The sequence below is a fragment of the Pseudopipra pipra genome, chromosome 1, assembly GCF_036250125.1.
Source record: "Pseudopipra pipra isolate bDixPip1 chromosome 1, bDixPip1.hap1, whole genome shotgun sequence".
NCBI lineage: Eukaryota > Metazoa > Chordata > Aves > Passeriformes > Pipridae > Pseudopipra > Pseudopipra pipra.
In genome coordinates, this window is record NC_087549.1 from 86,319,989 (window position 1) to 86,392,077 (window position 72,089).

At 36.8% G+C, this 72,089-nt stretch overlaps 2 protein-coding genes and 1 long non-coding RNA gene across 14 annotated transcripts in view; 1 reads left to right on the top strand and 2 right to left on the bottom strand.

The window, feature by feature from the left end:
• Positions 1-4,027: 4,027 nt before the first annotated feature.
• Positions 4,028-27,340, bottom strand: LOC135418306 (uncharacterized). The gene is made up of 7 exons (XR_010432388.1): positions 27,210-27,340; positions 26,573-26,704; positions 25,396-26,491; positions 19,105-19,233; positions 17,256-17,525; positions 15,481-15,761; positions 4,028-4,818 (listed from the first exon to the last, which is right to left on the bottom strand). It is a non-coding gene; the product is annotated as an uncharacterized LOC135418306 (long non-coding RNA).
• PRP4K (pre-mRNA processing factor kinase PRP4K) lies at positions 27,293-52,734 on the top strand. 5 transcript variants are annotated; one of them, XR_010432364.1, is made up of 18 exons: positions 27,293-27,411; positions 31,615-32,808; positions 35,741-35,914; positions 36,178-36,333; positions 37,062-37,143; positions 38,609-38,819; positions 41,115-41,188; positions 42,515-42,605; positions 42,984-43,131; positions 44,368-44,505; positions 45,644-45,797; positions 46,713-46,827; positions 47,301-47,452; positions 47,926-48,012; positions 48,696-50,029; positions 50,553-50,639; positions 51,461-51,506; positions 52,547-52,734. XR_010432364.1 is itself a non-coding variant. In XM_064663388.1 (15 exons), exons 1-15 carry the CDS (start codon positions 27,374-27,376, stop codon positions 48,897-48,899), a joined length of 3,018 nt encoding a protein of 1,005 aa, XP_064519458.1. In that variant the 5' UTR covers positions 27,293-27,373; the 3' UTR covers positions 48,900-50,235. The 5 variants fall into 5 exon arrangements, 1 of the variants encoding a protein (XP_064519458.1); XR_010432366.1 differs by having other exon boundaries at positions 48,696-49,470; positions 49,984-50,029; positions 51,461-52,734; XR_010432367.1 differs by having other exon boundaries at positions 27,299-27,411; positions 48,696-48,973; positions 49,336-50,029; positions 51,461-52,734.
• A 6,483-nt stretch (positions 52,735-59,217) lies between these two features.
• Positions 59,218-72,089, bottom strand: part of ECI2 (enoyl-CoA delta isomerase 2) — a 23,130-nt gene continuing 10,258 nt past the window's right edge. For 4 of the 8 annotated variants that reach the window (XM_064663497.1, XM_064663477.1, XM_064663523.1 and 1 more), the window contains 9 exons: positions 71,933-72,089; positions 70,543-70,641; positions 68,694-68,885; positions 67,797-67,866; positions 65,833-65,935; positions 64,167-64,287; positions 61,553-61,642; positions 60,588-60,731; positions 59,218-59,763 (listed from right to left, as the gene is read on the bottom strand). The exon at positions 71,933-72,089 is cut by the window's right edge. In XM_064663497.1, coding sequence (XP_064519567.1) covers positions 59,608-59,763; positions 60,588-60,731; positions 61,553-61,642; positions 64,167-64,287; positions 65,833-65,935; positions 67,797-67,866; positions 68,694-68,885; positions 70,543-70,641; positions 71,933-72,089 — 1,132 coding nt within the window. In that variant the 3' untranslated portion in view covers positions 59,218-59,607. The remainder of the gene's footprint in view (positions 59,764-60,587; positions 60,732-61,552; positions 61,643-64,166; positions 64,288-65,832; positions 65,936-67,796; positions 67,867-68,693; positions 68,886-70,542; positions 70,642-71,932) is intronic. The other 4 variants (XM_064663488.1, XM_064663505.1, XM_064663533.1 and 1 more) reach the window with 1 other exon arrangement.

The window sequence follows — 72,089 nt, forward strand, 5'->3', positions numbered from 1 at the left end:
CTAAAAAGGACAGGTATATTTGAAAAGACTCATGCATGAGACAGAACTGTATTTCCTTGCCTGACTTCTGTCCCTGACTTGCTTTGAAATCTCAGTGAGGGAAAAATGAAAAAAATCTCTTTTGTCTTATGTTATCCCCACCATCCCTAAAGAAAGTGCTCTGACCATAAAGCCAGAAGAACATCTGAAGCCACTGCTAAGCAAACAAACTAATTCAGTCACTCTTAGCCATTAGAAAAAGAAGAGAATGTCTATACAACAACATAGCACTCAGGACATGCTATGTGGAATGATGTGACCTAAACCCTGTTCCATTCAATACAGAATATTTGCATATTCTCTGAAATAAAAATTAGAAGCCTGGTCTCCTCATGCATAAACAGCATCTTCATAGGAGCACTTCATAAACCTCATTTCCAAAAGGTTTTAACCCCTCTGCACTCTCTTGGGAAACACAGAAAATGAAAGATTGACCTATTGTGCAAAGAAGTCTTCTGAACCACTATGCAATAGCTTCACACAAGCAGATAAGTTAAGGTAGAGGTGCCAGAACTTTCCCTGGTTGTGTTTTGTCAAAGCAAACTTCAGCCATTTAACAAGGAGTTAAGAGTTCATGAGTTAATCATGACCAGCTGAAGGTACTTCAGTCTGAAGATCAGGGGTAAAACTCAATCCTACATTCAGCCTTGTCTCTTACCTTGAAGGCTCCCTACTCAATGTCAGCATCTTTTGGATTGAACTCTGAGGCACCCAGCTCACCTGTAACTCAATACATACCCATGCTGGGATACTGGTTTGCTCTAGGCACTTAAAGCTTTAAGTCTGGTGTTCCTACAGGATTTTCTGAAATCAGCTTTCAGGCACTTCTGGAAGGATTCCACATCGCTTAAAGAGTTCTACACATTTAAATCCTATTGTATTCCTAAATTCTACACCTTAGATGTGTTCTAGGTATGAGTTGCTCAGGCTTGCCCATAAACAACAGGGCATTAGGGTGCTCAGGGTGGACAGCAATAAAATGATATTGGCCACCCTAATCTGTTTCCCTATTTTCTACAATTCCACAAGCTGGGGGGAAGGGGTTCATTTACTATTTTCATATCTACAAACTTCTAAAATTTGCAAAATTCATCTTGATGCTGTTAAACAAGATTAAAGCAAGACTGATAAATGCACGCAAACAGAAAGGATCCAAATTAATGCAAAAGTCAACCTAGCCCAAAGCAAACTACTAGCCTTCACACAGATTTGTATTCACACTCTTAGACACCACTTTGTTAACTGTCGGACACACTTAGTGAAGTCAGTAGGATATTATGTTTAGAAGAGGCCTTAAGGTGTGGTTTTAAATCAATTTAATTAAAATGGTACAAAAAGTTGTGCTCATCCTCTGAGATGAGATCAGTGTTCCTGATTCATGAATTAGCCAAGCATCAGCTTAGCCACTGCAATTGTACATGCAGGCCTTAACCTGTGATTAAACCCAGGAAAATCTGGCAAGAAATGAATATGTTTATTATCTGCTTTTAAACTCATACCCTACTAATAGTGAAATTTAACAGGTATGGTGCACGATCCAATCAATACTGACCAAGGGAAATGGAAACTTGAGTTCTTTAACATCAGTGGGTACCCAGTCTTGTAACGGTGTTTTATGCAACTTTTACAATATATGGTCATAGGAATTTCCAGACTATTATCTAGATATGACATTTGTTTTAATTTATAGGAAGAAGCTCACTAGCACAGGTAGTACTAATGAAACAAAGCAACCACAAATTTGGAGAGTGTGTTGCATGTTCAGCACATAAGCAGAATCTGCCCCCAGAGATTACACTGAAATCAACAAGCCTTTAGAGACTGACATTTCCATTTGCAGTTTCCAATTAAAGCATGCATTATTTATAGCAGTAGAACCTTGGCCTTAATATAACACAACAAAGAGTCTTCTGTCAACTATGCTACAGTCCCTAACCTATGCTGAGCCTGCACTTTGTGGAACTGCTGCTTTATGACAGGTCTTTCCTGACAGCAAAGGAAATTAGGAAGGGAAGGGAATACAGGGGACAGTTCGTTCAAGAGTAAGCACAGTTAACACCTTTGTTACAGTCACACAGAAAACCTACCTCAGATTCCCCTCAGACTCACATAAACTGACATACAAAAAACCACATGTATTCCCATTTGCTGGATGACACAGAAAGAAAATAAAGCACAGTAACTCAGATATTCCTTGAAAAATTGTGCTTGGGAGTTTGAAGCAGGCTTGGAAGATTTCCACTATACCTAGCAGTTGGACTAGAAACTAATTGTGTGCTGATCTAACTGCATTTAAATATTTTATATCATTAAATGATAGTTTTACATGATAGCCACATTAGTCTTCCAGTGTGTGGATTTTTGATAAAAAGCTATTATTCCAAGATGTCTTACAAACGAAACAGAAACATGTCAAGATTATTAGTTTTGGTATCTAAATTTTCTTCCTTTTTCAGAGAGCAAAGAAATAATTCTGATAGAACATGTCATATTCATATTGAAAGATCACTTACAAGGACATACCAAAATCCCTCAATTTACTGCAGAATAACTGTACTGCCTGAGGCTGGTATAAAGAACAGATTAGAATTTGGCTCTATAAATCATACCTTATACATACAAAACCTGCTATCATCAGTCAAGCCTTTTCAGTAAACTAGTTAATGCTGAATATTTCTGCCCATTTACAACAGGGTAATAAATATGCAAAAAAAAAAAATAAAGTGGTTATTTTGTATTCAAGATCCCATTTCTAATTAACTTATCAAGCCTATTATACAGCCTCCTCAAGCAACAGTGGGGAAAAAAAAGGAAAAAAAACAACCCAGCACATTAAAAATTCTAGTGGGCATGCAACTGCACCATGCTATGTCTGCAGCTCTGCTACTCCAAGATGTACTCTTGCCTGTTCTCAAATGCTAAGATTGAGCTTGGTGCTTATGTGAAAGATATAAAACCAGGGCAGAATGCTGCCAGAAATAATCTCTAGCAATTACTAGTAATTTAGTAAGTGATATAGATCATCCTTCACAACTTTACTGAATAAATTCCCTAGAAAAGCAGATTGTCAAGGTGACACCAAAATGAAAGCTCAGTTCATTTACCAACTATTACAAGTCTCCTTGTGCTTTTTGCAAAATTGGGACTGTTGATCTGAGTTTTGGCTGAATTCCAGTTTGGTTAATTAAATTCCACATACCTGCATCTCCTTTGCATCCCTTTGCCACTGCTAAATGCTATTAAACAACCAACGTGTTACATCAGTGTCCCCTGGGCCTAACATCAACATGGATCAAAATGTTTCCATAGTGCAAAGTCAGTGAAAAGCAGCTGGAATCCTTCAGAATAAAGTACTGCTCTTGTCATAAATGAGTACTTGCCACTGAAGCAATTTCAAGTTAAAGAACCATCAGATTGCTGTGCAAACAAGTTAATGCAATTTACATTGCAGTATTTTAAGGAAAGAAATATTTCTCATTAGTAATAACGTATGTGCTCAGTTGCAAATGTCCAACTATTACGCTTCCAGATGGAGAGGGACAAAGTGTTTATATTTTGTATGCATCTCCAACCTTTGCTGTACCAAATGTAGAGGAAGATGAGGTTTGTTCTGCTCATCAGTTTCTAAAAATATAAGAATTTTCTTCTCTGAAAAAAGTTTCTCTTTAATTCTTTAATAAAGGTTCTACCTATAAATTTCCAGTAGCTTCTCTCCACATAACTCTCTTACTAACATTTTCCTGTAAATCAAGAAATCTACAACTTACCTGAAGGGAAAGTTTTATCCTGTTGCAGTAGTATGTTCTTTACAATTGTGTGTAAGAGAACAGTGATTCTGTCTGGTAGAAAGTTGAGATACTAGGTTCTTTATCCCCATGGGTTTTTTAAACTATCATAGGCAAATAATAAATGTGGAGTCTTGGAGTAAAACCATTTTAGAGTGAGCAATTCCTATTTGGGTAAATAAGGTTCAGATGTACTTAACCACTGAATTTTCAAGTCAAGTTTATTTGATGTCATATTTCAATAGTTTCTATTTTTACTTCAACACTGAAGAATAATAATATAATAAGAGACACATTTTGTTATAAAAAGTAACCAGGAAGAAATTTAGTGAATATTTTTTACCACATTAAATGCCACAGCATCAGTAGATTTTCTTGAATCATTTACTGTTTTATACAGACTGTATTAAAAATGAAAGATGTGATACACAAACCACTTGTAGGGTTCACTGTCAGCTTTGACGCTTTTCAACAGATTCTGTCTTGAAATGTCAAACTCTTCATTAGTAAGTAAGCAGAATGTATGAGCAAGAGGTAACCAGACCAAAAATCAACATGTCCAACCTTTGTGCAAGATAAATCTCCATGATACTCTCAGCACACTGAAGTTACCACCTGTACCATACCGCACACAAAGTACTTTGGAAAGACCATACGGAGTTCTTTTAATTGCCACATAAGGGCCATTTCTTCTCTTCTTCCAGATAATCCTTGGCTTTCAGCACAAAAGCCTGACCATGCCAGCAGCTTCTTTATTTGCTGGGATGCTCAGGTGGAAGTTTAAGCATGAAGAACCTAATGTTCCACAAGGAGTAATTTGAAGGTAAAGATGGGCTGGGAAGTGGTTAATGAGGTTCCTGAACCCAGGTAATATTTCCTAATATGTTTTCAGAGAAGTTGTTTGCCAGGGAAAGAAGAGCAGCAAAAACTACAGCCAAATACCTCACCAGTGTGAGGTCAGTGTATGTGAAGGTCCACGCTCTTCTTCTGAATGCTGTAATAAAACAGAAATGTATCTATCATTACTACCATCAGTAGCAGTGAATGAGCACCACACAAGCACAAGCAGTCAGTCTCTAGCTGTAGTGTTTGCAAATCCAAAACAGCCAAACAGTAAGTCATCTTTCTCAAGATCTCATGGCCCTGTCCAGTAGCAGAGCTAGACCAGAACACAGCTCTCCTGTTCGATTTTGGTTATAGCTAGCTGTATTCACAAGTGAGGGGTTCTAGACCTAAAATACCTCTCCTTTTACACAAACAAGTGATACCTTCCACCATTGTTCCCCTACCACTGGAGTAAGTTATTGGAGTTTCCACCATGTTTTCAGCAGTATTTCTATTTCAGTGTCAGTTGTGCAGCTGTGGATATTCTTCTGGATATATCTATTCTTTGAAAATAAAACCTCTATACAGGCAACAAAAGATCTAAACTCCTACAAAAAAAAGTGTCCCAATTTACTTTTTAGTCTTAACAGGACTTATATGCACTTTGAATACAATTGCACCAGCATGCAACCACATACACCAGAGATGCACATATTTGCATGTGCATATAATTCTAGCTCAACGTACTGAAAGCTGCGAACTGGTAGGAATATACTGAAAAGTTCTGAACTTGCATTTGGCATTTATTCTACCTATTCTGCACTATGACTGAGGAACATACCTCAAACTAAAGAACTTAACCATAACAAGTTAATCCTTGACAAATACTGTCCAGGATTCATTCTATATTAAAATGTGAGGTCTGCCATATACTTACTATTGGTCCAAATTGTGCCCTGAGACAGTGGAATTATCATCTGATACTAATCAAAACCTCAGTTCTATCAGATTCAGGAAATACCAAATCTAAAATCTAAACCTTTGGGTTCTGACACTTCCCTCATGCAAGATCAATCAAGAATACAGCTGTACACAGGCTACAAGAGAACCCAGACTCAGACTTTTGGGTTAATCTCAGCATTTACCTAACATGAGACTCCAAAACTTATCAACTTATGACATAAGCTTCTCTGAATTTTGGGTTTCTCTCAAACAAATATTGAGTATCTATTTATTTTGACAGCAACTATCTGCAGATCTATCAGGTAAGATATTAAAACAATTTATCTACAGGAGGATTCAACCCACATAGTCAACAGATGTATTATCTTCTACATTTCCTCTGTAAAGTTAACTGTAGGCAGGCAGTAAGAAATCCTAATAGGTGAATTAGCCCACACATTTAAACAATATCTCATATGAAATTAAGACGTCTTGTAGGAATACCAATCATTCTTCATTGAATACAGAATGGAATCTACAGAGAGGTTAGATTAAACAATTAAGTTGGCTAAAACTAAATTTTAGACTTAGCAATGTATACACCATACCAGTTTAAAAACTTCATGGTTGGTGATGCCAATATTTATGGGTTTTCTATATTTGGGGTAGTAGTGTTTGGTGGTGGTGTTATTACAGGAATGCACCAAGCAACAGACCTGAGGCACCCTGAAGTATGCTTAACTTAAGAGAAAAGCATACCTTAACACTCCTTTTCCCTCACACCTAACAAGAAATTTAACTGGTTGACCTAGCATAGAAAAACATGCATTTTCAAGCTAAGATTTATACAAAGGATGAAACATTTTCCCATAAATTATTCTTAAAGCAGCACAGAACCCTTCCTATCTCTACTATCATCAGGATTGCACAATTTCCACGAAATTCTTCTTGAAGTCTTTGACAGCAAGACTACAAAAAATGTGAACCCGTCGGATTCTGTGCCATCAGAAGCAGTCATCTGCCTCTTCCAAGTCACTGTGGCAGATATCTCAAGCAAATTTACGTCTCCTCTTCTATATAGCTCTAACCTCTTGATAAGACAAAAGTGTTAAAGACTAATTGTTGTGAACAACTCAGCTGCAAACATGTACATATATACACACACGTGTCAATACATGTAGAGATACATTCTTCTGTAACTGAGTATCAGTAAGCAATTTATATTTATTCATGAACTATATCAAAATACAGTAAAGATTTAGAGACCACACTGCTCTGTATATTTCACCACTGCAGTTATGCCATCCTTAGTCTTGCTTACATTCAGACCCTTTATACCTTGCTGTTGAATACAGCACACTGAATCAGCCAATGAGTTCTGTGTTGGTGTAAAGAATATGCCTGGGGGCTAGGTTGGGTTTGTTTAGTTTTTTTCTTTCTTTCTTTTTTATTTACTATTCCTACACTTCATTGTATTTTTGATACAATTTCTGAAATAGAGAGTGCTACATTCTATTGTGCTTAAAAATCTTAGGACTATTACAGACCCAAAATAAATTACTTAAGAAAAAACAAAACCAGAACAACCCTAACTGCATTTACCCAATTTGGGCAAATTGTTTCATAAGTGGCCATTTCAAACATCCAAAGTATTTAGGTCTGGAACACTACGCAGAAATTAACTAAATATTTTTTAAGTGTAGATTTCACATACAATGAAAGAGTACTTTCAAATGGTGTTATCATTTACTCTTACAGACACTGGTTAAAACATTCACTTCCTCATCCCATAGACTCTCATTATATAATGTTTAAAATTTATATAATGTTTTAAATTTATTAAAGAAGAATTCTATTAATTTCAAATGGAACCAGTTTTACAGCAAAAGTTAAGCATGCAAGTGTTTATAATATGAAGGCTAACATGCATATAACAGGGAAAAGTAGGTTGGTGGAAGGAGGCATATTGACAATTTGAAAGAAACAAAATCATTGGTTCCTGTAAGTAGGGCTTATTACAAGTAAGTGAAAAAGTATATGCTTTTAAAGTAACACTGCAAAAAGAAACGAAATATCATGGCAGGTATTACAGAATGATTTGTCTCAAAAAAGGATGCTTAGTAGTACAGGACTTAATGACAGCTCCCTGCCATGCTTAGTTGTATCCAATAAATAAACAAATCATTGCAACAAGGCCAGTAAGTGATCATTTCATTATAGGAATTTCCTTCGGTTTTTGTTACAACATTTGGATAATGTTTACAATTCTGCATTTTCACACAGCTGCCGCAAAAACTAGGAAAAAGCCTTTTTTTCCTGTTATTCTATTACCAGATACTGAACACCTCTTGGTGAAGAGAGAACTTACTTTAAGCTCAAGGTATTTTATCACTTTTGATAGATGCATTTCCAGTTTTTAATTCTGGCATCAAAAGGCTCTCCAAAAGGAGCACTGGCTTTGTAATCAGAATTACCTTTATTATAAGAGCTAAAGAACCAGAGTAAACTAACCTTTTTTTTTTTTTTTTTTTTTTTTTTGTTACACAGGTAACAAACCAAAACTAATCAAGTTGTCTTTCCACCAACCACTGCACACCTCAAGAAGTGACTCGTGGACATAAGCTTATCTTAGTTTAAACCTTTTAGCTTTAAAACAAAAAAATAAACAAAGCAAAGAGTACATTATTTAGTGTAAAGAGTTTACACACACACACAAATTTAACATTTAAAGGCTGCTAAGCACATACTTTCAACATGTACTTTGGTTTTACTAAGACCAGCTCATGCTCCCACTTATCACATGACACACTCTGCTACCACTGCAAAATGAGATGTGCTAGCACTATCAAAAATGTGATCATTTCCTCAATCTGTGGGAGGGTGGAATCAAAACACTACAAACAAAGCTGCAGACAAAATCAGAGTGAAAAAGCAATGTGGTGCACCTAAAACACCAAATAAGACAAAGTTAGTGAATGAACACATTTTTGGGTTTTTTACATAAGTCATTACCACTTGTCCGAGTACCCTTTCACACACAGGCACAGGTACTGTCACCTTCTACTGGATATTTTTGTATTTACCCTGTTAGTGTTCCATACATCTTGCAGCACAGTCTATGTGGTAGCTAAATACAGAAAGAGCTGTAAATAGGGGACAGAAAGCAATTCCCTTAAACAAAAAGCCTTCATAGAGCCAAGGTCCCAACACGAATATATGTAAATGTAAATGCTTGACTTTGGTAGGAGTGACTACCTTAAAGTGTGGGGGTTTGTTGTTGTTTTTTCAAAGCCAACAAATGTACAGAATTTGTCTGACAGAGGGATTGTTTACAGTTACCAACTATATGAATGAAGTCAACATTCACATGGTGTCTCACTAGCATGTGTTTGCAAGTGCCACTATAGAGGCATAAGAGCAGACCTCACATTTGAAAGGCTTCTCGCCTACCTGGAAATGGAAAGCAAAATATGAAGGATGCTGTATCTTCCAGGGGAACACAAAGTGTGTGTGGGAAATTCAGAAAGGTATCACCAGATTAGCACTTACAGCACATCCTCCAAGCCACAGCTCATCTTTTATATGATCCTGTTGCTAATGAAGCATGATCTTAGACAATGGTCTGGGCAGTAAAAGGTTGTAGTCTGTTTTACCAGTAGCAGACCTACCTCATCTAAACTTGGCTTCAACCAAAAGTCTGATCAAGAAAGACTGGCCAGAACCATTTCAAAATTTAGTTTTGATCTTTTTTTCTGAATTAAAGTTCAGAGGGACAACTTTTGGTGTACTCTATGTCACCAATTGAAAACAAACAAATCCCCCACAAAGGGGAAATGTAGCAGAACAGGAAATTTTCAAGAAGTATAGGAAATTACATTAAGGTAAAGGCATTTTAACTTAATGAAGAAAACACATGAAGAATTTTCTCTAATGATAGCAAGGACAATATTTAGGTCACAATGAAAAAGGAAAACAATGACTTTCAATAATAAAAACATTGAGATGTATATTCTTAAAGAACTAGCTTCCCCTTTCATTTACATTCCCATTGATAAATTTTAATTTACAATATTTAACTTCGTATTTGTACGAAAATTCTGAAAAATCAGTCTTACAGTGGAAAACCTGAAATGAACCTAACCACAGACTAAAAAAATGAAATGGAATCACAGAAAGGTCAGGGTTGAATGGAGGTAATTCAGTACAACCTCCAAATAGGCAAGCTTATTTTCATTTTTATAGCCAAAAGTAAAATAAATACCAATGAAAACATTTGAGTGAAAAAAAAAATAGTGAGAAATGAACAAATTTTAAGAATCCTTGGTGTTAAGTCCTAACTCCAACCCTGGTATAGTAACAATTCTCCTCAAGACATTTCACACCAACATTATTACAAGTAAGTCTACTGTGCCAGTTTTATTACTGTTATCTTTCAAGAATTACTGCAGGGGATATCACATTGCAAGACTACTGCATAGCCAGCATTCTTTATGCTTACCCCCAGTTGTCAACAGGGAAGTAAACAGGAAAGGGCTGATGACATTTTCAGGAGCAATTGTCAATGGCTTGGTTATCTAGACAATAAATTATATTTTCATAGGTAATAAGCAGCTTCCTAAAACTAATTACATGTGTTTGCTGTGGGTCACATAAGTGGTCATCAGCATAACAAGGAATAGGAGACAGTTCTAGATTTGCAATTGTTCTTCTAGTCAGTAACTTAGTGTCTTCATTTTTTCCATAAGTTTAATTTATTTTGTATGGGTTTGGTCACTTGTCTACTTATGTACCTAAACATCATTAACAACATTAACCTAGCCACACTGCCTAGCCAGGCTCCCAGCATAAGTCAGCTGGCGCTTTTTTGTCCATCACTCTCCTTCTTCTGCACCTTTAGAAGCCCTGTCAGTTGCCTTCCACATAAGCTAAGAATATTTAATAGAGCAAATGTCTGTCTTTGAAGACACAGCACACTTGCCACCACAGAGATTGAGAGCCATCTGTCCCAGTAGCATGAGACGTCTATCAGCCCCCTTCACACCCATGTTTCCTGCCAGACATCTGCCTACTCTCCTCTGTCACCATGTGTGATGCCATGTCTCCAACGCTATGGGATGCAGCACCACCCACAATGCTCAAGTGTTGGGAGCGCCGCACTCCTGCCAAACGACTGCAAGAGTATTCCATTTCTTCAACTTGACAGGAAGTTAATTCTGCCAATGTGGACAAAGGTGGATATTCCCTATTCACTATGCTGCCAGGTCCTATAGGACAAGTTCTCCACAAGCTATTTTATTTAAATATTACCAGAAGCATCGAATTGGCCCCACTGTCCTGTCCACCCACCCACTGCACATAACAAGTAGCAGTTTTCACGCCATTAACACAACATAGCACGTTTCCATCCTATTCATTCAGCTAAACTTATTTTCTAATCCTATAAAATGCTCAGTTCAGAAGAAAGGAGGAAGGCTTTACTTTTTAAATACCAACAAGATGGCGTAGATCCAACAGTTCCAGGCAGACAGTGCTACAAAGTACTTTCTTCACTGTAATTCGGAATTTCTAATGCGAGTGCCTTTTCTGGCAGAATGGTAGACTTAATATAACCATGGCAATACAAAGTCTATGTAAACAAATCACTTGACTGAGGCAGAAAGAACCCCAGAGCATAAGACACAGAGAGGCAGGGCCTTTGACAGAGATTCAACATTAAATTTCAAAACAAAAAAACTGAAGCAGGAAGCTTTCCAGAAAATGAAAGGGAATGTAGTCAAGGTGGTAAAACAACTCTGTTATACTGAAAATCTTGAAATATGCCATTATGTGCAAGATGATTTTAAAAGTTTTGAGAAGACATTCCTATTTCTTCCCTAGCCATGGAGTACCAAAACAGAAAAAGACTTATGAACTGGTTAAACTCCACATCCCTCTGAACTAGCAGAGACATCCTTTTCAGTTAACAAGCCAGCAACATAAGCTATCCTTCTCTTTGCAGTATCTATATCTTTAGATAGGTGTCTTCTGAACACAAACCCTAAACCAGGATCAAATATATCCTTAAAGATCAATATGCCTAACTACCATTAAAAAAATCCAAAAAAACATTTCTGTTAAAAATTTGCCTATTTTGTTAAATCAGGATCACAGTGTTTGGTTTTTGCATATTCAACATAAGAGGGAAAATTACCAGTAGGGGAAAAATACCCCTTTTCTCTATAAATTTTTTTCATGTCACAAAAGAATCACTCCTACACAGCATTCAATATTCAACTGTTCAGTACTTTTTTTTTATCTCCCTAAGCAGTTTACCTAAGTGGTAACATAAAGAAGACATATATGTAATCCACCTGTATGCATTTGCATCTGCTGTATCAGAGAGACCTTGTTTCCTACACACAGTGCTGGCAATGAAAGGCTTTGATGCCAGCATGCATTCCCATGTGTTTCTGCAGAACTAACTGTAACAATGCTTCCTGTCAAAAAGGAAATGAACCTTGTCACAGCTGGAAAATCATCATCTATTCCCCCTGTATAAGTGGTCTGAAGGGATTACATTTCTCAGTTACTGTGTTAATTTAGGCTTTTAATGCCTTTTATCATGAGTATTTAAGGCTATTAGTTAGGAAAGATTGATATCACTATGGAGAAGAGCACAAAGATTCCTATCAAACCTATATACAACTAAATACTTCAGTCACTAGTTTATTAATTTTCAATTATTTACTTATATTCCCAAATGATAGTTTGCTGTGTCAAATTAATTTACTAGCAGCCAATACTGCATAACGCAACATGATCATATCAGATTGTGGTATTTTTATGTTTGAATGGTCCACCTAAGTTTTCTAGAAATTATTTGTCTCTGCTGTGTAATCTGCTACTCTTTCAGGCCTGCAAGTGGAATTTATTTAAAAGGGGGGGGGGAAGCATACGAAAATTATGTATGTGCTTATACACAAAGAGGATTCCTAGGAATTAAAATTGTAAAACATTTGAAAAGACCGATGCAGATCACAGATGCGGTGTTCCAAATTCCTTGATTTTCCAGATTCTTCCCCATACCATGCTTAGAATACCTCAAAACCATATAGATCTAAGCACTTAGAGTTCCCCAGATTTCAGCAACAGAGGAAGCAGTGGCTATTCACAAATTGAAACACAAGTCTTTAATGCTGTAAAGTCACATCTTTAACACACAGTAATTTCAAAGGGAGAAAGACAAGCACAGAAGTTTAAAATCTTTGCCTTGTGGAAGTCAAGTATAGTAGGTTTGAAAAGGTGCACCTCTATCCAGATTATTGACAAGCGCTCAGCAAAAGGACACATACCTGTAAATAATTAATTACTGAGTAAATACTACTTCCAAATACATGCATTACATTCACATGTTGGATGTAATAAACAGGATTACTCATTCTTTAAACACTTTATAATGAAAACACAGCTATTTTCACAACATTTATGAAGGCAATTAAAGTCCAGCTATTTTGAAAACAAAGCATTTTAAAAAACAAGGAAATTAGTTTATATTATACTCAAGAATTCTACTGGTAAAAGTATTTCTGCTAATTCTAAAGTAACAGTGAATCATACAGTTGATATTTTATGCAACAGTGTTCAAACAAAAAAGATGCAAAAGGGGATTTAATCTTCAGTTGTTTGTGTGGATTAACACTTTCTTGCACAACAAAAATGAAGCTCACATTGCTCAAAGAATAAAAGCCCTTAACTTGCATGAGAGAACTTAACTACTCAGGGGAGTTGTTGAAGTGTTTGATGAAGAGAAGGTGCTAAAACAGTGACCTCAGTAGAACCAAGGGCCAATATGGAAAAATCTGGGATTTAAACAGCAGGCTTCAAGATGAAAGCCAACTCTGAAAGTCAAGCTGTGCCATTCTGTGTAACTATTTGTAATAATTTCCCCCGCTTCCCTGAACATTTGTCATCTTTAAAGTAGAAAAACCATCACAAAAAACCTCCCAAAAAGTCAAAGATCTAGAGTTTTAACTCCTACAGGATAGGCAGAACCTTTTTAGAGCTACGAAGCAGAGCCCAAAAATGCAGGGGCTATTTTCTGTAATACTCTTGTGAATCCAAGTGTAGTTCAAAGGGGTAACATACCAATTCATGGACTTGGAAAATATTTTTTGTTTTCATTTCTACTCATTTAAATGAGAATTATAACTGTATATTCAATGCATTTAAAGTCATTTCATAATGACTTCATAGAACAACCTTTCTGAAATGCTTTGTAGAAAAGTAATGCTTTTTGGAATTTCTAGCTATTTCAATTACTCTTTAAAAAGAAAGTGTAAGCATAACTGCTTATTTCCAGCCCATTTAATAGCTTTAAATGAAAATTTCAGAATTCTGATGAAGTTACCATCGTAGGCAGCACTTGCAGTGCAAAATCCCCAGAAATAGACATGTTCTCTTTTTTTGAAGGAGAAAAGGAGGGTTGATTAAGTCTTCTAAAGTTAAGGGACAAAAGTCCAAAGGAACCTGGAATATGGATGATTCAGCCTTTCATTCCTGACATATAGATAAGGTGTATCTATCTACACAGTGGGACATTCTAACCCATATAGACCAAAGGGTCTTGAATTCCCTTTATCAAGTTTTAGACTCCATAAAGGTCCCACAAGCATTATAACACTTGTAAGACTATCAATAAATCGGTCCTGTTAGGAATCAGCTTCATTCTTCCCAGTTAGCTTTTGAAGGCTGATAATAGGAGCTGACATTCATAGATGCCACTATGATCTGCCCTTCTTTTATAGGAACTATTGGATAGAACTCAGCAACTGAAAAGAATAGACTGCCCTCTCTCTGTGGCTTCTTGCTAACTACTTGATCTCTAACTTAAACAGAACTACAGCCAAACATTTTCAAGAAATTCACAGTGATAGGTAATAGTCAGCATTCTCCCATACAGTCACAAAAAACCCCCCACTATGCTCCCAATCAGTAATGTGGTATGCCTCCATAAAGTTTTAGATGACAAAACTGTACTTTGTGGCTGAAATAAGGCAATAAAATTTGGTTATATCGTTTAGCATCACTAGAATTCCCTGTGAATTCAGAACTTTAACTCCCATGCTCTGTCAGCAGTACACACAAGCCACCCCTTACATGAATGCATTAATTATACATGAATTAAAAGCATCATTAGCTTTAGTGTATCCTCAGATTTATTTTCTGATGAGAGAAAAACGTCTGTGAGAACATTATTCTGAATTGTAATATTACATTAACTTGCAACATAGAAAATAAATATTTGAAACACATTAAGTAAGACTTAGGTGACATTAATTAATATTGTCATGGGGTTCGGTTTTTTGGTTATTTTATCCTTTAAAATATACCCAGAACTAATTGCCACAGTCATAAAAATCTTAAACCTTCATACAGAACTGCGCTTTTTATAAACTTGACATAGATTTTGCTAAATAAATTTTACTGCTTAATACCAAAAAGAATGAAGACTTCCAATTCGTACATTCCAGCTATCCTTGTAGCAAAATAGGTAGAAATCATCACTTTAAACTCTCACATCGGTATGTAGCTCACACTGAGGATCTCAGGCAAAAAAGAACACTAGAAAAGCGTTTGAAAAGTAAAAATTCCCCTCGGACGTTGTTCATTTGCTGCCCCCTCCTGGCGAAAAACAAACAAAGCGCAACAAGACAGCAAGGAAAAACAGCTGGTTTTCCAAGTCCCGTTAGGAACACTTCACTGGTAACCTCGTGACGGCAGACCTTTCTCAGTTTAAAAGAATTTCTTCAAGTTTTACAGCATCAATAGACTCTCAAATATGCTTCCCAAGTGACTGTGTTAGGCATAACGAGAGACAACGCTGGGACAAAGAGAAAATGAGGCTACTTACTTTGGCATACTGGAGCTCTGTGTGGTAGCACAGCCCGGCTGCTTGGAGTCGCAGTCAGGTCAGCATGGCAGTGTTGTCTCAAGGCCATTCTGCCATCAGCTGTTCGTTCTGTGCTGCAGGACACACAGCCGGCTGGAGCTGCGTGCAATTGAGCTCCCCACAACTGGAGACAGATCCTGTTCTGCCGCGGGGTCAGAGCCTTCAGCAGAAAGAATTAAGAGACAGCCACGGGCAGGTACTACGGCTAATTGCTGGTTTCAGGAGTTTGCACTTCAGGGGGGCTGTAAGAAAGAAACAGTGTTGACATGAAGTTTGTTTTGCTGTACAAAACTAAGTCAGGCAAAGCTCAAGTCAGGACTAGGTATGGAAAGTTCAAGTTCTTAATCTTTGCGGTAATTACAAGCAGCATTGCAGGGAGAGGTCCAGAGACCCAGCCCAAAATGTGCCCTTTGCTTTCGAAACAGAAAGGAAGTGCGTTCATCAGATGACATGTTTAACAAGTAACCTCAGAAAAAATTTGGATTGTCATACTCCACTGGTTCAAAAATAACTGTGGCAATGATACAATAATGTAACGTGCTTAACCTTATACTTCTCCAACTTAAAACAGAGGCAAGTTTTGTTAACTGACTGCTTCATTTAAAAAACAAACAAAAAAAAATAAACAAAAGATGGATGCCTGAGCGAAAGGTACAGCAGCAGCACTCTGGTCTACTCACTACCTACTAACAAAGCTGCTAGCTTACTTCAAGTAATTAGGCCTTTGACTAACCAAATCCAAATTCCACTTTCGCCTCCTTTTTTAATTGTACCAATTTCAGCAAGCTCCTAAAACATGTGTTTATTTCTTTCCATGCAAACAATACCAACATCAAACCAGGAAGTCCAGACTCAGTATAGATAAATACTTCAGCCCTAGAAAACAGTGGGATAAAGAACCTATTTGGGGAAAAAAGTTTGATAACTTGAATTAATTTATAATACACAACTGTAGAAGTGACTTCTCTAGTTAAACTATTTTCTAATAATGTATGGCCATTAACAACAACAAAGAAAAGAACACGCCCAAAACCAAATTCACATACTTAGAAGAAACCTAGAGAAACAGATGCACACAAACTTCTCTATCTAAAGATTAGGAAAGTTATCAGAATATTTTGTAATGTCAACTCATGGACAGGTGGCTACCAGAGATTACTATTTCTTCATCAAAAAGAGAGATCTTTTCAGAATAATAGGGAAGCATCAAATGCCTTCTCAACTTCTCCTTGGAAGAAAGGATGCACTTGAGGTCAGGCAAAGTGTTGGTGTTAACTCTTAAAACTGCAGATAAGTAGAATTTTACACTAACTAATAAAATTGGTGTTCAATAAACACGCCTCTTAAAAATGCAGCCTTGACTACAAAGGAAGCTGTTTTTTCACCTAGTTAACTTGTAGAATTCCAAGAAGTCTCACAGCACCTCTCTTGGCTCTTCCAAGAGCTTATCTCAGTGACTCCACTTTGTTGTTTCTTGTAACAAAATGTAATAGAAAACCTTTAGCAGCACCTTTTGATCAGCGTCCAGTTAATTTTTTCAAAAGCCTGGTACTATACCATAAACCAAGCAGAAGGCAGCTATTTGAACAGAGTACCTTATTTTGTTCAGGCTATCCAGGAGCAACTTTCTCATAAAAATAAGTAAGTAAATAAGCAAACAAATAAATGAGCCAGACTATCAAAAGTTCTGCAATGAAGGAACAAAATAGCAAGTTTTGCTGTAATAGAGGTGGTACCTATTGTAGGTATTGCACTTAAATTAACTTGAATCCGTCTTTCTAGTTGCTTTTGTGTTGGAGCACACAGGATTATCTTCAGGCTTCTTTCTTCTGTCCCTCTCTTTCATTTGTGGGTTTGGTTTTTTATGATGGATTTGTTTGTGATGTCCATTCATTTGATGTCTGGTTTTGAATACTTGGTCCCAAAATGAAGACAAAACTGATGCAGAAGTTCTGTGATTTTCCATACTCCTTCAAACTCCTTTTCCAAGCTCCTTCAATGCTTCTCTGGATTGTCAATTAACAAATAAATTACATAAACTAATTAAAAAAGAAACACAAAATACACTATCAACCAATATTTTATAATACCATCAGTGATGGAAAGACTTAAAAATCTCAGATATTATACTTTCAAGTGAAAGACAAAGTTGTAGAGAAAATAAACCTTGCTCCTCATTTTGTGTTATGTTTGTGAAACACACATAAAATAGAGCTTCTCAGAAAAAGCCATTTTTTGAGGTTGTCTTTTGTTCATTTTCTTGTGTTGTTTGTCTGCTTTTTACCCTTTAGGACAAAGTTAGATCCAAGTTAAATAGAAGTGATTTTGAGGAAAGAACTGCTCTATTTTACTTTTGCATATACTGCAAATACAGTGAATAGGCAAGTGACTTAGAGAAATGTTTAACTGCCATTCACACACACCCAGGAAGTACAGATTGTCATTACTGGATGTACAATTGCATTATAAAATTGCTAAAGTTCTGCTTGGCTCAACAAAAGATAAAACTTAGGTAAACACAAATTATAATCATAAAAATGACAGCATTTGGAAAGTCACTACTGTGTTTGACACACTTGCCACGACAATAAATATCCCTTTCCTTTCAAAAGTGACAATGCAGGAAGGAAAAGCGTGATTTTCAAGTATCTCATTTGACCTGAATCCATTTGGTTTACCAGATTACTATGTATTTATCATCCAAAAGCTTTATCCAACAACACACATTTTAAGTAGTTGTCTTTTCTAAGTTTCCTCAGCAAAACTTCCAATGATCACTATATGTGTAGATAAAGAACAAACAACCGTTTTACATAATACAGCTACTATATTGCAAGGAATTGACTTATGTCATGAATATCCAAATATTGTTAAAATAGCATATAATTCTAATTACACTGTTAAGACTAATACAAACATCGATGAAATGTCAGCCATTTCCAACCTAAAATATAAGCTTAAGAAACACAGTTCTGCATATATACTTCATAAAACTAGGGGGAAAAAAATCTATTACATGATTGAGAAGATAGCCAGTGTTTGCTTCAGAGTAAGTGAAATACTTTAATCCACAGCATTATTTGGCACAGAATCGCTTAATTTGACATAGTTTGTATATTACTGCTTTTGTATTAGCAATAAAGTAGCAAAGTACCCAAAATTCTCTTTTCCCCCTCCCCCCTAGTTTATAAACAAGATATAAAATCTGATGTTAATTGCTATATAAATAAATCAATCTCAAAACAGTTGTACCAACTCTGAAGATGGTTTGTAAAAACCGGAACCTGGTAATGTGAGACATTTCAGCACACTGCTATTTACAGAAAGAAAAAAATAAAGACTTCTTTTCCTCACCCAGTTTCATCAAGCCTTATGTATTAAATTGCCAATTCTTTTTAATGTGATGACACAGCAAGCATCAGATTACAAGAACTGCTGGATTATGGAGTCTCTAGTGACTGAGAGAAAAGGCAGAATAAATTGCCAATTTTGTGACCATTTACAGATTAAAAAATTATTCAAAATCTTATGGGTTCTTTTCATATGCTGTATACAAGACAGCATTATGAACAAACAAACACTTACCTGACCCTCTAATTCAGTGAACACCAGTTTCTCCAGCATGGTTCAGTGGTCAAGGCACCACCAACATATGTAAGGATACTGTGATGGAGCTGAAGCCAGTGACCCAAAAGGGTCTACATGTAACAGGATCTAAGGAAGAAATAGGTGAACTTTTATATAGCCATGTTCTGTATGGTACATACATGGTGTATAGCAATGTACAGCCTAGTAACTCAGAATACACAGCAGCTGCTAAAGAAGATGCCATTTTTTGTAATTTATTTTAGTATGTTAAGATAGACTCATATCTCCCACAACACAAAATACAATCTATATTAAAAAAAACTCAAATAAAATTTCAATCCACTGAGATTGCTAAACCAAGAAATAAAAATTAGGAATTGCCAAAATTAAAGTTGCCTTGGTAACCTTAATTTCATTGTTTTTTGTGTATCTTCTCTGTTCTCTAGAGAATAAAAATGAAGCAGTACCCATTCTACACACTGAATTTCAAAAGGATCACTGGAAGCAGAAATTTATATACAGTCAAGTCAGGCAATTGAAGATTTTTCAAGTGTACCCACCCACACAGATGAGTACTTGGCTTTTTAACCTGTGTCAAGAGTTTTCTTAACTTTTTTTTGTGGTTTTGTTTTCTTTTAAATGTTTAACGGGTTTTAAGCTTTATTTTTTAAATCAAAATACCTAAGAAGTTAAAACATAAATTCCAGATTTCACAAAAGGGGAGCATATGTATAGGCCAGAAACCCCTGTTGCTTGAACTGATTGTAATTTGAATAATGGCAGCAACAGTACCCAGAATTGATTGTGTAGCCTATTATTTTAGTGCTGGTTCACATGTCTGAGACTAAATCCTTTCTGTCCACTTCAGACCAAACTGCTGCCCAAGTTATTCTCATTTTCTGAGACTTCCCATTATTTTACTCATTGCCCACTTTGCCCTGTCCCAGCAGCAATTTTCCTAACATGCCAAATTCTGCTTAAGTTCATCTCCTTATTTCAGCCTTTTCCTCTAGTAACTTCTCACAGGTTTTCTAGCTCCACCAGTCTTCAGTATTCATTTTTTTTATATGCTGTCTACAAAAGAATTAAAAATCTTTGCAAGCCAGGTATCAAAGAAAACCAGCAAGTTTTCTCAGATCCTGTCCCCACCTTCCTCAAACAGTCTGTCACACCCAGCTTCCTGCAGTAAGGTATCATTTTTGTTCACTGCATTTTTCAGAGATCGTGAAGACGCCAAATCTCAACAGATTTTTGCATCAGGAATGTGGCCTTTTGTCTATTCTAATAGATGACACCATCTGAAAAATGCTTATATATTTCCTGCAAGCCATGGACTATTAGGGCTTTTTAAATAAAAGGTAACCACGGTCCTATGGTTTCCACTTGAAAACATTATGAACAGAAGGTTTTCTCCATATGTATTCTAGAAAATCGGCTGAAACATTTTGGTTGATTTGTTCTTAAAGGAAAAGTTTTAGTTGTAGGCAAAGAACATGGTGAGAAATTTCAGTCAAACAGTTTAAACAAACAAACAGAAAAGCAAGACAGAAGAAACAGTGAAAAGAGTATCTTTTAAACAAATAACAACACTGGTAACACAGCAGATCATCTAGAGTTAAAAAAATGCAGTATGGTTTCATAACTCTAAATACAAAGTGTGCAGTTATAATACAGAAGTGAGAGATGTAGGTACATCATAAATTCATTACTGATTTCAGTGAAATAAGCTACTTAACATAATATTGGGGAGAGTATGTATATATCAGCATGAAGAAGAACTGCTGCTAGAGATGTGCAGCCTTTACCACTATTAAAGAAACTTAGAAAATCAAACATTGATGGTGTAAGAATGCACAGTTCCCCCCGCTCCATTTTTGTTCACTCTCCAAGAGACAAAGCTAGATAGAGTTCTTTGAAAGTTGCTTTAGGACTTAAGAAGTATTGAAGCTAGACATAAGAATTGTTCATTTGATGAAGCTGAAGTTAATATATATTGATTGATAGGCTGTTATACATTTCCCAGTAAGATTCACCTTGCTTCACTTAATGAGATTAACCGAAGACAGCAGTCCAAAATCAGAGACATGGGGACAAGTCTCTTCACATAGCTCTGTTCTACCACAAGTCTAGGTCTTTGTAGGTCAAGATGTGAAGAATTGAAACTGATAACAGCATGAACTGCAACATGCACTTTTGACACTGTAAATGTCCAAAAAGGAATCAGAAAGAGACTGAACTCTTGGGTCAAAACAGATCTAAATTGAACATTAAACCTGGTCATCATTAAGAGTATTACAGTTCTGGTGTTATTCCAGTTACATTGACACAAAGCTAAATCCAGAAAAGCTTCAGACATGAAGCATTCTTCAGCTTTGACATGTTAAGCAGTACAGTATCCCCACCCCCAGTCTGATAATACAACAAACAATAAAAGTGTGATGTAATACAGACTTCCTTGTATGAAGAAAGGACACCTGCCTCTTCCAGATGGAAATAAAGCTGTCACTGAGTAAGATGAAGTAAGACTAGTAATGAAGATAAACTTATCACTACTAACTTAACAAGGAAGAATTTCCTTTTAAACTAACAGACAACTAGCTATGCAACCAAGCAATTATCAATTGCCAAAATAAGCCCATCAGAAACTCAAATCAACATAAAAACTATCAAAAATCCAAGCATCTCATCATGCTTGGACATGATGGAATCATCCAGATTCCCTGTATTGAGTGTTGTTACCTTCTTTTTCCCTCTACCTACTTAGCTGCTCAGTTGCTAGCTCAGTGCAGCTGCCACAGCCCACAGCCCACTTCGTTTAGTGCCTTCAAGCAAACTGTAAGAACTGTAAGAAGTTCCTAGTCCTTCCCCCCACCACTCAAAACACAGTTCCTAATCTACCTTAATGAGTTTTAAAGCCTTCTTCCACCAATTAAAACAAATTTACTTGTATGTACACTTTTATTAAGCAAATATTTAGCAGTGGGGGGAAAAGGGAAAATAACTGGAAAAATTATCTCTGGCATCTTGCATTCAGTACATCGATACAGTTTGAAAATGTAACCGTGGTTCCACAGATGTTTGCAGACCTTAATCCACTCCTTGGCTGTATTAAAGGCCACAATTTGTTACAACAGGTTAAAATCAGATTAAATACATTAATTTAAAATAGAAAAAATACATTTATCCATGTTAAGCAATTATTAACATAAATATTCAAACTGAACTCCTATGTAGTTAAAAGTATTTTGTGCTTATTAAGTAACATGACTCCAACTTTGGCTGAGATGCACAGTATTTCAGAATAAAGAGCAATTATTGATTATGAAGACATAATTTGACCATGGGGCCTTTAACAGCAAATCCAAGGTTAGCTCAGCTCTACGAATGCTTAATGCACTCCCAATGTCAAAACAGAACAAAAAACCCAAACCAAAACACAATAACAAGGAGCTCTCAAAGATTTCAAACCACAATTTAAAATGAGTTAGCAAAATATATCCTTACAGTGGAGTTATTTGGATGTAAAATATAAAGCATATGAAAAATATTGAAGGAACAGATACTTAGGAAACATCAAAATACCCAGGCTTCAAAGGATTACTTTTAGTGGCATACACAATGTACTTTACATGTCCGTTTTCTTCTCAGTACATTTGCTAACAGTCTAAATTTGGTCTGGAGAAACTACTGGTTGGAGGTTGCCAGTTTTGCAGAAAGGATTTCAGTTTAGTGGGAAATGGAAGTGAGATCACTAATTGTTTCCTGTAAAGGTTTTAATATAAAAATCACTCAACTTTTGTAGCAACTTCTGAACTTTTTTTTTTTAAGACTTGAGATTCAAAGGCCCAAAATTATGACAGGCAGCGTGAATAATCTTTCCGGTCTTTTGCCTCTATCCCTGATGCAGATAGAAGACTGTCACCATACAGCCTACACAACTATCAACAACTGTTTTAATTTAGAAAAGTGAAAAACAAATAACATCACATAACTCATACAAGAATCTCCCAGAATGACAAATTGATAACTTTGTCCCATGTAAGAAATTAGGGAGAAACTTCAGTATTTTAGCAATTTGTACATTTTTTCCCAGTAACCACTTAGGCTTTCACATAGGTCAAAAGCTACAACAAGTATATTGTACCAAATAACTAGCAATTAACAGCTGAAACGTGACACTAAGTTAAACACAAGCTTATGCAAGTGCAAAGCTACTTTTAAAACTTGTTTCCAAAACTATCCCCATAGCAAGCAGGAAGGCTCTTACACCCATTGTATTAGCTCTGCAAGCACAACAAATCAGCAAAGGACAGTTCCTTATCATGTTACACATTCTTCCTTTAATGGAAGCTTCCTTTAATGGAATGAAATACCTGAAAAAAGTTATAAAGTTTCTTAGTTTCTTCAATGTTTCTTCTCCACTTCAAAAATTTATAGAAATTAGCATGCATTAAAGATATATTTAGAAAGGCTTCCTTTGCTCACATTTATTATAAAAATGTAAACAATAATCAGAACAAATATAAAATATTTACAATTCTATACTACTGCCGACTTTTTAAAAATATTATTTAACCTATTAAATTTTTCACCAAAAAGCTAAAATTAAGTAAACTTCCTGCATGTTAACATAACAGTGAATGGTAAGTTATAATTTTCAAAATTCATTGCCCCCAGACATAATGGAAATTGTCAAAAGAGTATCTCGAAAAATCTAGTCCCAGGTTTTCTCACTTCAGTTGTAAGGGAGACGGATTTTTGATCCCCATGTCTCCCATCCAAAAAGGAATGAAATTACTCATTCAAGGGGCAATTTATAATTTGTTAATAAAAACCAGATATCCTTTCACTTACAAAAGCATAGTTTGTATAAACACTCATGAATCTTTTCGCTGTTGTAGTCAACTTTATTTTGAAATACTGTGAATTGCAGCTGTCTTTCCATGTGGTTTCCTTCCCAATCCCTTAGAGAAGAAGTTATGCTGGCCTGCAGCCTTGTTGTTGGCTTGCAGTCACACACAGTCAAGTGGAGATGCTGTAAGTCCTTGTGAAGCAAATAAAATACTTGTTTTGCTTTTAGTTCTAAAAATTACTGTTTTTTCAATCAATTTTTCACCAGAAAGTGTGCTATAACCTTCCATAAGAATTCTATCTCTGGCCCTTTCAAACAATAAAAAGCCTCATAACAACCCAATGTATGCCAAAGACAATGAAGACATCAAAATTAGACTGCGTAACATATAACCAATCTAAACCCTTCAAAACCTTTACTGTGACACAGATGCAATGCTTGGCCTGGCTACAATTACTGGAAGCCCTGTCATTGCACATTCCCCAATGTTCCTAACACTGTCAGTTTTCTTACTTGACCACTGCCACAAACTCCAGAGCACACCCATGAGCCATCACCTTATTTCACAATTCCCTGTTTTTTCACTAGGCCCTACTGAGCAATCAGAACCAAATCAGTAGTTCAAAGCATAAAGCAGGAATTTTGTTCATATTAACAGAAGCAGGCATGGAAACCTTGCTAAAATCAATTAATCACTGCAATCACCCACAACACTAAAAGGTTAACCAGAACAATGCCCAGACTACCTTTGTACACAATCTTTCAAGATTTTACCTACTGACTAAATGCGTAGCTTTATTGAGGGCAAAACACTTGGAATTAGTAACAGAAACATTATTTAACTAACGAGAGAAAAAATATAAAAAAGTATAATAAGTAAATAAGCAACATCAGTAGTTAGTGCAAAGGTGAACAGTACGAGAATACTGGAATAATGTCATTTTGTGATTTAGGAGACACAGATTATGTTACTCAGTCAAGGTCTTCCATTTATAAATGGAGACAATATTTAGCTATTAGCAGTGTCACAAAGCTTGAAAAAGCTAAAAAAAGCATTAACCTTGATAGAAGTACCTTTACAGTACTGTTAGAGCCATTAAAAAGCTAATAATATTGAAATAATTGGAATATGATGGTCAACTACTCCTAGAAACATTCAGAATCCAAAATATAAAATGAGATAGGATTTTTCAGAATGAAGGAATGTCATCTAAATGTGAACATTTACAACACATTTTTAGAATTTTTGCAATTCGTACATTTTCTTTGCTTAAACTAGCATGAAGATATTTTACAGTAGCTTCTGATGGTAACATTTACAGCTCACACTGAAACTCTGTAATAAATTTTGTATTGACCAAATAAAGTTATTTGCACAGACAAGTTTATAGTTGAGGAGGCAACTCTATGAGAATGAAAAACAAAATTTGACTTACTGGTAAAATCACTGTGTGGACATCTAACCATATCCCGATAATGGTAAGCAAGCTACATGAAGATTTCTTATCTGCTCAGTTTCAGAAGGCAACAGATATACCACGCACTGGGACCAGGTTTCCTCTAATGGTTGTTTTTATTCACTCTCCAGGCATCTTGTGACATAAAAGCACTTTCGCAGATGAGGCACTGGTAGGTTTCTTTTATCCGCTTGTGTGATTTTTCAATGATTTTCCATTAAGATCCACTTGGTCACGGGACAATAAATACGTTTAAAACCACGATCCACATCATGACCCTTTCAATGGATTTGCTCAGCATCTTTTGGCTCTAGTGCTCTATTGCACATGTTGCAAAAGTGCTGCCTTCTCTCAGAACCCAGCTTTAAGGCACAAGCATCTTCCACAGAACGAGCTGACCCTTCACATCAAGCTTGCAGCTATTTTTGTTGTAATGTTTACACCTCCATTCAGCTTTAGCAGGTTTTACCTCCCCAGCAAAGGTCTGAGTTCTAACACTGTAAAATGATAGAGATGCTAAGAGTCACAGACTGGGCTTCTCCATCCTTTCTCTTGGAATATAGAAGAGAAGTCAGCACTGCAGGGTTCCTCAAGCTGCAAATGAGCTGCTGCTTCTCCAAACAAGGTGTTCACAGGAGTGAGAGGCATGAGGATTATGCTCAGGCTCATGTTACAATAGTGAGGACTCATATTTTGAGGCATCTGATACGCAGGCAACAGGACAGTTATTTTTTGCAAGAGTTTATTTGCTTTCATTATTTTCATCTCCCATGCCATATGACTCATTTTCACTTTCGTCCATTTTAGGATACCCTGAAATTTGACCTGCCATATCTGTCTCACACATTTGAGCCAGGTGCATCCTGATCTTAGTTTTGATCCTCCTTATTAAATGGCAGAGCTTGCATCTGTATATCTCCACCTGAAATATTTCTACCAGACCAGGCAATCTGGGCTTCAGAAAAGCACAGCGGCATGTTGTGATGTCCTTGAGGTGATGTGCAGGTGCATTGACAGAAACCATTGGTATTTGTAGTTAAATTCATTAATTTTCTGTAGTTGCTAGTAGATGAATCTACAAAAGACAATAAGCAAAAGAGTTAAAATTCACTTATCCAAACTGTAAGGAGTCTCTAAGGCACTCTAAGTGTCCTACCAAAAAGCTAATGTGCAGTGAAATCCAAATTCAGATTCCAGTCCTCAGGATGTCCACAGATTTTAAGACTATCTGAAAGAAGTGAGAATTCTTCATGAGAACAACGATGCCATAAATGACTACTCAAGTCACCTGTTGAAATTAAAAATTAATACAGATTAATAATTTTATGGCATTTCTGTGTTAAGTTTAACAGCAGCTCCTGTTAAGAGAGCACGGCAATTAGTAATTTTAAATCTAATACTGATCTTAAAAGCCAAGCACGCTGGTGAGAAATCTGCACCCCTCCAACCCAACAGCCATCATCACATGCACATCCCAAACACAGCCCAACATCCCGCCGCCAAAGCCCACCGGCCTTTTCCCAGCAGCCTGGAAAGGCAAATTAGGCGGAACAACGCCTTACAACAAGACCATGAAATCACAGAATGGTTTGAGTTGGAGAGGACCTCGAAGATCACCCAGTTCCAACCTCTGTGCCATGGGCAGGGACACTAGAACAGGTTGCTCCAAGCTCCAGCCAAGCCAGACTTCAACACTCACGGCGATGGGGCATCCACAGCTTCTCTGAACAACCTATTCCAGCGCCCCCCGTCCCCGCTCCCCACCCCTGGATATCCCAGCCAACGCCACTCACTCCCAGCCGCCTCCATTCCCGCCGCCTCCCCCGTGACGCCCCTGGGGGAGGAGGCGGAGCCTCCGCCGCGCTCGCGGCCCCGCGCGCGGGATTCACTTCCGGCCCCGCGCCACCCCCCCCTTCCCGGCGGCGGCGGCGGCAGCGAAGGAGTTCGGAAGTTCAAAATGGCCGCCGCGGCCGAGCCCGAGCAGCGACCGCCCGAGTAAGGGACCAGCTGGGGCTGGGGGGGAGTCTCTTCGCCGCGGCTCCTCGGGGAGGAGGAGGGAGGCGGAGGGAGAAGCGCGGGCGAGGGGATTGAAGCGGGGGGAATACACACACGGGACGGGGAGGACGAGAAGCGGCCCGGGTGGAAGTGGCGAGGGAGGAGGAGGGGATGAGGAGAGGAGGATGGGGGAAGGCGGCCGCCCCGGGGCAGAGTGGTTGCTGTAGGAGCGGCTGGGCTCGCGGCGAGGCGACCCGTCGGGGCCGGGGACACTGCGTTCGCCCGTGGATCCGGGAGGGCCGCGCGGGAGGGGGAAGGGAAGGGAAGCGGCGCCGGGAGCGGCGGGCGCGTGTCCCCGGGAGTCCCGCGTGCGCCTTCCCGCCCCAGGGGCGCTGCGGCCACGGGGAGCGGCGATCGCCGCTGGGGAACCGGGTTTGCCGGACAGTGGGACGAGGCTGTGTTGGGGGGGCGCCTCCTCCGCGTGGCTGCGAGGCCGCCGCCGCCCGGCGCGCAGGACTTGGGCATCCTGAGGTGGCTCCGGGCCGGCGCTGTCCGGGATTTCCCCCCCCCGCCACTCACACCCCCCCACCCCCCCACACACGCCCTGTCCGAGCGGGGCCGGGGGCGCTCCGGGCCAGCGGGTGCCTCGGTGGCGCCCCGGGGCCGCGGAGCCGCTGCCCGCCCTGCGGCGAGCCCACCTCCCGCCCGCCTTCCTTCCCCCGGGCCCCGCCGCTCTCGCGGTAGGGAAAGTGCCTGTGCTGCGGGAAGCAGAAAGCGATTTGTTGCCGCCAGCCCCTCCTTCCAGCCCTCGAAATGACTGGCAACTCCCGGCTCCCGTTGGGAAGCGGAGATCGAGCTGCCGCCTCCCCGCCAGACCGGGGCTCCCGGGCGTGCGTTTTCCTGGCACCCTGGTTAGTGCCGTGTGGTTTGGGTTTGTCCGCACTCAGAAGGTCGTGAACACAGTCTTCTGGAAATTTTGCCCGGAGTTAACATTGTGATATATAAATAATTGTGATTCGTGGAACAAATGGGTGATTACATCAAAATAAAACAAACGGATTGTAAAACTTAATTACACCCCCATAAAGAAATAAAACAGACCCTCACAAGGTCAGGAGGCCTAAAACCTCCTTACTATCCTAAGGATAAAATATAGTAGAACTTTAAATCTTTAGGCGCCTGTTCGTCCAAGAATGCATGAATTATGACTGGTTGTAGAGATAACCCTTTTAGCTTTAGCTGTAAGAAAACCCATATATTAAATATTTAGCAAAAACCTGTAGAATGTATATGTATATGATATAATTAATATGCATGAAGTAGCTAAGATAAATACTAAATGTACCCTGTAGTAGGGGTGTGCAGATTTGGGAAACTGGTCTCATTTCTGTCACCCAGCCGGCTGCTTGCTTTTACCATATAATAAACTATTATTCGAAACTTATAAAAACTCGAGACTTTGTTTATCACAACATCCTAATGATTACTCCATCGCTCTTCTTCGCTATATAAATATTTTAGCTGTATAAACTGCTTTCTGTATTTTTTCTGCCTTAAAAAGTTTTGATTTGATGCTTGATTTTATTGTTGATCGTGGGAGTGGAAAACGAGTGAGGAAATGGGGTGAGTGTACGTGTGAACTATGTAAAACACATGAGTGTTTACTATTGCATAGAGAAAGTTAACTAAGTGATAAGATAGCAGCTGACGATAGGAACCTTGTATGTAGGAAAAGATGGGTGAAATCTCTTTGCAAATCCTTATGAACTTCCTATCATTCTTCTTTTTGAATTCTGAAGTAGGAAAAAGTAGGGCTATAACAAGATCATGTCACAATTTGTCTCTATTTAAAGCCATTAGTGCCTAAACATGCACATACTAAACTACCTCATCACCTTCTAAAATCTTCTTAAAAGGTTTCTCATCCATGTCAATACACCTCTGAAGCGTTTAAATGAAGTAAAAGTTTATCCACATTTTGGTGGAATTACTTGAAATGAACATGAAGAAAATCTGAACTATTTTGTGCATATTAATGAACTTAATAGTAATTTTATTGTTGAGTTACAGAGACAGCTGGCAGTTGTATTGGCAGTCTGTAATGGCCTGAGATATTGCTAGGGTGTTATATCTCATCTGGTGCCTTCTCTGCCAGCTTACTTTTCCAGAATTTAAGATGAGGTTATTACATAACTTTAAAATACATGCGATATAATAAAATAACTTCCTTAAAGATTTCATTGTCACTTTCTGCTATTAAGAGAAGGAAGACTTTGCTACAGTATCCTGTATCCAACTAAAAGAAATCTTGAAAGACGCATAGTACCCTTAAAATTCTCCTTGTGACATTTCTTTGCCCTTTAACCAACTTATATCACAGACATACTTGCTCGGGACTGCAAATACAAGTGGAAGTTCTGCATTTAATACTTTTACTTTCCTTTTTTTTTTTTTCTTTTCTGCCCAATGCAACTTAGAGTAAGTTCTTTTTAAGGCAGATTTTCCTCTTTTGTTCTGATATTCTCTTGTCGTAATGGTGTGCAGTATCAGGAGGATGCAATTAAGAAAAAACCCTTTCTATGTACCTTGAATAAGCAGAAGTAGTGGTGAAGATCTAAAAGAAAAGGCGTGTAGCATTCTGACTGAAGTCTCTGAATATTGCATGTTTTTAACTCAAGCAGTCCCTTAGCAAGTTTCTCATTTCTGAGCACTAAAGTGTTAATGGTTTTAGCAAATAATTTTAGTGTATGTTGCAGAAAAGTCTGTATTATTACTAGCTCTAGAATTTGCATTAACTCAAGCTGGAGAGAGTCAGTAACTGTGCGCTGTTTGAAGACCCTGTCCTGAATTAGGATGACACTAACCAAATTTATAGTGAGGTGCTGTCCTTTAGACCTGGCTTACAGTATCTCTGATACATTTGTTCTACCAGATCATTGATCATAACCTTAAGAAACAATTGTCATATGAAACTAGTACAGTTCAGAAGATAATTTTAACATTTCTGTGTACATTCACCCCCTGCTTCTGACTGTCATGTGTAGGGGATTTGTTTTCAACTAATGAGGCCTGGGATATAGAAAGAGCAACATTTAAGTTCTTAAAGTATTAGCTAGTTTGCTTAGTAAGCTAATATTAGCTTAGTTTGTAGAAAGGTGAGCTCTGGCACCTGTAATATTTGGAAACAGATTTCAAAAGGCAAATGTCTGTCTTAACACAGTAACTTGATTGATGTTCTGAAGGAGATCAGGAGGTATTTTTTAAACAGTGTAAAAAACCTATAGTTAAGCCAGTTTCACTGTCTATGGAAGATAATACAAGGGAATGTGTAACATCAAGTCTAAATTTTGTCATTTTCAAAGTTTCTACCTGAAGAAATTATACTTAATTTAAACTATTCTTTTTAGAAGAAACACTGCATATTATTATTATTTGAATAACCTGCTGCAGACTTATTTTCAGCTGTTTCACTCAATGCCATTTTACAGGTAGAAAGATTACCACACTTTTTTCAAAGCTGCTATCTGCTGTATAGTGTCAGAAAGCTGCTCTGAAATTAGACTTCCTTAATTTATACTGTTCCTCAATAGTGTTCCCTGCCTTGCATAAATAATACAAATGTGTAAGAAGAGTTCTTGATTTTCTAACAGGTGTGTACACTTACAGAAAGAAGATTCAGTTAAGGGAGTCAGTCAGCTCTGAGTGAGATTTTACAAGAAGGTTTTGTTAGCTGGTCAGCATCATCCCTTGAAATAAATTTTGATCTTTGGAGCACAACTGTTTTCTACCGTTGGAAAATACTTTTAAAATCCATAGCTTGGGTTAGGCATTGGAGTGGAACAGCAAGTGAAAAAGATAATGATGGACTGACAAGATATGTAAATATGCAGCACTGTTGTATGTTATTACAGATATTGTCGGCATTGAATCTAAAGGTGTGAGCATTGATTCCACCCACATATCTTGTTTTGTCAGTGCATTTGCTGTATCTTCCTTCCGTAGTATTTTGCTGTGCAGCAGTAGCTGTCTGTGAGGAACTGTATCTGCTGTTACAACTTAGTTAAATTAGTCGTACATTTTTAATTCTCCCAAAGGTAAGTGATTAAATGCCAGTTAGTTTTTGTGATAAAAAAGGTTGTTGACTTAACATGAGATAAAAGACTGCAGCAAGTTGATAGTACTGATCTCTTTATTTTTTTGCAGGGTTGAGGATGCTGAGGCATCCGAGAAAAGTGTAAATGAAGAAAATGGGGAAGTATCAGAGGCAGACCAACCTCAGAACAAGCACACCCGACACAAAAAAAAGAAACACAAACACCGAAGTAAACACAAGAAACATAAACATTCTTCAGAAGAAGATAAGGACAAAAAACATAAACACAGACACAAACATAAGAAACATAAATGGAAAGAGGTGGCTGATGCCTCTGACAAAGAAGATGGACCAGCTAAAAGAACTAAAATTGATTTTTTAGCTCCTCTGGAAGACTTGGAGAAACAAAGAGCATTATTGAAAGCTGAACTTGAAAATGAATTAATGGAAGGAAAAGTCCAATCTGGGATGGGATTAATATTACAAGGTTATGAGTCAGGATCTGAAGAAGAGGGGGAGATTAATGAAAAAGCACGAAATGGAACGAGGCCTACAGCAAAGTCAAACACTAAGGGGAAATTAGAACCTGTGGACAATAAAACTAGTTCCAAGAAGGCAAGTAAGAGTGAATCAAAAGAAAGGACTAGGCACAGGTCTGACAAAAAGAAAGGCAAGACAGGAGTTGATGGAGTCAAAGAGAAGACAACTAGAAGCAAGTCGAAAGAAAGGAGGAAATCCAAAAGCCCTTATAAGAGAAGTAAGTCTCAAGATCAGACAAGGAAATCTAGGTCCCCAATGCTTAAGAGGAGATCTCAGGAGAAAAACAGAAAGTCTAAATCTCCTCCAGAGGATAGAAATAAGGCCGATGATAAAAGTAAATCAAGAGATCGCAGAAAGTCTCCAGTTGTTAATGAAAACAAAAGCAGAGATCGTGGCAGAAAATCTAAATCTCCAACAGAACTAAGAAGCAAATCCAAAGATAGAAGATCACGGTCCAAAGATAGAAAACCTAGGAGATCAGAGACTGACAAAGAAAAAAAGCCAATTAAATCTCCTTCTAAAGATGCTTCTTCAGGGAAAGAAAACAGGTCCCCCAGACGACCTGGCCGTAGCCCAAAAGGAAGAAGCTTATCTCCCAAACAACGTGAAAAGTCAAGAAGAAGCAGATCCCCTCTCTTTAATGATCGCAGATCTAAACAGAGTAGATCCCCCTCTCGAACCCGGTCTCCAGTTAGAAGACTGAGGAGTAGATCTGCAGAAAGGAAAAGAAGAGAATCAGAAAGGAGGCGTCTTTCTTCTCCCAGGTAGCTTAAAGATGTCATGAGCCATTGCAAAAATGCATCATGGGATGAAATATCTTCTAGTTCAGTGCTTACCTCCTTGTTTTATTCTGAAAATAGCTATTAAAAAAAGTAATCAGGTTGTGCGTTATATTGTGAGCTTACTTTGTATGTACTTAGTTTTTTTAAAGATACTCCCAGCTGTCAGACAGGCACATGCAGCTTGTGGTTGTTAAAGTGCTAAGTTATTTTCTGCTCACACCATTACTGGGAACAAGTTTTATAACTCGATGTTCTCCTTTCTATCACTTAGTTGGATTCAGAATTTGGCTTCTATTCTGTTTCTTTGTTAGTAGTTCTGTTGCTTTCAGAAATTTCTTTGGAGTGAGAGTCCTCTGTACTTTTACATATTACTGTTGGCTAAAAGTGGGTAATTAACCCCATTTTCGACTCAAAACCCTAAGATAGAGTCAGTATGCATGAATGTAAGCAAAACTTCTATATCAAGATGTTCCTCTCAGTCTTTTTTTTTTTTTCTTTTAAAAATACTGTGTATTTTTCATCTGCTAGAGGGATGGTAGTGTTGCTTTGTTATCAGACTGTTGTATATAATTAACATGTTTTGCATACACTTAAAGGAGAAGAATGGAAATCTATTTAGTGTATGGGTTTAGCCTTGGCATTGTTTAAAGAAGACAATTAAGCCTAAGAAAGCAGTTACCTTCAAATTGCTATGAAAGCTAATAATGCCTGGATGGTAAGTTTCCAGGAAGAGAACAATATAAGTGTATGCATTTTTGGAAGTTAACTCATTAGCTGTAAAAAGTTCAAGAGGCAGAAGAGTTCAGCAGTGCATAATGAATGTTTTGAAACTTTCTATCATGGGATTTAGCTTCACCGAGTCTGAGAATTAAGAACGAAGAAGTATAAATTTTAAACTGGAATTAAAACCACAAAGACTGAGCTCAGTAAATAAGCACCAAAAAAATGTGAGGGTCTTTCAGCCTTAATCACTGAAGGTTACTCTGGTTTCAAGTATGGGGTATCTTCAGGTACAGGGTATCTTCAGGTTCTTTGGAGAATGGCCCCAGTGGTGTGAATCAGATTAGGTAAATGTTGTAAATGCTAGCAGTTTATCTGGCTGCTTTCTGGTGCATCAGGAATGTATTGGCACAACCACCTATTTTTTTGGCATAGTATTTGGCTTTTCTTCTGTAACATTTTGCATCTTTCAGTTTTCCTTCTTCATGACAGCTTGCATCGCAGCCAGTTTGAATTGGTTGTCTAGACACTTCAAGTGATGCATGTGTCTAGAATTTTACTGTCAAATCCTGTAACTCTGTGGTGAGCAGCATGTGAGTGGGGGACTAAGAAATATTTTCTGCTGGAAGTGTTTGCAGATCTGCAGAAATAATGTTTCTTTGTAGGACATCTGAACTTATTCCAGCTATGTTAGAGTTTTAACTACCTGTAATTACTCAAACTGCCAGAGAATTTCAGGAGCTTTCATGAAGAGTTTTGACAAAAAAATCCCAGTAATTTTAAGTTTGTTTCCAGTGTTCTAATCATGTACGACACTTCTCAGGTCTTTGACTGAAGTTATTTATTATATGATGTTACTATGAATTCTTAATCAACTTCTACTTTTTATCTCATCCCTGTGATGCCTGAACTGGTTTATTTTTTGTAACAGATATTTTGATTGGGTTTTGGCAGTACAACCACTTCATTAGCCAGGAAGCCTGGAACTCAGTTCATCCTGTGACTTTTCGTGTAATATTGTTCACAAGAACATAATACAAATTAATTGGGCTAAAGGTATCAACCTATTCAAGCATTTGAGTACAGTAATTTTTCGAAGAAACTGCCAATACTCTGCATATGTGTAAATTTTCCTTCTGCCCCAGTGTTTACTATTTTGCATCAGTTCTGTATGCCTGATCATTATATATAGCTAAGGTAACTGAAGCTGATCCAGCTGTCTCAAAACAAACAAACAAAATTACAGAATGAGTGCAATTAATCTTTCAGACCCAAGATATTTTGTTCATTGATGAGATATAGCATCTGTAATAAGTTGTTCCAATTTGATTAAAAAAATCGAAAAAATAAGGAGTGGGGAAAAAAAATTAAATAGAGTAGCAACATTTTCTTTGAAATAGTGTGGACCTATTTTCCAAGAATTTCTGATGCTGCCTCATTAGAATAGTTCTTAAACACTTTTAACTTATATTCATTCCAGTTTTTGATTGAAGTCTTGCTGTCTTGCAGTTAAGCTTTTTAATGTTGTCCCATCAAGGATTTTTTTCTGGAATAATTGTGAATGCACAAGAATGAACAAATTTTGAGTAATATATAGAATCAAGCTTGAATTATTTTTTTAATTTGAGAAGGGTTAGTTTACATGATAATTAAGAATTCTAGTTTTCATCTGCTGTATTAGAATGTGTGAAATGTTGAAGCCATGCAGCTCTAGTGCCCCAGTTGAAATAGACATCAATGTCACTACTGTGAAGTAGCATGATCCTAAGCATAAATTTCAATACTATGTTGTAAAGATGCTGAAATAATCCTCAGTAATAAGGTTTTGGGTTTTATGTATTGTTTAAATACTGTTTCTGATAAACATGAAAACAGGCCACTATTTATGTAAGTCCTAAAAAACAAGCTTTGTTTTAAAACCTCTCTTAGTTGCATGGTAGTAATTAGCAAGCTGTTTCCATACTTGTCCTGAACTAGTCCGATGTGTGGGCACATACTTCCCAGGGTGGGGAGAGACACACAGGAAGGGCAACCACCTTTATGGCGTACTTATCCATCTCTCTCTCAGAAGCCCATCTGGTGGTCCCTCACCTGCAGTAAGACTTTTTCAAGTGAGTATTTAGAGGGAACTGTGATTTTTGTTGTTTTCAGCTTGCTCCTGATTTTTACTGCCACTCTCTTCCTCTGTTTTAAGAACACGGACCAGAGATGATATTTTGTCAAGACGTGAAAGATCAAAAGATGTTAGCCCTCCCAGCAGATGGTCCCCATCCAGAAGAAGGTCTCGGTCCCCCATTAGACGGAGATCTCGCACACCCCTTCGGCGTAGCCGATCTCCAAGGAGGCGGAGTAGATCTCCTCGGAGAAGGTAAACACAACCCTGTATTTTCAAGTGTATTTTGTAAAGTATTATTAGAAGAGTAAGGACTGCTATCTTGTCTGTAAAGACTATGGGGGTTTTTTGTCCATGTTTATATGTGTTAACATAGTTGAATTCATTTTATTCTCCATGAATTGTTTTATTACTTGGAGTCATTACGTACCTTTATGTTTTACGAATAGATTTTCCTTCTTTTCTTCAAAAAAACAAACCAAAAACCCCAAGATCTAAATCCTTCTTACTATCAACAGGGATAGAGGCCGAAGAAGTAGATCTCGCCTTCGAAGGAGGTCCAGGTCACGTGGTGGCCATAGACGTAGGAGCAGAAGCAAAGTTAAGGAAGACAAATTTAAAGGTAGTCTTTCTGAGGGTATGAAAGCTGAACAGGAGTCTTCATCAGATGAAAAGTAAGAATTAATTTCTAACTTGCATTGATTATTTAAAAGCTATAATTCCACTGATACTGAGAATGAACTAATACTTATCTTCATGGTGTAGTTTTTGAGTTGTTACCTAAAACCTTAATCATGTTTTAGTACTTGTGATCTTGTCAAATTACTGTTGAGATGTTCTGAAAAACTTTGGAATATGCAAAAAATATCAAGACCTTGGCTAGTGGGTAGACCTGAGAGAATGATATATCACTAGGTTTGTTAATTCAGCTTGATCAGTATCTTGTGGAAACTTTTGGTGTGATTATTAAAGCTTACTGCTCAAGGAAAATTGTAATAGCTGAAAGCATTCGTTGCTGTCTGCAAATTGTGTTTATATTTGCTAAATATCTACTTATTCAATTGTGCAAGACTATGCATTCTTAATCAAATTATTAAGGATGCTGCAGTGAAAATGAACAAGGTTTTTTGTTTTTTTGTTTTCTTTTAAAAGGCTGCTGTTAATTGTTTGCAATTAAAAATGATCTACAGAATGTCCCAATGAGATACTAAGAGATAAATCTTCTCTGTAAGGAGATGTAAATATACACACTGGGATTCAATACACAGTAGCTTTCTGAGTCAGTTGAACAATATTGTTCAATATCTTCTGTGCTTTCTACACCAAAGAACTGTGTTTGGTTACATTCAGTAGATAATCTTCTGTTTATGAGGTTATATAAAAAATAATCATGTTTTCATAGTCTTGAAGACTTTGATTTGGAAGAAGAGGATGAAGAAGCAGAGATAAGACAAAGGAGATTACAGCGACAAGCAATTGTTCAGGTATATGGTTACAGACACTAATTTTATGTTTGTAGTGTAAAATGTTGGGATAAAGTAAGGTTCTTTGCCTATTGCTACCTTACAATAGTAATTACTGTTGCTATATTTTTCCAATTAATTAATTGTAAATGTTAGTCTCTGTTAAACTTTACACTTCTATTGAAACAGCACTGCTTTTAAGACTGAAGTGATTCTTCTGTGAGTCATTTTTTGCTTCACTTAAACATCTCTGACAGTCTTAGGACATGTTAAAAATATTCTTACTTTATTTTCATTTGTAGAGTTTCTTCGTAGCTATATCATTGATATAATAATGTCAGTGTAGCTCTAAGTTACATATCGGTTTTTTTCAAGTAGAAGTTGTCCTTGTGAGTTTCCAAAGTTTCATAAAGCCGCTGGCGTGGGTTCCTCCCTTAAGGTGGAATATGTATCAGTAATCACAGATGTAATACGGGATTGAGACCCCTGACAGGGAGCTGTGACCAAAGGGAATGAAATTGTAGAGCACAACTCAGGTATCTCTTTTCAAGGGTGGAATTTGGCACACAATTAGAACATAGCAAGCAAAATGCTGTAGCATATTTATTTAATGATGTACAAAGCCACTGGTTTTAGTGTACTGCTTATTTAAGTAGCACTAAAAATACCGCTCATTATTTGAGCTTTATGCAAAGCCCACTGTAAAATCCTTCAAAACTATGACTGAGAAAAACCATATAAATTCTTATTAAAGGCCAGTTACACCTGATGTTGGTGCCTGCAGGAAGAAAATTCCAGAGCTGCATTCCCTAAATGAAAACCTCTGCTTGTATTATTGAATAGTTTGACTTTGATAACTGAGTGGTATCAGCGTTTATTCAACTTGATTTTTAGCTTTTGGGATAGGAAGTGAGGTTTGTATAATTTTGTAGAACTTAAAGCTAAAAAAATTGTAAAGATGTTTGAATTTTTTTAATGCTTCTGAAATTTTTCAACATGAATGAATGAATAAATAGGATTTCCAATTCAAATATAAAACATGAATCTAAAAAACTGCTTTTCTCTATCGTAACACTAATAAAAATGGGAAAGGTTCTAGAATGCAAGACATAATTAATTTTTCCTCTGAGGCTGTTTCAACGTTTGTGTGCCTGAATGGCTTAGTAATAAATCTGTTGCTGCTGACGGTTTGTTGTGCATAACCAAGTAGTTAATTTTCGATAATAATCACTTTTTATAGAAATGTGAAGTCCTAAAGACACCCATGAATTTTTCAGTCTTATGGTCTGGGCTGTGGTGCATTGTGAAAAAAAAGTCAATTTTCAAAAGTTGTATCCCATTCTGCAAATAGTCTTGTCTTTAGAGATGTAGGTGATTCTGAAGGCAAAGATTAAGGTTTAGCACAAACCATTGAAAGGGTAGGTATGAAAATGCTTAAATTGTGATAAGCTGTGATGGAGACATTAAAAATTGAATTTATTTTTAGAAATACAAGGGCCAGACAGAAGACAGTAATATATCTGTACCATCTGAACCAAGCAGTCCTCAAAGTAGTACACGTAGTCGCTCGAATTCGCCTGACGACATACTAGAAAGAGTAGCTGCTGATGTTAAGGAGTACGAACGGGAAAACGTGGACACATTTGAAGCATCAGTAAAAGCCAAGCACAACCTCATGACAGTTGAACAGAACAACGGTAAGATTCTGAAATCTGTCTAATGCAATTTATGAAAGCTCAGGCATTTGCTTAGTTTCTTTACATACTTCCAGACTTGGAAGTAGGTTGACATTTTGGATGGAATTTATGAACGTTTTCACAAATATTATGGTACTAAAGATAAAAGATTAAAATAAAGCTTCCTCATTAGGAAGGATAATATGAGTAGAACTTGTTCTCTATATTTCTAATAACTCTTAACACAATTTGGGCTATACCTTTGGAAGAGCAAATAGCAATGTCTGTCTTTATAGTTAAGAATCACCTTTCCAAATTTTTTTTTTTCACTCATGCACGTTGTTTTCTTAGAAGCTTAATGTAGCCTAGTCTTTATTTTGGGTGAGCTGGAGATTATGCTTCCCTTCATATAATCAATTGTACAGCAATATTAAAATAAAATAAATCTTGATGTAAAACTTGCCTTTTGTCAGCAGCAGCAAAGGGAAAATGGAGCATCTCTGAGTGCACAGTGTAATATTGAAAATCTGCTGCTTTTTTTGTCTTTTGAAAGTGGATTACTGTACATCTTCCAAGTAGTCAAAGGTGTGTCTAGCTGCTGTGTGGTCATACATGAGATAGTTTAAACTACTTAAGTTTCTCTTTACAGTTTAGTTGCAAGAGCACTGTTTAAACAAGGGCTGTGGAACCTGCCCAGCCCCTCAGAGGGAAATAGTTGGATAGTGGGTTGTATTTCATGTCATGCACCACACATATCTTTGGGGGCTAAATACACTGTCTTCTAGTGGATGCTTCTCTTCCAATTAATGAAGCTGTGTCTCTTTGGGATTGCTGTACTGCTCTGTAGTTTGTCCTGGTGTTCCCTTGAGGAGTGTGTTTTCAGATTGTTCTCCTACAACAGTTGTGAAAAGAACTGTCCTATGCACTTTATTTGCATACCACGACTTTAGACTTAGTCTTCTTATGTGTAACGGACAATAAATTGTTTGAGTTTTGTCTAAGCATGTACTGCTCTCTAATTTTGTGTACTAAAGCATATGAAAATATAACCCTTAACTACATAGACATTTTCCACATAGACACATGAAAAAAGTTTCTAAAAACACATCAGTTACACTCAAGTCTTGGAATTTTTCATTTAGTGGTGGGATCCTGGGTCGGAGGTGGCTGTAACAACAGCTGAAAGCAGTGAAGTATGTTTCTTTGCAAAAACCATTCTTTCTCCATCCTGACTTTTTACAGGGCCAGAGTAATAAGTTGCTAAGAAACTAGGTAATAACTCATTGTAGCCCAATGCAAGTGTGAGTAATCGGAACTAAAATGAAAATTTGAGGAAGTTTCTGGAAGGGTCTGTAGCTCAGAACAGTGGTGTAACCTGTCTCCCCACAAGTGTCAGGTGATGGGTCTATATCTTGAAACAGCAGTATCAGCATGATGGCTGGTTTTTTGATGCTGTCAGATTTCAGTCTAGTTGTTTTGTGTGGAAGTGGTTGATTACATGCGTCATGAGACCCTGAAGCCTCTGAGCTTAACCATTTATTTTTCTCCATTGCTTAGTATCCTGCAGGGAGTGTCTGTGATTTGCCATGTTCAGGAAGGGCTGCTGCCATAATGTGTGTTATGAAACAGTTTGAAGTTTGCTTACTTTTGCTACTATGTACTTAATTTATATTTCTTTGCTTTTATCTTATCAACCAAGTAAAATGACTGTGGGATTTAAAGATGATTAAAAGGTGAGAAAGGGATAATCTTGCCCACATTAAAAATGTTTCCCTTTAACACAGTAGTAAACATTGTATTTGACAAAAAGCTACACACCAGGTTCTTTTTGGCAGGGTTGGAGAAAACATTTTCCAAAGAAGCAACGTCTGGGCTTTACAACTTTGGTTTTTACCAAAATACCATGTGATTAGCAGAAAAGCCTGAAGCTGTATATTGAAAACATGACTTTTTTTTTTTACATATATGCACAATCATTTTATACTTGTTTTTATATATATATAGTTATTATTTGTAGGGATCATGTACATATTTTAGCTTTTTTCCTTTCTGCTGTGTGAATTACTTGAAAGCTATTACACATAGTTTTTCACAGAAGTAAAATTTTTGAATGTTTTAAAGAACTAGTCTGAGTTTTATATTCTAGAATGTGAAATATGTGAAATGGTATTTGCTAGAAACATTAGTAGAGCTTCCTGTTTGCCAACATACCGATCTTAGTCTATGTTGTAAAAATACCAAGTGTCAAATTATACTGGCAACAAAGTTATCATTCGACATCTTTTTCATGTTGAGTAATCTAAATTTCATTTTAAGGTTCATCTCAGAAGAAACTGCTAGCTCCTGATATGTTCACAGAATCAGATGATATGTTCGCTGCATACTTTGATGTAGGTAATTCTTGGAGATTAAATGTACAATCTCTTTCTGCTTGATTTTTGTTAGTCACTGTCACTTGAGTGCTGTGGGAACTTTGATTTGTAAAAGCATGTGCAGCTAAGTGGATTGTAGGTTCTGAATCTTTTGATCAGCCAAGTCGGACAAAGTGGTTCTTAATTAGTATTTCATTGAAATAAAACCTGCTGAAATTAGTGTGAGTTTTACCAGAGGAAGCAATTGGGGAATTCACCTGCTGTTTGAATAGGACCTATAATGGCATAGGGCGAAAACATGAACCTATTTATAAGTTAAGCTTTTTGTTAATGTTACCATGTTGCACTGTTCTGTTTTCAGAGGTTCATGTATGATTAATTAAAAAAATGCATAAGATATTTTAATTGTCTAATAATGCTATGTTGGAGTAATCTGGTGGTTTGTTTGGTGAGGTTTTTTTGGTTGGAAAGATATATTTCCTGGTTTTACTTTTGCACTATTCCATCAGCTTTTCTCTACATGTGCTGAAGTGACCTGGAAATGTTGGCAGCCCAGTGACTAGTTTTGAGACTTTATGTGCCATTTTCTATAAATCCTCTTGCATTGTTGCTGGTTGACAACACTAAGAAATAAGTCAAGACAGGAACTTTCTTCTTAACTTAAAAATTTTCCAGTTAATTTTGGTTTATGGCCAATATAACGAATTATAACAAATGTGTGCGTGAGGGTGTATTTTTAAAAATTCAGAAGTTACAAGTGGGGATTTATATGGCTTGTAAGTAAGCAATTCCCCCTTCCAGAAACCGTTGTTCAATTGAAGATATTCTTTGCAACTCATAGTTTGGAATTTGTGATAAAATATTGCCGAGTCTGTTAAGAGATGTCAGCAGCAGTTGTAGTAATGTTATAGTTTTATGTATAATAGTATGAAACAAGTGCCATTGAATGAACCGAAATTCAAGGCTTAAAGAGTTATATTTTCCTTGCAAATTGCTAAATTTTTTATTATAAACATACTGTAAATAACAAGTCTTACTTAGATGGTCCAAAATGTGCATTCTAATGTGACTTGTAAAAAATATCTTGTGGGTATTAATTGAAACTTTACCCGTTTATGTTTAATAATACTTCTGTTGGTTGATCTCATCCTCTTTCCTTGCATCAGACTTTAGATACTGGTATGTAAATAGCTTTTTATGTTAAGTTGTTTCTCCCTCCTACAAGATAAGTGTGTTTGTATTGTGGAGAGGAACAGTGTTTCAGTAGGGGGAAAAGGGCTTTGGTAAGTAAACATCAAGGAAAAATACAGAGCACACAAGCAAGGCTGTTACTTTTTATTTCAGAGTGCTCGTCTAAGGGCTGCTGGGTTTGGAAAAGACTTCAAAGAAAACCCCAATCTCAGGGATAACTGGACTGATGCAGAAGGCTATTACCGTAAGTGGTATTTGTTGATCAGTAGGGACAGATAGAATGAGAGTGCTGAATGGAGAAAATCCTCATGGAAAAGTACTGAAATGTTATTCTAATGTGGGTATATCACAGAGCACTCTCCAATCGTGTAATGTAATGGATGAAATAAGCATGCAGATTTTAACCTGAGTTATCAAAGGACTCCAGATTTACAGAATAGCCGTTTGTTCCCCATAATTTCCACAAAGCTAGGTGATTGTACACCATAAAATTAAAGGATTTTGCCATTTACCCTGGTTTTTTGTAATGATAGAGAATGATTTATTTTTCGTGAAAGTTTTCATGAAATGTTCCATTACATATATCACTCATAATTTGAAATTGCCTGATTTTATCCTTCAGGTGTTAATATAGGTGAAGTTCTAGATAAACGTTACAATGTCTATGGTTACACTGGTCAGGGAGTCTTCAGTAACGTAGTGCGAGCCAGGGACATGGCGAGAGCAAACCAAGAAGTAGCGGTTAAAATCATCAGGAACAACGAACTTATGTAAGTAATGTCTTTGTTTGATAATAATAAAGCATGTGTGACAGTTGGAAGTTTTTTTTCATGATGTGATTTGAATCTCCCTTTGTTTCAAGTGAAGTAACAGATTACAGCTGTGATTCCTGCCTTTTCTGCTAATTTGAGCCAGATAATGGGAAGCGCTTGAGGACTATGTATCCACTCTTCTTTACAGCTATCGCAGGAAGAAGGGTACTTGCATTTTCATCAGGCACTTTCTCATTTGCAAAACTGCAGGGAATAGCCATGGCAAGGAGCAAGGTTACAGTTAATTATGAGGCCTGCCCAGACTTAAATTTTTTGAGATGGGAGGCCTGGACTGTAAAAAAAACCTTTTTTTTTGATGGACCAAATTGTATGTGGCAGGCTGTGGGTTGGATCCCAGTCAATCATCTGCAATTTACAAAATGACCTCCATACATTAATTATTTTTGTATCTTTTCTATATGTTTGCATGTGTATAAGATACATAAAAAGGGATGAGACTCACTGTTGAAATAAAAAAAAATGAGGACTTTCAGAATGAACATTAACAAATATGATCTATTAAACTATGTTATTTGAGGACTTGTCTTCAATATTCATTTTCAGTATCTGCTGCAGTATTTCATTTATTATGTCCTCTTCTGCTACAGACAACTTTAAAGAAAATATTTTCTATGCATTTTGCCTTGGAAGTTTTGAGAATTGTCTTACTTTTTGTATAACTGGATTATTTTTAGTTATGTGAATAAGTATCTAGAAAAGTTTTAAAAACTAAAGGGGAGTGTTAAGCTATTTTAGTTTGGTATGTTGTATAGGTAATAAGCTTGGGTGTGTAATTGAATCTATAATCAGTTCAGCTTAAATCTTCTTTTAATAATGTGGTTAAGTATTTTTTAAAAAAAATAAACTTCTCAGGTGAGTGCTATTTGAAATTTCAGTGTCATATTATAAGAGGAAATCCAGTTTTAGCTTTGCATGCAACTGGGAGTGAGGAGGAAGGGATAAGTAGGTTACAAGGCACAGTGAAGATCAGAATTAAATAAACTTAGCCAGTAAGTAGACACTGACACCAAAGCCCTGTTGTGATTTTGTTTTTTTTTAATATGTGGTACATTAAGTAATGACAAGACACTTTTCATTCCTGGATAATTATAACCACACAAGTGAATATCTAGATTTTAAAAACTATTGGAATTTATCTGATTTTGTTTTGTAATCACGTTCCTCTGTTTTCAGGCAAAAAACTGGCCTAAAAGAACTGGAATTTTTAAAGAAACTCAATGATGCTGATCCTGATGACAAGTTTCATTGTCTACGGTTGTTCAGGCATTTCTACCACAAACAACATCTCTGTCTGGTATTTGAGCCACTCAGGTAAGATGACAAATGTTTGGGGTTCTCTGTAAAAGGTAAAGTAGTACTGAGTGTTCTTTACCTTTCCAGTTTTGGCTATTGTTTTGATACTTTGTTCTATTGCCAAGATTCAAGAATGCATGGAACTTTCAAACAACAAAAAAAAATTATCTGGAGGCACAAATCCACTTCTGATTTCCTTTAAGCATTGATGTAAGCTTTCTGCCTGGAAAATATTTGAAACAAAATAATGTATTAAAGGTGGTTCCTCTCACCAGTACTGCTCTTTAAGTTTATTAAGTTTCATAATTCTTTGTTTTAAGGGTTTGTATTAAACCCAGAGCAGGTTTAGCAAAAGCTGTATATTCTGTGAAGAATGTGTATATATGTATATATATGTAAACAGTCTGAGGAAGAAAATTGTTACAGTGGTTTCTTTTCATGTTCACTTTCTGTTTGAGTAATTAAGCTCTTTTGACACATTAATTGTAGACAGTTTCATGATAGATACAGATATGCTAATTGTCTTAGTCCCCATTCCTGCTTGTTGTTCATATCCTATGTTTTCTGTGTATGTCATATTTTAATCTTTGCCGTATTTGGGATGAAGATAAGTTATATGGTAAAACAATGCAAATTTTATAAAATTACTATGATATTTCCATTAATAAGCCATATAACAAATTAATTTTTTTGTGCTGCACTATCTCTTTATAACACACTTGTACATTATTTATATACAATTATGCTTTTGTCCTGGAATTATGGTCCTTTTATCTGCTGTTTAAGTCGCCAAAAAATATCTTCAACTTTTGCATGCTTTCTTTTTCATTTATTTCTGAAGAAAATGAGTACAAAGGCTTTACAGTTGTTAAGAAAATGCTGTTTGTGTGCAAATAAATCCTCTCAAACTAAAATTGAATAAAAATGTGCTCTGACCTAAGTAAGTCCAGTGTATATACAGTATGGGATAGATCTTGACCAGCCTTTTTGTTTCATTCCTGTAGCTAACAGTAGTATGTTAAGTTGAACGCTGCTTTTCTCAAAAGGTATTTAAAGCTAACTGGTTTGTTCAAGTTTGTCTTACAGTTTAGGAGGCTGCTGTGTTTTTCTTTGTTAAGATCCTTTCTATTTTTTCGTTCTCCCTTTCTCTTAACAGTATGAATTTACGAGAGGTGTTGAAGAAGTACGGGAAAGATGTTGGACTCCATATTAAAGCAGTGCGTTCCTACAGCCAGCAGTTGTTCCTGGCTTTAAAACTTCTTAAAAGATGCAATATCCTACATGCAGATATTAAACCAGATAATATTTTGGTAAGTAAGAAATAATTGAAATTTATTTTGTACGGTATATAGTGTACAATGACATATTTTAAATTTATATCATTCAGTTAATTTAGGTGAAGTCAAAAATTACTGAAAATATTTCAGGTTTATACTTCGATATAAAATGATATTGTGATATAAATGGTAAGTAGGAAATATAATAAAACATCTAAATAAAATCTTTTTCAAACGAACGTGAATCCACTTGTATCTTTATAGAAAGCAGATTTTCCAAAGTAAGACAGTGTCTTTTCTTAGGAGAAATACTTGGAATTTTTCCATTGATAGTTGAAAAATGTTCTTCCTTTGTGTAAAATGGAAGTAGGTTATTTGAGTCTGGATGGAGATTTTGTTTATGTGAGATAACAGGGAAAGGTCCTTAATTCCTCTTTTGTCTTAGAGCATGAGAGCTACATCAGAGAAGTCCAAGAGATTTCCTTTGGTTTTCTTGAAGGTCATCCCTGTGACAAACTCAGATTTTTAATTTATCTAGAATGTCTTCGTATTACCATCACAGCATTAAAATTTACTATGCAAGCATGAAATATTTGAATAATATGCTGTTTTATGAGTGGTACTCTGGATACTGGAGTTTCAAGTCTAAACTGATCAAATTTCAGTATCTGGAATGAAATTTGGGTCCACCAAAGATATTTTGATCAGGAAAAAGTACCTGAAACTGACCTCTTTTTTTTTGTATTTTGTAGGACCTGAAGGCATTAACTATCACTTTCAGTTTGAGAAAGTTTTACAGTTTTATTACAATACAGAAAGGAAGGAAACTTTCAATTTAAAGGCTGAATATTTGTCTTACCTCTGACTTAAATATATTATCACTTTCACAGTGCTGTTGTCAATTCTGTCCACAAATGGTGCTAATAGATATTTATGTTTAATTTTCAGGTGAATGAGTCTAAAACAATACTAAAGCTTTGTGATTTTGGATCAGCTTCACATGTTGCAGATAATGACATCACACCCTATCTAGTTAGTAGATTTTATCGAGCTCCAGAAATCAGTAAGTACACTTTGGATTCTCTACATGCATCACATAGCAAGACATACCAGTACTAGCAGATGAGAATTCGACTTGAGTTTACCCTCAGGTCTTAGCAAAACAAGACTCTGGAAATATGATGGCAGTCAGAAATTCAGACTTTGAAAGCACTTGTAAGACTTTTCATGTGTGGTGGTGGTCAGCTCAGTGAGGATGGGGAGATGTCATTCTGATGGGTTATAGTTTTAATTTGTTTTAATTTGTAGTTATTGTTCTGACTTCTTGGTTTTTTGCTGATTAGTTTGGTGGTAGGTAAAGTATCCCTTTCTAAAATAGGGATACTTTAAAATTTTGCATGCTTCTTTTATTGTAACTTTCTATTCCTAAGAGGAGCAGCACCAATATAGTTTAGAAATCATAATTTTTTCATCTGTCTGCTTTTGTGATATTGTATGGCTGCCATTGTGGAATTAACTGGTATTGCTCTGTTTCAGTTATAGGAAAAATGTATGACTATGGTATAGATATGTGGTCTGTAGGCTGCACATTATATGAGCTTTATACAGGAAAAATACTGTTTCCTGGCAAAACCAATAATCATATGTTGAAACTTGCCATGGATCTCAAAGGAAAGATGCCAAACAAGGTAAGAAAAATAAGTGCATTATTTTAATTAATATCTGAAACTGCTGCAATGAACAGTAGAACATACATTCTTTTTTCTCCTGGAATTCTGTTTTTTATCATGTACATCTTCTCTTAACAGTAAGTAAATATCAGATGTTGCTCTGACTGTGTAATTGATATTGATTTAAAATCTTATAAAGTGTAAGTATACAGCTTCTTTTTCATAGACTAAGTATAAAGTGAAAGCAGAAACCTTCTAAGCACTGACCTGAAAAAAATACGTAAGTCGATGGAAGATACTGTCCTTTTTCAACTGGTTTTAACTGTGGTTTTTTTACTCAATCTAGAGATTTTTTCCTGTCCTTTTGATATATTTTTCATTAGTATTAAATTATTCATGTTGTGATAAGTTAGTAGACATGGATGCTAATTGCGAAATACATAAGACACAGAGAACTTGCCTGAAACTCTTGCCTCTTCCTCATTTTCCAGATGATTCGAAAAGGTGTGTTCAAAGATCAACACTTTGATCAAAATCTCAACTTTATGTATATAGAAGTAGATAAAGTGACAGAAAGGGTAAGTCCTCAATGCGTTGATTAACTCATTACTTTTTTTCAAGCTTTCTTACTATTACAGTCTTTCAAACACACCCTGACATCTTAATTAAAAAAAAACTTCGTAAACTAATAATATGTCCTTTTGCAGCAGTATGAACAGATTATATAGTTACAAAATGCCAAAAGATATTTTTTCCTACCATGTAAGAACACAATTAAGAGAAATCTAGGTTTAATCTGGTAGATGTACAGGGTATCTCCACATAATCTGTTCTTAAATTACTAATAAAGAAAATTGTGCCTTCATTTTATAGAAGAATGTCCAGCATCAGTATGATGTGCTTATTTTGTATGAAGTCACTATTAATTTTGGTATCACTGTAACATATTATATTTAACAAGAATCACAGAATTAGTGGTCAGATATGGAAACTTCCCATATCTGGAAAGTTTCTCCTCTGTTCTCAGCTGAGATGTTAGGTTCATGTATGCACCTGCTGTTGGTGGTCTACCCCCAACCAAGTTCTTTCCGCTCTTTTCTCTGCCCACACGATGGTTTATGAGGCTGTACGGTGGAAGGGTGTTGCTGCTCAGATACGAGACAAGCCTGCAGAAAAGCTGCTGCTGAAGCTCTGTAAAAGGGATGGATGGGGGTTTGTGCATTATTTCTGTTCTACAAGGTTGCCATTTTTGTGTTCGTAGGAGAAAGTTACTGTTATGAGCACCATTAATCCAACCAAGGACCTATTAGCAGACTTGATTGGGTGCCAACGACTCCCTGAAGACCAGCGTAAAAAAGTACACCAGCTAAAGGACTTGTTGGACCAGATTCTAATGCTAGACCCAGCTAAACGGATTAGCATCAACCAGGCTCTACAGCATGCCTTCATCCAGGAAAAAATCTAAACCAGATGAAGAAGTTCAAAGGGTTTGAGTAATTAAGACACAAAGACTGAAGAAATTTCACAGCAGTTATTAATGTATATAAACATAAATATTTCCCCTGCAAAGTTGAGGAAGAAATGATACATTTGAATTAACATCAAGGCTGATATTTCTTTTAGAAATGTTAGAGTAATTCTGTTTTGTGTCTTATGTGAAAATTTTCACTGTAGAACTGTTTTAATTGCCAAGACTGCACAAAAGTACAATGCTAATGTATATGGTTGCAGTTCGTATATATTATAAAAAGAAAAAAGCGTCTGTTATAAAAAAAAAAAAAAAGAAAGAAAAAAAGAGAGCAGTAATACTGGGTGGTTGATTTGTTTTAAGCAGACTTGGCTTCATTTTTGTCTTTAAAAAATGGCCAGCATAAATGCTATTTATATTCACATTTTCCTAGGTGTGTGTGTGCAGGCCACAGCAGCATGCCCTTGGTGTAGTCAGTGCCGAAGGGGGTCTGTTCCTTCTTGAGCCTGCCCGCAGGGATGGTCTCCTCTTTTAAAGCAGGTTGTGTACAACTTTCAGTACACTGAAGGTAAGCTAACCCATCAACATCACCGGTGTTTAAGCTGTTATTTTACTGGAACAACTGACAAATGAGAGACAATAGCATTGTGGCAGAATTCCCTGCATGTTTGATAAATGATCTTGTTTTATTTTCTGGCATTGCAACCGTGGCATAGTTACAACTTCTGTTCTGTTCATCACATATAAAACTTGGAGAGAGCGCACTTGATGGATAGAGCGCCTTCAGTGTACTGTTTCTTATTACTTTAATTTTTTTAATCAACTTGCTATAGACTTTGTATACATTTTGTTAAATACAGTTCACTATGACATAGAACCAATACTAACAGAAGAGTTTTCATTTAGTAATTACATATGTTGGGATCTCATTTGAAAGACCTTATATCTAAAGGATAGATAGACAACATAAAGAAATTTTTAACTATTTGTATGTCATTTTGAAAGTGTACTGCTTTATGCTAAAAGTGTTTCATTTGTTCATTGTTTTCATTATTTGTGATCATGTTGTCTTTCAATACAGGCATAAACCTTCCACTCTTGAACAAAGCAGCTGCTTTTTAAAAGCGGTAATTGCTTCTTTACCTTTTATTTCTTTTGTAAATGAAGCTTTTCTTTAAGAAATGTGACTTTAAAGTGTTGTCTCTTGCATAAAACAGTTGACACTTACTTATTGTAAAGTGAAGATTGTTCTGCTGCATGTAAAGTGGACCATGCAGATTTCTGTATGTTTTCAGTATGCATCATTAGATAATAAAGTCTTTTGTGAACAAGGCATTTGTAGCCATTTTTAAAAGAATCTGTCTTCAGTGATGGTAAATCAGGTAAATCGTAAGACCCACTCCTGCATTTCCTATTAATCATTTAATTAAAGGAATTATTAAATGTTATGATCTTTGGGAGAGCTATAGGCTGTGTTAATTGGATATATAATTATCACTGCTTAAACAAAAGCAAAGCAAAAAACCCTACAGATACTGTCTGTCTGCTTTCATTGTAATGAAATTATTCCTGTAGGACATGGGATTAAATTCAGGCTTTAACTAATGTTTGTGCTGTTTTTCTCACTTTTCCTTTTGACGGTGCTGAAAGAGAAAAAAGGAAAGCGAGTCACAGGCCACTCAACGCCTACTCCATGGGTCTGATTTGCTGAGACACCAACTTCACCTTCCTAACAAGGTTATTTCTGACAGCATGTGTAGATAAACATTTAGCAACGAGTTAAAAAAGCTTGAGACAGTTGAGTTGATTATACAGGGTGAGGAAAACAGAATCAAACTTTTCAGGTCCATACTGCTGTTTTAATGTTCTCTTTGATGATGTTAAGAAGTTCATCTTTTCATTTTTTATTAATATATTCTAACAAGCTGTGAAAACCCCACTGGTTTCACATACTTTATAATACTTTGAACTAAGAAGGATTTTTGTATCCATCTAGGTACATAATGGCAACAATCATGCACTCTTAGTGCACTCAAGAATGGAAAAATGCCACAAAGCAGGTCATTCTGCTGGTGGGGAATACCCCACCGAGGAGATGTAATGAACTAACTACGAAAACAAGCATGAGATGGGTGGTTTTGTATGCCTATTTGGAACCTTTAACCTGTCTCTTCTCAATTTATTTTGTAAAATTCCTAATAAAAAACAATCTCTCCTTATTTCCACATATTAAGGTATCTTTTTCATACAGGAAATGAAAAAAGTTAGCTTTCACATTTAGTGAAACACTAGTTGCTTGGTAGTTAAATACAGAAAGTATAACTTGCACTTTTACAACATAGGCAGCACTTCTGAGGGCACTTTTGCACAGATTAGTAATAGCGTATTCTTTCTGTTGCTTTGTACTTTATTCTTAAAATAGGGATATGAAACGATGAAATGAGTTGGTGATACAGAAACAAAGCAGTAGAAAAGATGCCCCTTAATGCCTACAGAACTGTTATAAGCTATTCTGGAGAAGCATAAAGTTGCTCGTTTACTTGTTCTTTGTGTTGTAGGTGCAGCTCAAAAGAAGATGATGGCTACCAGAAGACATGAACAAAGGTTTCTGTCCTATAAAAGATATGAAAAATACTCTTCATCTAGTTCTGTCTTAAACTTTTAGTTTCCAGCATTTCAGTTTAGAATTGATTAACACTGCTGCAGTACTGATAATTGCTGAAACATACTTGCTGTATTAAAATTTGTTACATAGATTGTTTCATTTCTGGTTGGAGAGATTTTTTTTTTTATTGTGATTAAAAGTAGGTAAATAAACATTAGCCTTTAAATGTAGTTTTCTTAAAATGATAGGATGATCAGAACAAAGTCTATGACACTTAGGAAAAAATCAGCCATTATATTTGGTTAAAATGTGTGCGTTAAGTAAATATTTAAGCAGATTTTGTGCTTTTTTCTTTGACTTCAGTAGGTTCATTATATATTTTAATTCTGTCAAACTTAGTTGTTGATACAGAGACTAGCTGGCAGAGGTTATTCAAAACAAGTGGATTTCAGTTCCTCATGCAGCTGATACTTCTTGTTGGCAACAAGAGAAGATCTTTAGCTCTGGCTTCAAAAACCTCTGGAATTGAGGACTTTGTGACACTCTTAAGGAACACCTCCAGTTTTGGGCAATACCTGTCCCAGTAGCCTGAGGTCTCTGAGGAGAGTAGAGTAGCTGCAGCTGCCACTGCAGTCAGCTGAATTCTCATGGTTGTGGCTGGGTGCAAGCAGAACAGCTGTGCTACAGAGTGAACTATTTCTCAGCTGATCTAAGAGGGAGGATAACTTAATCTTTTCCTCCTGTACACAAAGATATAATTCGTATCTTCACCAGAGGTCCTCTGTAAAGTTTGGCTGAAGCTACTGTGCTGATTTCTGTTTCCTTCTCCCTCATGGTGACAAGGAGCTTCACATTTCACATACTCAGTTTGCCAAGCATTCAGAAAAAACAAGATTCCAACCCTGTGGAATTAGAATGTGTTTTTATTACCTTGGTGTATACTACTATAGTTTAAGAATTAATTACCATTTAAAAGTTTCTAGTAGAAGATAATGATTCCTTTAAAACCTTTTTAATAATACTTTATCTCCGTACATAGGGTAAGTGGCATTAAACCTCTGAAGAACCTTTATGTGTATTTTGACCCACAAACAGAAGGCAGACCAGTCTGTGACACTGCTGGAGATAGAGGGATCTTCTACAGTCTGTGTAAAGTTGTAATGCGGGTGGAGGATGTTGGGAAGTGGCAATTGCTTGAAATTAATAAACTGTGCTTGAAACTTGCTTTACGTCCTGTCTTCTATTGTGCTTAAAAATGTCCTACTACAAAGCTGTGAAATATAGGAACAATTTTTAAATACGCTAAAAATAAAGTATAATTCTTTGAATGGGGTTATCTGCTCAGGTGTCAGAGGCATTAAAGAAATTGTGGAAGAAGTCTTCCTAAGTATGTAAAATGGAGCTTTTGTTAAGTTGCCTCTCCCCCAGTTTTGGAAGCCCTCTCAGCACCAAATAATTCATGTGGATTCACTTTGGGTTTTCCCTGTGCCTTTTTTTATCTTTTATAGCAAGATAATCCCCTTTATGAGTCAGGGGATGAAAGAATTGCATTGGATTACAGTGAAGAGAAGTCATACATACAGATTAATCTTTATAAGGAAAAAAAACCAGTCCAATGGGAGTAGCAGCATGGTGAGGTGGGATAGAGTGTGTGCTTTCATTTATTAACTTGTCAATTATGTATCACATTATTAATCTTAACTGTATTTGTGTGGGGGTACAGAAGCAAGACTGCCAAATGCATCTCCTAGACTTTCATGTCCTTAAATAACTAAGACTTAATTTAAACTTATGACAAACACTTGTTCTAAATGAAAAATTTTGCCCTTCTTTTGCCATACACCTTTTGAATTCTTCATTATCTTGATTATTTCTTCATAAACATTGATTTTGATGATTGGGGCCCAGATCTTTCTATAAAGTAGGTGTGGGATAATTATTCATAAAATAGTGAAAATGGAGTATTTACAAAGGTTCAATTTAAGGCTGCTTATGAGCAGGTAGAAATAAATATGTCATAACTGATACAGTCACTGTCTACAGCTGTTCATGGTTCAGTCTTAAAAGCGTGACTTCTCAAGTGAGAGTCCAGCAAAGGTGGCTTTATGTTCATGTAAAAAGAAACTAGGGTCACTGAGGACAACTGAAGTATACCCTGTTTAAAGAATGGGACTGATACTAGCTACCAAGAATAGTAAGAAAAGAAAGGCTATACAGCTTTAAAGAGAAACAAGAAGTTAATAATAAAGGTTACTGGGCACACTAAGGCAGAGAAAGCTCTTCAAAAAAGAAAGCACTCTTGATTTCCAGTAACACGTCAAAAACCTAATCTCATATTGTTACAGGAACTGGATCTTTTCATAGACTTAGTGAAACTTTCTTTGACATGTTCTACAAGTTTCTGAAAGCCAATTTAAACCTGCAGCTACAATAGACCTGTCACTTTGCAGAGGCAGATTTATCACAGAATCTGATACATTACCTGGCAGAAGTATGATTTCTTAGAGGATGCAGGTGAATTTCTTCATTGGTGAAAAGAGGTAATCACCCTGCGTCATCTTCTGTCTAAGCAGCATAAAGGGTATCTAATAGCCTGGGTTTGACATTCTGCATATCCAGTTTTCAAACAGAGACATTGATGCTCTTTGCTCTACCACTTGGAAAACTCCTTGCCTAAATGGGAAGTGGAAGGGGGGTAATTAGCACAAGCTGGAAATACAGCCACTTCATTCCTTGCACCCTGACTGGAGTATTAGGATCTAAAAATGGATTGGTGCAGCTTCTACAGATAAGACTGGAAGGAAAATGCTCAGAGGAAAGCAGCCTGTCCTGTAGGCTGCTGGAAGTGAAGGCGATGTGATATGAAGCCAGCAGCACATACCGAACAGATTACTCAGGCATTGAAACATCTGTCCTTGGAGCCAGGATTGAACAGGATGTGATACCAAGTAACCCTCCGCAGTTAGCCATGCTCTGAGCACAGGGCAAGAACAGATGACCTGCAGCTTGGAGAGGACTGACAATTTGGTGTTGTTTTCTGTCATTTGTAAAGGTTCATTTCGTAGCAGCCTCACTGCTGCCATAATTCTTGTCCAATGTATAAAACCCTGAGTTAGTGGTTACATAGTGGGAAAATATTCTTCCTGCAATTTATTGAATTTGAGCTGTACTATAGGAAAGAGTAAGAACAGTGCTGAACACATTAAAAGGAGGAACAGCAGAACTAATATTCTTGATTTTTGACAAAAGTGAGTTTCTTTTGCAAATACCATTTACAGTGGCTTTGAGCTATCACACTCACTCATCTGTGAATTAACCTGTATTCTTTCTGCTCCTAAACCCTGCTCTAAAATGAGGAAGCTGAACTTCACATGTTCCCTGTAAAAGGAGCTTTAGCTTATCTAAGTACACCTAAAGCTCAGCCATTCTACAAATCTTTCTCCTATGTTAAAACAAAGCTCATGCTAAAAACATCATCCACATGAGATACTCAGTGTAGAACAAACCCACATTTGGGCTGCAGCTTTTCCATGGGAAAGAACAAAGTTTTGCTCAACTAAAGCCAAGCTGACCTCCACACCATGGTTGTGTACCCACTAAACAACTACAAAGGTAATGCACAGAATTCTGTAAACAATTTGATAAAATTCACTCTGGATTTCATATTCAGACAGATTAAGCCAGCTGGGTGAATCTGGTAAAGGCGCTCTTCCTTTCAGCCTCTTGAATGAAGATGCCACATTATGGCTGAACATGAGGACTGCCTGCAACAACTCTTCCTTTGGTTATCTCCTTCCCATAGGATAATGACAATTTGGTTACTCTTTTTGTGAGTTCTTAAGTTCAATCTGAAATGTGCAAAGTGCCTATCTGTTTTCTCCCCTCAGGAGGTTTAAATAAATCTGGCAGAGCAAATTTAGGCATAGAGGTACCTTCCTCTTTTACAGAGAATATCCAAGCACTCTGACAAGGAAGGAAATGGGTGGTTTCACAACTTGACCCAGATGGCTCTGCTAGCTCATGAAAACTAATATACCAAGTCCATTCCTATTTGCAAGTAATTTGCAATCTATTTCTGTTTATAAGGGCTTAATAAAAAACTCAGCTATGTTTACATAAGAATCCCAAATAATGCCTAGATCACACTTTTTTTTTCCTTAAGGTTTTTTTCCTCTAAAAATAATCCAGAGATTCTCATAGCATGTAATAAATTTTATAGTAGTTGCATATATGCAACAGGGAGCAATTTAAATCATCTCACAGAAGATCTGCTTATCACATTCTGCTCCAAAGACTGAACCTAATTGTGTGCCACTGACTTCCAAATTTGTTTGGAACTCCCACAGGAAGGTGCACACAGCTGACCCTCCATGAGAGAAATTCTACTGTGGCAAAGTACGGTCGTGTTCAGAGTATGTGCTGCAATGTTATGAATTTGAAAACTATCCAAACTTTCATAACACAGCTAGATACTGGGCAAAAAGAAATAAATATATAAACCGAAACCAACAAACACAGCAGTCTGGTTTTGGTCTAAAAACCATTCTATCTCCAATCTCCTTTTCCCCATAATCAGGAGAAGCCCAGTGCCCCATGAAGAATATCCTAAGTATTGGCCAGAATACTGGCCAGAAGAAGAAAACTGATACCAATGTGTCTATCTGCAATAGGAATGGTAAAAGGAAATGAAGCTTGAAAGGCACAAGGGAAACTGTTATTTGGTTTAAGCTGATTTTGCATCAAATGCAAGCGAAAGAAGTTAAAAAAAAATTTTAGTGGTTTCTTGGTTTAATATCCACCACAGAGGTAAATTTAATCTGCCTTTACTTAGCACTGCTTAAGCCATTAAACTTCCACAGGATTTTACAAAGTAGGGGAGGAGAGATTGGCAGAAGCCACTATCATGGTTCTCCCAGTTTCCAGTTGACTCCCAAGAGAGACAACCAAGCATATTTTCATTCCTTTTCCAGATTTACTATAGAAGCAGATGGCACAACTGCTACAAGAATGTCCTGCAACAGGAAATGCAGTCTCACAGAGATTCTTCCTAAATATTTTGGAATATATAGTTTACAAAAATCAAGCAAAAGCATACTTCAATAAAACCCCCTTCCAAAACTTACTCATGTACTCTCTGCTAGCTATAGCACAGAGTACCAAAATTTGGGACAATTCCCCTCTCCACTCCATTAGTCTGGCCTTTCTTTATCTCTTCCAACAAGCTCAAAGGGAAAGCACATTCTCAGAGATGAAGAACTATGAAGAAAGTAGAGGATTTGGGACAGGGAAGTGCTAAATTTAAGGGGATTTTTGTGTTCTTACCCCATATGGCAGAATTTGTTTGTCCTTGATGGGTAGATTAGCAAGAACTAAATTTGAAACAAACATATGTAAGGTTTTGCTAAAACAAGATAATCATTATTGAAATGGTTCTCAAGTAACCATTTTAGAGCAATTATGTCAGTTCTTGGGGCATCTAATTTCAGCATTGCTAGAAGATAATCTAATCATCAGTAGCATCATCGAAAGCAAAAGCAGCCACAGTAGTATGAGTGGAAAGGTGCTTCTCTTCATTGAAATTCATACTTTTGATTATGAATAGTCCAGCTCATAATTGTTAAAACTTAGTGTTAGCCACATATTTTGTAAAATAATGTTTTCTTCTGACATCCAAATCCTTCACAAACACACTCAGAAAAAGGAACAGCGGAAAATGTTAAGATACATGCCATTATCACACTTGGATTTAAGCGCAGGGCCGGCTGTGATATGACAAGAGTTAATGGTTTTAAACTGAAGCAGGGCAGGTTTAGATTAGCTATAAGAACAAAGTCTTTTACAATGAGGGTCGTGAAACACTGGAACACGTTGCCCAGAGATGTGGTGCAGAATTCAAGGTCGTGTTAGATGAGGCTCTGAGCAACCTGATCTAGTTGAAGGTGTCCCTACTCATTGCAGGGAGGTTGGAACTAGATGATCTTTAAAGCTCCCTTCCTGCCCAAACTGTTCTGTGATTCCTGTCAGATCCCAGTCTATGCCCTCTCACTCTGATAACCTGATGACTACTTCTTAGTAGAGTGTTTCAGCCAATTCTACAACCCTACAATTGTGATTTAATCTAGGTCCCATTTACTGGAATTGTTTACAGCAGCTGCATAGCAGAACAGCACAAAAGCCTCACTACTGTGAGGCTGCTGTCCACTTCTACACCAAGCCAGGCGCACTAATGAAGGAAATTAGATCGGTTTGATACTGTTTGTCCTTGACAAATACAGACTCTGTTTTGTTCTGTTTTATTACTGCACTTAACAAAACCTTCTTTTACTTCTTTTACAATGGTAGACATTGCTAAAAAAACCAGTATTCTGTCCTTGTGTCACAAAAGAACTGTGAAGTCACACAGTTTTAGAAGATCAGGGCTAATGGAACAGTAAGATCAGAAGTTAGCTTCTCCCCTTTTGTTGCTCAAATACTTTTTTAAAAAATGTTTTAAAATGTTCCACAAATCTCATAACTTTAAATGTCAAAAAGAATAGCATAATATTCAGCAGTGCTGTGAGACAACAAAAATATCCCTTCAATGCAAATTGTAGTAACTTAGAAATTGTTTTGTTATCTACTTTTAGGTGTGTTGTTACAAACTCCATGGAATTTCTGTAAGTACTTAATTTTTTTTATTTTTTTAATCTATGCAGATCCTTCGCAGATTTTTAAATTAACCTTCATATCAGTAGGTAAAGAATTCCTTATTTCATATCCGTAAGATTACCTATACTACTTTTATATAAACTACCAGGTAAAAAATACATTTGCCATAGATATTTTACTGGCTGAAAAATATAAAACTCTGCACATCACTAAATCTTAAAGGGGAACATATTTTTTATCCCTCATTATCATGAGGGATAGAAACTGGAGATACCATTATTTGCATATGCAGTTAGGGAAAACAAGGAAGTGAATTTTTAAAAGTTCAAGTTGAAGTTTTCAATCTGCATAAGCATTTCCTATAGATCAGAATACGTGGTGCGCAAGAATTGTTGTTTGTACTTGAAAGTACTGATGAGGTTCTTGCAGTGCTAAATTGGAAGACCCAGTACCAATAAAAGAAAACCAGCCAAGCAAAAATCACCCTCCCTGCTGTATACTACTTCATTAATAACAAAAACCAACGTCAGAGTATACAGAGTATCTACTGAAGAAATTACACTAATGATGGATAATGTATATGTGAACATAACAGTTCTGAAGTGAAATTCCTAAGTGATATGAGATAATGATTCAACTTTTCAAAAAGTTAACTAAAACCACATAGGAGTTCCATTTCTTAGAGGTAATGTTGTTTTATTCCCATTACTCATGGAGAGTAATGGTTCATCTCCCATTGCTGTACGAGGCACGTTGGCATCTACTGATCAAGGAAACCCTGTTTCTCTTATTTCATCCATCAACAGGTTATCAATGGCTGCATTTCTCCTTGAGGAAAGCAAACACATCACACTTTTTCACAGAAAAGGGGTTATATGAGGGAATTAATGGAAAAATATACTGAAGATTGGACCCATAAAGCTCAAAACAAACATCTTTGTGATGAACACTAAGTCATGTGAATACTTTTTTGTAAGACTATTGTATTAATATGCCTCCCAAAAACTACTTTTCCTCTCACTGAGGATGTTTTACAAAAGGAATGACAATAAGCACAGCAGGAATTAAATACTTCTATTTATTTTTTCATTAATATAGTATTTCTTTCCCCATACATAAATAAAAAGAATCAGTAATAATTATTGAAGAGCTATCAAAATAGGGTACTATTGAATTTGTCACTTCTTTTGGAAGACAATCTGCTTTAGTATTGTTCTGAAACATCACTGATGCCTACAGAACAATGAACCTTTTCTCCCCCAGCCTGAATTTCCATAACAGATCCAAGGCACATAACAGTGTATTAATTTTATGAACCAGTTTTAACCCAGTACTGAGAACAGAAATATACCACATCAAAAGGTATTAAGAATTATTATTTGAAGAGAAAGTTCATTAATGATAAGGGCAGATTAGGCTATTGCCAGATAGTGAAGATTCTACTGGTAAAGATTAGAGTTTTGATTTCTTCTGAAAGAAGCTGACAATAGCATTTATACACTCATCAGACAACCACCTCTCCGTCAGGACTTCACACTCTTTACTGTTGACTGCATGGAGCTTCTCCTTTTCCATACTTCGTAACAGTTGCTTTGACACTGCCAAAGACTGGAGGAGGAAAACAGGAACATTAGGAAGTTAAGTATTCTATACTTTTTCTATACTTTAATTTAAAGTTTCAGAAAAATAACACAAAACCCACACTGGAATCCTAATCCAGTTGTATTAATATTGCACCTCTTAGCTTTTAGTCAACCTTTTCACTGGAAGTATTTATTGCATTTAATTACTAAAAGTGCTAATAAGGTGGAGGAGGCTTATGGAAAGCAAAACAGCAGCCCACTAAGTGCTCATAATCACAGTAGATGCCATAAGAAGTGAAACCCACTCCACTGTCTGCAGTGTCAAATGAACCCACATTATCAGCAGCTGGCACAGGTGTCTCCTCTTGTCCAATGTAACCTAATACCATTGTGACTTAAGTAGTTTTGCAAAACCTAAGCTAGCAGGATGACTGAATTCAGCAAAAACTAAAGTCACCTACTGTCATCTTGAGTGTGCAGGGTACACACAGTACAGTTAACGTTGTAGACCCAGTGGTAAGGTTCTTAAAAATAAACTATTGCCAAATAAAAACCTAAGAGAAGGCATCCAAGGCAGTCATAGAGAGACTGCACAGATGGAGTAATTAATTCGTTTTGAAGGATTTTCAGCCATTGAATCTCTGTGTACAGTACACTGTCTTAGATGCAGACAGAGTAGAAGAGAGGTATTTGTTTCCCAGCAGCACAGGGACAGATCTGTGCTTGAAGGAAAATATATAGAGCCTCATTATTTCAGTTAAGGATGGAATGAAACTAAGTGGTTTCATTTGGTAGGAGAATTGGGAGTGCTACAGGCTTACAAGGTGGAGAAAAATGTAAAATACTGACATTTTTGGGGAGGCTTGCATAAGCTTCTAATCTTGCCCAAACTTCCTTCTGAAAACTGTTGTCAGGGAAGACTTCAGTCACAAGTCCCTGGGCACAGGCTTCTGCTGCAGTCAGCTTTTTATTGAAAAGCAACATCTCACTTGCCTATGTGAAGAAAAGTAGAAAGTGTGATTCGACAAGACACAAAACTTGAGTAATCTGACAGGAAATCTACACACTTCCATGACACATTTATTTTACTCTCTTGCTCGTTAATATCTGCCCTCTGAAAAGAACACAGAATCACACAATGGATGATGTTGGAAGGAACCTCCAGATACTGTCTACTTCAAAGCCCCTGCTCAAGCAGGGGACTTAGTCCCATCATTCAGGCCATAATGAAGAGATTAAGTAAGTATTACACCCAGTATCAACCCTTGGGCTATGCCACTGGTGACTGGCCTACAGTTCCTAATGTTCACTAAGAGTGTACATGTCTTTCTGAGCAGAGCTCCAAGGATGTAATCTGAAATAACCTCACCATAAATGTGTTTGTTCACTTTTGCAGTGACTCCAAGATTTCTAGAACATGTACTGGCAGGCCTATGTCTCACTGAACATACTACTCTTGATACTTGGATGTTTATAAGCACTTGCTCTGCTCCTTACAGATTTAAACCCTGGTCAACAAAAATACACTGTATAAATGCATGCATTATCAGATAAGTATTTAAAATTATACAGATTTTTTCTGTGGGATATCAAAAGAAGCAGTTTTCTCTCTGTTCTGAGAAAAGAAAATTTAGATTCTGCCATCTCTCTTGTCTTTTTTCCAATTTTTTTTAACTACTCTTATTTAGTTTCCTTATTTCTAGAGTAGACAGAGAAAATAAGAGTATGGACAGAAGACCACATCTGCTCTTACAGTCAGAAGATACCAACACACAAAGGTCAGATGATCCCACAGACAGTGCAGATATTCTTACCTTGGCTAAGCCCATGATTTTTGGAAACAGGTAAGAGGAACATCCTTCTGGGCTCTGTCCAAGTTGACTAAATGGGCTGTGAAACGTAGCCTGGGGAAAAAAAAAAGAACAAAATAAAGCAAACCTTACAACAGAGCACAGAATTAAAGTACTAGGATTTAGTTTTCATTTTAAAGCTTCTATTGTGACAGAGTTAATCAAAGCCACACTTGAACTGTTACCATGATAGGCTTTAAATGTCATCTGCTAACACTGCTTCATGCTCTCAATGCAGGCAAGAGTTGGCTTTGTCTATATAATTCAATTTCCTTATCATAACAACCCCAGTGATGAAGTTACATTATCTGAATACAGCACTTAGAGAATCTAATTGTACATGCAAAATCTTTACAGAAAGGATGCTCATACATATCTGCCCTAAGTCATTAAATACATATTTCAAATAACTTAAAAGGTAAAAAGTATTTTTGCCTTTCTGAAGGCACACTAAGTTTATTCTGGTCCTGAAGAATTCAAGTCACTGAATCTTCTTTCCTCTAATTTTATGAAAATCTAAAAAGAGCCTGTGCCAGAAATGCATCATGGGGTCACACAAAATAATACCATTTGTGGCAAGTTAGAACTAACAGCAGAATTTTATGTTTCGACAACTCGCATCAACTTTAGGCAAGAAAGACAAAATGCTTGCCTTTATTTCCATTTAAAAATACGAACTGATCACAAAGAGAACAAAAGTTGCCAATGGAGCTTTCACTGAAACAGAAGGTTTTGAATCCTCTTCATGAATCTTCATTGAAAAAGAATCCCTTTTTATACTACAGAAGGCCACATGGTAAGACAGATCAACAGACTTCCTAGCAAGAAAGTGACATTTGTAACATTGTACAAAAAGACTAGACAACATCTGTCAGGATGCAGGCTGGTATTAGACATGCTTAAGCAACAGGAGATTAAATATTCTGGGGGACAAACTGGTGTCCCATGCACTGGAGCAAAACCCAGTGCAGAAGGCAACATTAACTGATCTGTTGTCAGACTGGGCTGTGCAGTGTCCCAAAGGTGGCTGGTAAGGATCTGCTCTGGGAATACCTGGCTGAGAATAAAACCAGATCCTGAACATAGCAAAGCTGGCCATTTCTGGAGTGGGTAATCAATGCTTAAGGCACTCCAATGAAACTACTGGAGAGTGTGAAATTAAGTAGTATTTTGGATGAAAATGACCTTACTGCATGGGAGTTCACAATCCTGGAAAGGGAAGAACAGAGAACAATCACCTTGGAGGAACGTTTGATAAACTTGAGGTTAATTGGAAAATTTCCATGAAGGATAACCTAAATGAAAGGTTAGGTTAGACCCTACAGAAATACTCCAAGAACTATTACCAAGGGCACAAGCAAAAGCTGAACCAGTGCAGATAGGAAGGTACTAATTCAAGTATGAATTTCAAGTCATTCAAGAAAGAAGGATAATATTAACAGGACAAAACATTTAATGCTTATTTGGATTAAACTTCAATTAAATCTATACTAACTTACAGCTGTAAGGAGATATTATGCTGAGGGGAGGTGATTAGAATTCCAAATAGTCTTAATAAAATTGAGAGGCGTAAGTCAGAAGACACTATTTAGTACAGATAAGTTAAAGTTTGTCAGGAATAACTTAGTATATAGTATATGTTATACAACAGGAACAATTGTTTCACTAGCAACTTTACAGTTGTTATATCAGGTGTTAGATCACAAGTACATAAATCAAATAACAATGTGGGATGTCAAAGCAGAAATACAGTCTGCAGAATATGGAGAAATTCTTCTGCTTCACTTTGCATGAGTAAGATGAGCTGGAGTGATGTGTCCAGCTTGTACCACTGTGCTTAAAGAGACACAGAACAACTGGAAGGAGTACAGAGGAATGTGACTGCAGGCCACATGAGGAAAAGCTGAACAAACTGCAGCTGTTTAGCTCAAAAAAAGAAAAGACAGAGAGAGTGAAGATAAACCTGAGCTATATCTAATAGCCTAAGTATGCTGATGGCTAAGCATATTTACAGCTGTTGTAAGGGAGGATGAAAACAGTCTGTTCTTTAAACTGAGGAAAAAGAAACAACAGGTTCACCCTGTAGCAAAAATAGACTAGATGGGAGGGGCAAAAGAGGGAGAATCCAACAATTCTCTAGTAAAAAAAGAGATCTGGGGACCAGAATAGACTGAACAAACCACACATTATACAAGCATATGTCAGGAGTGTAATGGATCACTTCAGCCAGCTACTGAACTTCCATTCCATAATAAACTTTTGCTCCCCCTCCCACACCTGAGAGCAACCTTACAAGCATAATTTCACATCATGATAGAAGAGAGGCTCTTAGAAAAGAGCCTTTAAACTGGAGACAGTAACTTGATAACCATAATCACAGCAGGGAAATTCCATGCATATTAACCAGTTGGTGCACCCCTGTGCTGGTAATTAATATAGGCATTTCTTGATGTGACATAAAATGCATTTAGACTTTTTTAAAGTGTTCTTTTCTCCCAAGATTACCCCAAATCAAATAGTATTTGCTAGAGAAAGAGGCTTAAAGACTGTCTTGGGATCAGCTATGCAATGTACTTACCCTGTCAGAAGCATAGACAATGTCACACAACCCAAGGACTGTTACACAAATTCCAATAGCTGGGCCATTTACCACTGCAATCAGTGGTTTAGGAAAATCAATAAAATGACCCACAAACTCTCTAGAGAGAAGGGAAAAGAGAAAATGTAAGATGCAAGAGACATCTCAAGTGGTTTTCATCCAATATAAACAACTTTCAAAACACGTGATTAGATACTGCATAACAAAATCCATGAGTCAGATAGAAACTACGTAGCATATGTTTTTGACCCTTTCAGAAATGAATTCTGACAAAATAAGAACTATCTGAAACACCTGCATTTCCTTAGCAACTAAGAATCAAACATGTACATATCAGCAGAGCTTTCCTAGTTCCTGCAATCAAGTTACGAAAGTGTTTTCCTCTTCAGCTACAGTTACTGAATACAGTTCACTAACAAGAACACTCTTTTGCCTATACATCCATCCCAACTCCACCCCTGGGATAGCCATTCCCTTCACAGACTGTTCTGCAGCAAAGCCCCAAGAGGAACCAAAATTGCGATGTTACCACAACACAGAATTCCCTGCTGCTCTTTTGCACAGGTTTGAGAAAGAGCCTTTTGTTTCAAAATAAAACACTTCCCAAAAGCAAACAGTGTTGTAAGAACTCCAGTTCCCTGACATCTCTGTGCATCAGCTGTAATGAAGCACCATGTTTGTGTAATAGTAACAGCACAGCAAACACAAGCTTCTCACAAGAGCAAGATCAAAGACCATAAAGCACACACGAGGCTTTACATTGTGCTGAACACCCTATAAAGCACTGCAGGCTGGAACACTTGCCAGGTACCACTGAGTAACAGCTTCAAAACAGGTTCACACTGCATCGTTATCACTTTGAGGGGTAGTGTGATCCACAGACAGCTTGTCTAAGTAAAAGCTGAGTACTTTACTTCAGTTCATCTTTAAAATATAAATAAAAAGCATTGGGTTTCTGTGTATTTTAGCTTTTCCATCAAATTCAAGTGCCTGAGGGAACAATCAAACTTGCAAGCATCTCCCAAATGCAATCATCACACACAGAAGTAAAAGAGAAGACAAAATCTGCTCAAGTAGGGAAAAAAGAAACATGCTGTTTGTCCCCAAAACCTCTGTGTCAGATGATACCCTGATCAACTTGGCCTTAGAAAATAAATTAGTTTAACAGATAAATTCACTTCAAGATGGAGCTAAGATCTCAGAATTACTTGGTAATTTTGAACAAGTTCATTCCAACTGGTCTCTATTCAAAAGAAGTCTGTCATTGAAGGAATTTGACATGTCCTGCTAGTGTGGACACTGTTGGATATCAAAAAACCCACAATTTCTTTCATATACATTTAAAACAATGATGTTGTCATTATATCTGCATGTACTTTGGGGACCGAAAAATGAAATGAAGTCTTCAGCATCACTGTACTTAAAAAGACTTCTAATATTAATCTCATTTATTTCATACAATTAATACTTGTTCCTCCCACATTATCTTTCTGTTTATGCACATGGTGAGCTCTTGGACACAGTCATCTAAATAGATGAACAGTAGCATAACTGGGTCCCTGCAGTTGTGTTTTCTAACAAAGCCTGCAAATTATATTTAACCCATTACAGTAACTTATACATATATGAAACCAAGATGTTCTACTTGAGTAATACTGCTCCATCTTTTGCCGCCTTCTTCATTTCACCAGGCTGGATATTAGCAAAATTATTCAGGTCATTTCCACTACTATAGTAGTCTCCATTTCCTGCAGAGAACACATATGAGTAAATGCACCAGTGGTTTCTGAGTAAGTAAGAGAAGAGAAGCTTTCATTTATTAGTTTTACAAAAGAAATTTCATACTAAGTGTCTAACATTATTAAGCAATTGAAGGGATTTTCTCAAAGTATACACACTATCTTAAAGGACATCTGCGGTATAAAAAGGAGTTTTGACTGACAATTTGCTGAAAAAAAATTCTTTGGCTGTAAAAAGCCAAAGAATATTAACTGTGAAATATTTGAGGCAGAAAATTAATTTTTTTTTCTCTAACAGCATCCGATGGAAAAATATTTTGTTTCTTTCCCTGCATACTTCCTCAGGGTTTTTTTTCTGTCATTTCGCAATCATTCTAACAGTTAGATGTGAGAATCTTTTTCTTTTGAACAGGACAACGGAAATGTAAGTTGATGCATCTCCCTTAATCCACCTTCAAACTGATGAAGGAATCAAAAGTAGACAGAATAACCTACTTCATACGAGGTAGAAGTTTCACATTTTTTGTGATCAATTTAGGAAAAGGTGATCAATTTGTGATCAATTTAGGATAAGACTGGCAGTACTGCATTGAAATCATTGTACTGGAAGATGGATTCTTCAGCAAGAAACATATAACCTGTTAGTGAATGTATAAGTCAGTTTGAGGTGCCACCAAAAAAGCATGGAGCATTTTAAAGCTAGACTGCATGACTTAATTGTCTAAATCATCCCGTATTTCATGAGGACATTCACAGGATGGGACCTTTCATGCGTTGCCACATCCATTACTTTACACTGCAGTGCTCTTATTCACTATGTAAAATGCAATAGAAAGGTTTGTGCAGAGGTGTTTGCTATTTACTCAGATATTCCAGTTGTGCAAACTACCCTTTTTATTTTGTAAGGGCTGTGGTGCCCAGTCATTGCTACTGAAAGGAAACCCAGGAGCCTGGGAATGGGAACCAGCTGCTGGTAAAGCAGACAGTGGAGACAAATATGCATGCAATTACCTCAGAGTAAGCAGGTTTAAGACCAAATTCACCTTGAATTCACACTACTTAGCTGCCAGCCAAAGCTCAAGTTTTGGCTAATTTCCTAAAAAGACATATATATGTGCAATGAGGATGGGCCACACAGGCAGTGCCTGCCCTCAGTCCTTCTGTCACTGCTGACTGTCCTTGCCACCACGCTGTTCAGTCAGCATAAGAAACAGACCAAAAGAGTCCTCTAGAGAACCAAAAGGATGTGTCCCCAGAGTAGCTACACTTCACAGGCAGCATGAGTTTGGGCTGCCCTTTCAGTACTAGTGCTGCAGTCATCCAGCTGCATACATCTGGTGACAGGGATGTACACAGCTCAGCCAGGTTGCAGCTTCCCTGGCCAATCCTTTCCTGTGGCAGCCATAGAAAAAAAAAGAGAACGAATGTAAAATACCATTTTTTCTGATGATCATTGGTAAATATGCAGTGCAAACTTTCTACTGGCTCTACCAGTACAGGATTTCAGATGCTTGTTTTAAGTGTGTTCCAAATGTATCACAGAGGTAGAGAAAATTGACTAAACTCATACCAATGAACTCCAAAAGCAGTAACAAAGATGCTGTGGAACAAATATATCAGCTACTCAAAAGTAATAAAGCCCTTAGGAGTATTCCATGTCCATATTCTCATCTGTGACATGTTTTGATGTAACAGCAAGCTTGCTAAAGAATTCAAACGGTCACCTTGAAGTAATTTTGCCAAGGCACTTTGGAAAATCTTTGATCTATAACAGAAGAAAAAATTTCCTCACTTACACAGTTCAATCTTAGCCTAAATACATGTAGATAGTTCATGTCAATACTATACTTTGGTATAATACAAAACATACCAGTAATAACTGCTATGGTGGAATCATTTTTTCCAGCTTCTTCAAGTGCTTTGATAATTTCTCTGTACATCTGCATAAAAGGAAAATCAACAAAGTACAAATGTGATGCTACAAAAGAACACAAAAATGAGATTGACACTGACAAACAAGGAACTCAAGAGACAGATTAGCTACAGTCCTTTAAAGCACTGAAAAATTTTGCATGCACAGAAAGTTAAGTATTACATGTGAGGTACTTCTGACCATAAAGACACACACTTGCAATACTGAAAAATTCCAATGCAAATTTAAAGGACAATATAAGGTCCTTTGTTAAACAAATGCTGACTGGAAGCTAATTTTAAAACTTGAGAAGTAGTTTAAGTGGGCAAAATAACATACTAAAAAGTTAGCAGCAGTGGGGCAAAGACCCTAGTTCTGGTATCTTTGCAGTTGTTAAACAGCATGATCATTATGCTTCCAACATGATGGACTTAGTCATGAAGATAACTGTGGGAAGTGGAAGATTACCTACACATGCATGCAACGGTGCAGAGCCAAACGCTGCACAAATGCTTCATTACACAGATTACAGTCAAATCTTGCATGCACAAAACAGGCCAGCCTTCCTGCAGTTTGCCATTTTAGTTTAGTGCAGACCATAATCCTATATTAAGTTTGAATAAAATCAAGAGACACAAAAAAGCCTAATCTGTAAAATTTTAGCTGAATGATTTCATTTTGTACTGGATATTTATTCCTTAGGTTGTCACTGGAGTCAGGACACCAGCCCCTAATAAAATTCAGACCACCATGTTTCAGTCAGTTCTTCTTAACCTGTAGTGAGGATTCTTTAAAATTTCAATAGTTTACCCAGGAAAGAAAAAATAATTAATCCTCCCAAGTTAATTTCTTTACCTGATGGTTGATGGCATTTTTCCTATCAGGTCGGTTAAACATTATCTTTGTGATATTGTTTTTGGTAGTAACTATTAATGTTTCATAGCCATCATGCCTGCCCTCTTCCGGAGAAGCATCTTTCTTCTGGCTAGCAGACTCTGCAGAGACCAGACTTGAGACAAGTTCAGCATATTTCTGCCTGGCATTATCCTGTAATAAAAGGAAAGGAAAAAAAAAGAAAAAAAAAGGAAATAAAGAAAAAAATATTAAAAGAATAGGAAAAAACACACACACAATATTATGAAAGGCTAAAATGTAAATCAGTTATAGTACTAATAAAATGGGTACCTGGAGGGAAATGAGGGGGAAGGGGACTGTGCTTCAAGACAAAAGAAAATAAAAATCTCGATTATAAAGCATTCTAATTAGGGGGGTGACAAGGGGAACATGTTGTATTTAAACACTGCACAACAAGCTTAAAGTCATCTGAAAAGCAGCAGCATCGGATAGACCTACAAAAGTAGAAGTGCATAAATGCTGGGATGATGAGATTTATTTTGTCGGTGAAGTACTCCCATCCACATCTAGGATGACCTTTGTCATATTCCCAGCATTTACACATTTCCATGGATCTTCTGTTTCTTCTTTCCAGTGAAACACTTCTCCAACAAAGCTTTTATTTTAGAATATGTTGGTCTGAAAATCAGAGTGCTAAAATAGGTCTTATGGCATTTTAAAATTGCTTGAAGACACTAGTTTTCATTTAGCACTAGCATGACACACAGAAGCCTAAAGAATCCTGTCTCCTTAGCTCTACATTAAACAGTGATTTAAAAGAATTTTAAGGTCTTGGTTGTTACAACTCATTTTCTTGAAAGCATAATATACTTTGAAAAATTTTATAATCCATAATCTGTAGCACATGAAATTGTCTATCCACTCTCCACTCTAACATCAAGACCAGATTCTTTTCCTTAAGTGTTTCTTCACTACTCCTAAAAGCAGGGCCATCAAAAAACCCCACAAAAATATTAAAATACATCCCAAAAACCCCAAAGCAGGACAAGAACATATTATGTTCATGAAATTATGCAAGCATGTTTTTTTTTAAAACAAACCAAAAATAAATGCAAAAAAATCCCTCTGTATTAAGGAATACCTTTGACCTCAACAACTACTGCTGAACAGCAGGCCTAATGTAGGCCTGTAACACAGCTGATTTGAAAAGCTTGTTTCCTTCATTAAATAACTGAAGAAACCTTGGTAGCTATATGTGATGTCAGACTTACTACAGTCTGCATGAAAAAGGAATGCTTATGTGTATCTGCATCTTTATTCTTCCTGCTTGCTTCACTTGACTTCTCTAAAGGTTATGAAAGGTATTAAAGAGGTCAAGATATACTGAGAAAAAAAGAGTGAAGAGAGGCTCTCCATACACCACTTTTTTCTAGTCTTTTAGTCAACAGCATGAGAGACTGATTTTTTTAAAATGACAAAGTTATTAATATGCTGGATTCAGAGATTTGGGTTTTGTTGTAACAGCTGAGAAGCTCAATCCATCTTTCTCAAAGAGAACAGCAGAATAGATCATAATGTGAAAAAAAGTATTTTCATTGGAAATCACAATCTATGTAAGATCTCTTACATTGATACAAGCTGGTAGTAATAAAGTAGAATTAGGCTTACACACTAAACAAAAATCTCCAAACACTGAAGCAGTGAAATGATTGAGGAATACAGTGCAAAAACGTTTTGATGGCTGAAGCAAAGTTGCTCAACTAGCATGTAATAAACATCAGCCATTCACTTACAGATCAGGCACTTCAAGGTAGAGTAATCTACAAAGTAAAATTATAGGTATTGTCACCTGAGACAAGTTGCCAAGAGAATTCCATGCATCCCACTTGGCTTTCTTGACAAAGTCCAGCATACCTGGTTTTGGAGCATTGCAGGGACCTTCAGTAGCCTGAAAAGAGCAAAACAAACTTACTTAAACCTGTGATTAAAGTTCAGATGCCTTGGTAGAAAAGATGATAACTATTCAGAATATTTATCTGATCTGGATACAGAATTTAACTCTGAGACAGGAGAAATACCTAGTAGTTGGACAACATTCAGATAGTTCACATACCATGAACTTTTCAGTGTCTGCTATTTTCTGACACCTGGTGCTGGGCTTTCACAAGTAGCCACCCCAGTATGAGACACTGGTTTCCAAAACACTTAAGCTCTCCTACCTCAAAAACTGCAGAAGTTTTATACTTAGAAAGAAAATTACAGCCTCATAAGCTGTGCGAACAAAGAAACCATTGCATAGGATCTATTAAGTTGGATCTTACTTCAAAGTTGGCTCTACTGTGAGCAAGGGTGTTTGACCAATTGAACTGCAAGAGTTCTGAGCTATCCTGAAGTATTCTGTGATCAGTTTTCCTAAGGAAAAGTACACTATTGGAGAGAAATATTTCAAGTGGGAGGCAGGAAAGAAAGAAAGAATACATTTATGAGCTCACTATTAGTAGTTAGTAAAGCTACCTGGAACCATCACTCGTCTTTAAGATTTTATTTAAATAAGCTATCAATTGCCTTCTTCAATATAACAAGCCACAGCCTGTAGTGACCCTGCAGCCAACCTTAATCCACAAATACCTCACCAAATACCAGTACAAACCCCATTAAGGACCTGCAGCTATTTTTACAAAGGTCTCCCTCCATGCTGTAATAAAGGATAACCTTCACTCAAAGTGTGGTGGAATGGTTCCTTAAATTTAAAACAAAACCAAAAAAACCCAAACAAAACCTACAATGACCATACTAAAAAAACAGAGAGAAGAAACCATCAGAAATCAACCTTCAAATGTCAGCACCATTATATTATAAGCACAGCTGACTGTAGATACAACAAATTTAAGAGGAAGCATGCAGTATACTCTTTTTTTCTTAGGCATAAGCCATTTTCCAAAGCTGAATCTATATTATTATATGGAAGGCATCACACAATGGATGTAATTTGGCTCTATTTCTTTGAATACGGGTTTCTATTCAAAGCATGATTTATAAGAAAAAACAGGTTTGGCTTCCCTCAGAATTTAGGCAGAGTTTAAGGGGCTGGCATTTCAAGAACAGAATTCAAGCACTTGAAATGAAGAGCTTGTTAAGACAGAATACATTTGAACAGTCCCTAAATCAAGTAAATATTTTACAGGTCCATCCCCTCAGGTTATAAATGCTCCTTAGAAAATGAAATAAATCAAGCCTACCTGTTTAAACAGAGCATAGAGTTTCAACTTAGTTTCATTCCCAGGATCCTTTTTCAAAAGCTTCAATTGCTCCTGAGCCTTTTCAAAGTCCTTCTGGCTGACTTGCATGGTGGCTGCAGTCATGTGCAGGTGAACCGCTGGAACGCAAACAGCTACT

Bases quoted from the DNA above. Each gene is read 5' to 3' on its own strand.
- PRP4K (XM_064663388.1), top strand. From the start codon at position 27,374: ATGGCCGCCGCGGCCGAGCCCGAGCAGCGACCGCCCGA. The intron at 41,189-42,514 runs GTAGGTAATTCT...TTTTTATTTCAG, and splicing joins TGTTCGCTGCATACTTTGAT to AGTGCTCGTCTAAGGGCTGC. The intron at 47,453-47,925 runs GTAAGAAAAATA...CTCATTTTCCAG, and splicing joins AAGGAAAGATGCCAAACAAG to ATGATTCGAAAAGGTGTGTT.